This window comes from Chenopodium album, chromosome 3 (assembly GCF_948465745.1).
Source record: "Chenopodium album chromosome 3, dcCheAlbu1.1, whole genome shotgun sequence".
Taxonomy (NCBI): Eukaryota; Viridiplantae; Streptophyta; class Magnoliopsida; order Caryophyllales; family Amaranthaceae; genus Chenopodium; species Chenopodium album.
In genome coordinates this window covers 12,809,653-12,881,741 of record NC_137836.1, presented here as the reverse complement: position 1 = coordinate 12,881,741, position 72,089 = coordinate 12,809,653, and the positions used below count along the sequence as shown (strand labels likewise).

General features: G+C 37.4%; 1 protein-coding gene and 1 long non-coding RNA gene across 2 annotated transcripts; one reads left to right on the top strand and one right to left on the bottom strand.

Moving 5' to 3' along the window:
* Positions 1-27,854: 27,854 nt before the first annotated feature.
* On the bottom strand, positions 27,855-33,178 carry LOC145611678 (uncharacterized). The gene is made up of 3 exons (XR_014106432.1): positions 32,889-33,178; positions 29,965-29,987; positions 27,855-28,255 (listed from the first exon to the last, which is right to left on the bottom strand). It is a non-coding gene; the product is annotated as an uncharacterized LOC145611678 (long non-coding RNA).
* A 5,383-nt stretch (positions 33,179-38,561) lies between these two features.
* Positions 38,562-48,125, top strand: LOC145623840 (uncharacterized). Its single transcript, XM_081676719.1, has 7 exons — positions 38,562-38,714; positions 45,667-46,530; positions 46,604-46,735; positions 46,811-47,131; positions 47,191-47,328; positions 47,402-47,512; positions 47,588-48,125. The coding sequence occupies exons 3-7, from the start codon at positions 46,700-46,702 to the stop codon at positions 47,996-47,998; spliced, it is 1,017 nt and encodes a 338-aa protein (XP_081532845.1). The 5' UTR covers positions 38,562-38,714; positions 45,667-46,530; positions 46,604-46,699; the 3' UTR covers positions 47,999-48,125.
* The last annotated feature ends 23,964 nt before the right edge of the window (positions 48,126-72,089 follow it).

Here is a 72,089-nt window from a genome sequence, read left to right as displayed (position 1 = left end):
AAAACGGAGGTTATAGGAGTCTATTTATAAAGAAAATCAGTCGGATATGATAAAAAAAGAATCAGAGTTTCGAAAAGAACACGACGCTATCGCCAAACACGCCCCTGTCGCCAGGCGACAGATTGTAGTTGCGGCGCTGCAATCAGTTTTTCCACGTGTTTTCATATTTTGATAAAATTTAAGCCTACAAGGGGCAAAACTGTAATTTCCTGTAAAACACTTCTTTTATTCTAAATAAAACTCTTAAAACTCAAATATCAATGCTAATCAAATTAGGATTTAAAAGAACCTTCTAGAAGATTCTACAAGACTATAATCAATCCTAATTGCTTTAGGAATGATAAATCATAATAGGCCCTCCCCTAGATCATTGGGCCACATATAAAAATCATACCGGGCCAAGTTTAGTAATTTGGCCATAACTTCCTCATTATTCATCGGAATTGGGCTTATAATATATCGTTGGAAATTTCTTTTTGAACCCGACGCAACTACACTATTATTGGACCCTTACCATGGACCAAACTAAACTGGATTGGCTATTTTCATAAAATAGGTTTTCAAAAACAGAGAGAAAGAAAAGAATTAAAAACTAACCGCAACACTAAACTTTCTACACTTTCACTTCATTCGATTATGATTCGACGTAAAAGGTCCTCATCACTGGGTTTGGTTTTGGGGAGACACAAATGGGTGTCTACAATTCCTATTTCCTTAAATGTTCTTTTCCCATCCATTGCATGTTGAATAGAGCTTGAGTCAAAATAAATAATAAAAAACTTATCCCTAATTTCTCTTTCCATAGTACTTGGTCAAGGAGAGAAGGGTGATCAAAAACTTATCCCTAATATGCGGACCTTTTTATGCTTATGCCAATAATGTCAATCAAAATTACGCACATGAATACTTAGAACGTTTCGAGTCTCATCCACTCATTCTAAATCATTGCCAAGATAAATTTAAGGAATTAAAATAGAAATCCTCCCCAATGGATTTGCCAAAAAACTGTAGGGAATATTTCAAGCATCCCACACTTGAGCCCCACTGTGATCATACACTTAAGCATGGTGGCGTCCAAAGGGAAGGAACCTAGAGCAAAAGAGCCGCCAACAAGTTTTAGGAACATGTAAATCGTTCACAGGGTGAAGGTTACACCCCTTCACGATCCATGAGATCGCTAACTCCATAGTGGTCTGGAACCATGAATGGATATTCGGGGATGAAAGTATAAATCCAACCTAAAAGAGATTGAACCTACCCTAAAAATAGGCCTCTACTTTATTTTTCTCATATTCACGTGCGCTTTTTGATTCACATACAATCAATATATTAACCCTAAACCTGTTTAATCTATGTTGGTTGAATATTAATGCACAAACAAATCTATTATTAGCGATCACTTGAATTATAATCATATCAGCCTAAACAAGATTATTAATTATCTTATTAAGGTGATTACAAGTATAAATTCCCTTTAATCTTGCAAGAAAGGGTGTGATCAAGTAATAACAATAATAATATAAGATCAAGCAACAATAATATTGATAAAACAAATCATCATCATCATAATAATATTCTCAAAGCATAATAATATTAGTAAGATCCTAGGCATGATACTAAAAAGAGTAATAACAAACCCTAGTATGTCACTAAACAATAAAGATCAAATCTTTAAACATAACATGCATGATACTAACAAGAAATAAGCTAACCTAAACATGATACTAGAAAGTAATAAAAGCATGATACTAGGAATTAAAATAATCTAAGCATGATTTCTATATCAATATAATAACTAAAGTAATCGAATTACTTACTTCGATGCCTTGTATCTCTTTCTTATAACAAAATACACGTGTTAGTCACTTCAAGTAAAATAATAAATCTAACAATTAAATTAAATAATTGAGATAGGAATTTGGGACCAAACCCTCAGAAATTATCAACCTTACACGTCTAGGAAGAAGGCAACTTCAAACTTTGCTAGGTGTGTCTAGAACTTGTGAATGAGGAATTTCGTAAAAGGGGGAAGGTTTAGAAATAGGGAGAAGAATAAGATATTGCTTGAGAGAATTAAGGATGATTGTTGAAGATTGTGAATCTTGATGATTGAAAATGGGAAATACGACCCTATTTATAAAGAAAATAGCCTGGAAACGATAGAAAAGAATCAAAATTTGAATCGGAATAAAACTAGCTCTTGTCGCCAACGACAGGACCCAACGCGAAACGACAATCATCACGCATGGAGACAGGGTTTGTCGTTTGGCGACAGACTTAACGTTAGGTACTAATTAAAAAATAAAACGTGCTTTTGTACGGAATCCTCTTCTTAATATAATTCAGCAATTAAGCTCTGTATTTATCAATTTTAAGTCAAATTTATTATAATAAAACACTTGTTTTATTTCAAATCAAATTTATTATTTTTCTAAAAGATAAATAGCAATCCTAACTCTATTAGAACTCAAAATAACCTTCTAGACTATTCTACAAAATTAGAATCAATCATAATAACTTTAGGAATAATAATTAATGGGCCCTCCACTAGATCATTGGGCCATAAAACAATTTAAGACCCAATTTAGTATTTTGACCATAACCTCCTCATTATTCATCGGAATTGGACTTATAATATATCATTGGAAAGCTCTTTCCGACCTCGACCCAACTACACTATTATTGGATGCTCATCACTGATCAAGCTAAATTGGACTAGCTATTTTCATAAATAGAGTAGATTTTTTAAAACAGAAAGAAAGATTTTTAAGGAAAACAATCGCATCACAAGACTTTTCACACTTTCACTTTATTCAATAATCAAGTGACATGAAAAGTATTCATAAAAGGGTTTTGTTTTTGGGGAGACACATTTGGGTGTTTACACTACCCTTCTTCTATTGTATTTATTTTTGTTGAATTTCAACTACATATTTTAAATTTATTCGTAATTACACTTGCAGTATGTCGCGAGTCTCACGTAAAGGGGATAATGAAGTTAATAATGTTGAAGCTAATAGTGCTGAAAGTAATGTTGATGTTGAGGTTACTTCAAACAACAAACCAAAGAAAGAAAAGGGTAAGAGGAATAGGATGAAAGACATATGCGAGGTTTTGGATCTCTTCGACAAAGAGGAAACTGGTAATGGGCTAAAGGCAATCTGCAAGTACTGCAAGATAGCGTATAATTGCGACCCTAAAAAGAATGGAACCAGCCCTTTGTGGGCTCATATCTCTAAATGTCGTAAGCATCCCTATTCTACTCCAAAATATTCCAAGCAAAGCTTACTTTCTTTTCAAAATGGTAGTAATAAAGCATGTGGAGGTACTAGTGGTTTGACATATCAGAAATTTGACTCTGTTAGCATTGGAAAAGCACTGTCTTTTATGGTAATTGTTGATGAACTGCCTTTCAAGTTTGTTGAGGGTCAAGGTTTTAAGTATTTTTGTAGTGTTATTGTAGACACCCATTGTGTCTCCCCAAAACCAAACCCAGTGATGAGTACCTTTCACGTCAAATCATAATCGAATGAAGTGAAAGTGTGGAAAGTTTAGTGTTGCGGAAAGTTTTAATTTCTTTTCTTTTCTCTTTGTTTTTGAAAACCTATTTTAAGAAAACAACCAATCCAGTTTGGTTGGTCCATGATATGGGTCCAATAGTAGTGTAGTTGGATGGGTTTGAAAAGACCTTTCCAACGATATATTATAAGCCCAATTCCGATGAATAATGAGGAAGTTATGGCCAAGTTACTGAACTGGGCCCGGTTTGAGCCTTATATGCGGCCCAATGATCTAGAGGAGGGCCTAATATGGATTATTCATTCCTAATGCAATTAAGAATGGTTTTAGTCTTTTAGATTCTTCTAGAAGGTTCTTTTCATTCCTAATTCAATTAGCATTGATAAATTGACTTTTGTTGACTTTTTAGAGTTTTAATTAGAATCAAAGAACATTTTTGAGGAAAAATACGATTGTATCCTCTTGTCCGGCAATTTCTATCTGATTTTAAGAAAACGCGAGAATTTCTAAGTCAGCGCCAAACGCCAGTTGTAGCGCCTGACGCTACGCTTGGTGCCTGCCGCTAGCCTTAGCGTCTGGCGCCAAGGCCAGCGTTTGGCGCCAACTTAGTTTTTTGCGTCAGAACTCTGTTTTGATGTTTTATCTTTTTGGCTGATTTTTTTCTATAAATAACGTCGTAAAAACTCCGTTTTCATTCACCAAGATTCACAACTCTCATCAAGATTTTCTTGATTACTCTCTCTCTCTCTTTTCTAAACTAGATTTTTCACAAATATAAAAATTCCGCATTCATTAGATTTAGAAACACCTAGCCATATTCGAAGTTGCCTTCGCCCTAGACGTGAAAGGTTTAATTTCTAAGGGTTTGGTCCCTAATCTCTCTTTCAAGTATTTGATTTAATTGTTTGTTTATTATTTTCCTTGAAGTTACTAACGTGTGTATTTTGTTATTAGAAAGAGATACGAGGCATCAAAGTAAGTATTTTAATGGTTTTTATTATGATATAGGAATCATGTTTAGATTGTTATTATGATATTCCTAGTATCATGTCTAGGGTAACTTTAATATTTAATATGATTGTTATGATGCCTTTTATGTTCTTCCTAATATTTATTCATGTTAGTATAATGTTAGGGTTAAAGCTTTGATCTTTATTGTTTAGTGACATGCTAGGGTTTGTTATTAATCTTGTTAGTATCATGCCTAGGATCTTGCTATTATTATGCTTTAACATGATTATGTTAATTATGATTATAATTGTTATAATTTATGACCATGATTATTTTAATTATAATTTATTATTATTATTTTTATAATTTTTGATTATTTATTATGTTGCTTGATGATTTTATTGCTTGATCACGCCTTTTATTTATGTTTAAAGGGAATTAGTACTTGTAATCACGCTTAATAAGATAATTAATAATCTTGTTTAGGGTTAGTTTGGTTATAATTCAAGTGATCGCCAATAATAGTTTATTTGTGCATTAATATTCAACTAACATAGATAAAAAGGTTTAGGGTAATCCTATTGATTGTATGTTAGTCAGAAAGCGCACATGAATACGATTAGAATAAAGTAGAGGCCTATTATTAGGGCAGGTTCAATCTCTTTTAGGTTAGATTTGTACCTTCATCCCCGAACCCTATTTGGTTCAAGACCTTATGGAGTTGACGATCTCTTGGATCATTAAGAGGTGTAACCTTCACCTCGTGAACGGTTTACAAGTTCCTAAAAAAACTTGTTGGCGACTCTTTTGCTCTATCTTCTTTCCCTTTAGACGCCACCGTAATTTAGTGTATGATCACAGTGGGGTTCAAGCTAGGGGATTAATGCTTGAAATATTCCTTATAGTTTTTGGCGACTCCACTGGGGAGGATTTCTATTTTAATTCCTGAATTTGTTTCGGCAATGATTTAGAATGAGTTGATGAGACTCGAAACGTTCTAAGTATTTCATGTGCGTAATTTTGATTAACATTATTGTCATATGCATAAAAAATTTCTCATTGGAAAGACCATCCGTAATGAGTTAAAACATAGGATTTTACACGTAGGAAATTTGAGAAATATTTTTCACAACTAGGACAGAAATAACACTGCGCAGAGAGGCGCCAGTCCTGTCGTTTTGACGACAGTTCGGATTATTGATCGAGTCATCATCTAGTGTCTAATTAACTAGTTTGCTTATTAATTCGGTTAATTTTCGCTGTCAATAGTACCTTGGTTGAGTCATTAATTGAGTCTAGGCACTAAGTCCCATGGTCTTACACAAGAGTCCAAACATGTCACTTACACTCAGCGCTTACACCAATACACACACTTTGACCATGTCTAAGAGAGTCTTGTATGCGCGTTTTTTTCTATCATTTTTTTTAGGGGGGTAAGTCTGATATTAATCCTCCAATTTAAAAACTATACTTAGTTCCCTAAAAATATACACATTATTTTTGCCTAAAAAATATGCACCCATTTTTTTTCCTCTTTAAAAAACCGTAAAGTCAAGTCGATTCGAGTCAAGTAATTAAAACGCAAATTGGTTTAAATTACAGCGCGTGGTCAAGAAAGGAAGGACGGTTAATCAAAGACAACCTTTTCGTACAAGTCCAACTTTTTGACAAACTCATAGCTCGTAAGAGGAAAGCTAGGACAATAATGGCAACACAAGAAGAAGTCAATGAGCTTAGGAACCAACTGGTTACCGTGATTGAGGCATTGAAGCTCCTCACACTTAAGATCGATGATCCCGTGAAACAACAACAGATGGACCTCATGCAAGAGAGTCTAAGCAAGCTATCTAGCGACTACAAGTTTCAAGGGCTTACTTCACAAGGGGTCTTGGTGAACAAAGATCTTCTTCCGCAGAAGTTCAATGCCAACGACATCCCGAAATTCAAAGCAACTGATAACCCTTATTTTCATTTAAGAGCCTTCGAAACAATAATGAGTATTAAGGGTATCAATAAGAAGGTGTTCCCCTCTCTGTTGTCACTATCTCTTGAGACCGTTTGCCAACAATGGTTCTTTTCTCTCGAAAAAGAAAAGACCTCCACCTGGGAGTCCATGGCAAACGCTTTCGTTGATAGGTACAAATGCAACATTCAAGTTGAGACTGACCATAGGGAGCTTGAAATCCTCAAGCAGAAGGAAAACGAAGGCTTCACCTCTTTCTTTAATAAATGGAGAGAAACCTCAGCTAAGATGATTGAGGTGCCAAGTGAAAAAGAATCTGTAAGGTTGTTCATAAAAAACCTTCAAGAAAAATATTCCAAGCATCTCAAATATCAAAACAATCTCCATACCTTCAAGGCTGTCTACGACATTGGGATCAATATTGAAGACGACTTGGCTAAGTTAAAAGCTGCCAACAATAACTCCAACAGTGGCTGGAAAGGAAAGAAGAACGACAACCCTTCTTCTTCCAAAACCACCCACTCAAACAACGTTAGCACTTTTAACCTAGGTGAAGTCCTTGCTATGAACAATCAAGGACAAAAGAAACCATTTAGGAGGAACTTTACTCCTATTGGCATGAGTTATGACACCGCATTCGATCGATTAAATGCAAAAGGTCTTATAACTCCTATTGGACCATTTGGGGACCCACCAGTCGAAAAGAGGTCGGCTAATTGGAACCCCAATGCACATTGCAAGTATCACCAAGGTAGGGGCCATCTCACCGAAAACTGTTGGAAGCTTAAGGAAGCTATCCAAGACTTAATCGATAACAATAAGCTACCATTGTCCCCTGCCAGTAAGAAGCCAAGTATTGATAATGCACCTCTCCGATGAGGAAAACGAGGTTGACCCCTCGTCTCTCATTAAACTTGTCAAAGGAATCCATGCCATCGAAGAAGAGGAGGAGATCTTTTTCGACGCCATGGATAACCTTCCAGAACCAGCAAGTAAAGAGGACATACAATCGCTCACACTATCTATGATGGAAGGATCGCATTTGCTATGTGAAACTCTCAAGGCTATAAAGGAACTTCAAAAGAAATATGACGAGGTTCCACTCCCGTAAGATGAACCCAAGAGAGAATTCACACCCATGAGAACGACTTATGAGGCAAAGTGTTTTCCTTTACAAGTAACTGAAAAACCCAAGAAGAGTAATAGAATTTACACTCCAATTGGGATCCCATATGCACAAATGTTCGAAATGCTCTCTGAGAGTGGCGAGATCAAACCTCTCGAACCGAGACCATTCGAATCACTGAAAAGGACAGATAGATATTGCTGTCAGTATCATCAATCAGGGGGTCACACTATCGAAAACTGTTTTAAATTCAAGGATTTAATTCAGAAAATGATTGATGAAAAGAAACTAGTCCAAGTTCCACAAGAAGACGATGCAAGCATTAATGGAGTTTGGGACAGTGATGAAGAAGACGTCTACTTAAAAGACATAGTAGGATCTCCACCTTCTGTGTCATACGCCATGGATGACTTTTGGGCTGAAGAAGACACATCAATAGACGTCCTCACAAGATCCGGGAGAATGCAACCTCCCGTTTCAACACAACCCATGCCAACCACACAACAAGTCCCCATACCTATCATTGAAGACAACGATATCGTCAAGCAGTTTAAGAAAACAAAAGTGGAAATGAATGTATGGAAACTTCTGGCGACATCCCGAGAACATAGGTTGGCTGTAATGAATGCCTTGGATAAAATAGGGAAAGATTTTGACACCACTCCTGAGGGGTTGGCCAACTTCCTCACGAGTGATCTTCCTAGTCCAATCAGTTTGATCACCTTTTTTGACAAGGATTTACCTCCAGAAGGTGACAAACATTACAAGGCATTAAACCTGACGATAGTCTGCAAGAGAATGAACGTCCCAGGACTCTTGTAGACAATGGATCGGCCATCAACGTATGTCCACTTAGAACTGCGAGGATGCTAGGCATAAGGGATGAAGATTTAACTCCGTCTACACAAGGAATAAGGGCCTACGACAACACTCGTCGTCAAGCTCTTGGTAAAATTACCATGAATGTAACGGCGGGAGCAATAGAACATGCTACTACTTTCCAAGTGGTAGACATTAAAGGTTCGTTCAATTTGCTGTTAGGACGCCCTTGGCTTCATGACCTAAAGGTCGTCCCCTCATCTTTCCACCAACAAGTAAAAGCTATAGTTGGGGGAATTCCTATCACCATCGATGCTTCACCCATGAGAATCAAGTCTATAGAAAATCCCATAATTAAAGTGGAGCACGACGAAGATGATGAAGACTTATGGGGCTTTAACGAAGAGGTCTCCTTAATCCAAGAGGATGAAAGGACCCCTCTTTGCCATGACCCCCATTCCAACATGATTGTAAATGTTATTCTGAAGAAACAAGGACATTTTCCTAGGATGACCCTAGGAAAGAAGAAGGGAATAGCAAAATCGCTGGAGTCACCTGGCCTCCCTAAGTTAGACACTTTCGGACTTGGTTTTGAACCGACTCGGAAAGATCTCAAGCGAGCCCAGGAAAAATCAAAGGCATGTAGAGATGCTCGCACTCAAAAGAAAGCAATCCCAATGGATCAGTACCCTCTCACACTTAATGGTCAATTTATAAAAGAAGGAGAGGACTATCCATGCCATGAATTTCTCGAGCCATTTGTTGTAAACAACATAAGGCAACCGGGATTTGAAATTTTCTTGGATTGTTATTTCATAGATGAAATCCCAACTCCTGTCCATAAGGAGAAAGCACCCCCATGCTTTGACTTTAACGTCATGGGATTATTGTTTGGGCGAGAAAAGAATGAGCAAACTTACAAAGAGGATAACTCCTCGCTCATTCAAACAATCCTACAAAGCGAAAGCTTCGATCCCTCGAAGCTAATTACTCCAGCTGAAGGATCACTACAAGGGTGGCGCAAGACCGTCAAGGTGACTACTCCAAGTGGTAGGAAAATATCCATCACGACAGGGCAAGGACCAATGTTTTAAGAGTCGTCTAAGTCAGAGTATGAGTCGGAGTCTCTCCTTATAGAGTCATCTAGGTCTTTAGTAGTAGCACCTTCCCCCTCTATTTCTTCTCCTAAAATAGTTAGTGATCAAGTCCCTGAGGACATATCACCCTTTGATGTAATGATCTCAGAGTACAATAATATTTCTTCTTTTCCTTATTTCTTGTGTTCTTCTCTAACCGAAGATGACGAGCATTTCTTAACTAACAATGAAAAAGACAAAGAACTTATTAAAGCATTGGAAACACTCGAAAAGAAAACACCGATAATTGAAGAAACAGAGACGGTTGACATCTCAAATGATTCAACCAATAAAAGAGAAGTTAAAATCGGACTAACACTTAACGAACAAGAAAGAACCGATTTGATTAACTTACTTAGAGAATTTATCGATGTATTTTCTTGGTCATACGAAGATATGCCAGGCATTAATAGAGAAATAGCTCAACACACTATACCACTAATTTTAGGAATGAAACCTGTACAACAAAAGTTACGTCGAATGAAACCCGACGTAGATCTTAAAATAAAAGAAGAAGTCCAAAAACAAATAACTGCAGGTTTCATCAAGGTATCCAAATACCCTGAATGGGTCGCCAACGTCGTCCCAGTTCCGAAAAAAAGATGGAATGGTAAGAATGTGTGTCGACTATCGAGATCTAAATAAGGCAAGTCCAAAGGACGACTTCCCTTTACCACACATCGATATTCTGGTAGATAACACGGCGAATCACGCACTTCTCTCATTCATGGACGGGTACGCAGGTTACAAACAAATTCTTATAGCAGAAGAAGACATGGAGAAAACAACCTTCATAACATCATGGGGAACTTACTATTACACGGTAATGCCATTCGGGTTGAAAAACGCGGGTGCTACTTACCAACGTGCAGCAACTGCCTTACTCCATGACATAATGCATAAAGAAGTTGAAGTATATGTCGATGACATGATTGTGAAATCAAAAGACCGTGAAGGCCATCAAGTAGCCTTAAGGATATTTTTCGAAAGGCTAAGAAAATACAATATGAGGCTGAACCCATCTAAGTGTATGTGCTTTTGGAGTCACCTCAGGCAAACTTTTAGGTTATGTCATAAGCTCTAGAGGAATAGAGATAGACCCAACCAAGATTAAATCAATCATGTCAATGCCACCGCCCAAAACTGAGAAACAGATTCGAGGATTTATTGGCCGGTTGCAATACATAAGTAGGTTCATATCAAAATTAACGACGATATGTGAACCAATCTTTAAGAAGCTTAAGAAAAATGTACCAGTAATATGGGATGACGAGTGTCAAAAATCCTTTGAAAAGATCAAAGCCTATCTCGCAAATCCTCCCGTATTAGCACCAGCAGTTCCCGGAATACCTCTTAGGTTGTATTTGACGGTTACCAAAGAAACAATGGGAGCTATGCTAGCACAAGAAGTAGAAGGCAAAGAAAACGCAATCTACTATCTAAGCAAGAAAATGCTCGAATATGAAGCACGTTACACACCACTTGAGAAGTTGTGCCTTGCCTTGGTGTGGGCCACAACCAAGTTAAGACATTACATGCTAGTGCATACCGTCTTCGTAGTCTCCCGATTAGATCCACTCAAGTATCTATTCGAGAAATCTACACTCAATGGACGCATATCAAGATGGATAGTCAATTTATCCCAGTTTGATGTAAGGTTTATGCCACAAAAAGCTATCAAAGGATCTGTGGTGTCAGACTTTCTAACAGATTTTCCAATAGAAGACTAGACGCCAATACAAGACAATGAATTTCCAGATGAAGACTTAATGATCACCGAAGATGATACTTGGACCTTGTACTTCGACGGAGCCTCAAACCAAAAGGGATGTGGCGTTGGAGTATTACTAGTATCACCTAAAGAAGAGCATGTTCCAATCTCCATGAAGCTTGATTTCAACGTTACCAACAATGCTGCTGAATATGAAGCATGCGTGGTAGACCTTGAAACAGCTTTGGCATTGGGAGTAAAAAAGTTAAAAATATTCGGAGACTCTTCTTTAATTATCAATCAAATATCTAAAAGGTGGAAAGTAAGAAGCGAAAGTCTAGCCCCTTACCAAACCTATCTGGAAACTCTTACCGATCAATTAGAGAAGGTAAAATACACATATCTACCTAGGGAAGAAAATCAATTTGCTGATGCCTTGGCAAGACTAGCCTCGATGGTTAGGATTCCCACGGAAATCGAGCAAATGCCTCTAACTATAGAGAAAAGGCACAAACCAGCATATATCCAGACTATAGAAGATGACGAAATAGTCCAAGACGGAGAAGAAGAAGAAGAAGAAGAAGAACCAAGGTACACGGACATACTCAATTATGTCACCAAAGGAGAATACCCTCCCCACGCTGAAAAAAGAGCAAAACGAGCATTAAGACTCTTGGCTTCCCAATATGTACTCATAGACAACGAGCTACCTAAAAGGGTACCTAAGGGTCAAGCTCTCTTATGTGTAGGAAAAAAGGATGCACAAAGAGCAATGAGGATAGTCCACGAAGGAATCTGTGGCACTCATATAAATGGCAAAATGTTAGTACAAAAGATAATGCGAGAAGGATATTATTGGACTACAATGAATAGGGATTGCCATCAATATGTAAAAAGATGCCCTAAGTGCCAAATCTATGCCAATTTACAACATGTTCCTCCATCCTTGCTCTACTCCTACACGTCTCCATGGCCATTCTCTACATGGGGAATTGACATCATCTGCAAGATCACTCCCCCAGGAACATGAGGCCATGAATATATCTTAGTAGCAATTGATTACTTCACAAAGTGGGTCAAAGCGCAATCATACGCTAAACTCACTGCAAAACATGTAGCACTCTTTATCGAGAGAAATATTATTTGTCCAAATGGAGTCCCACATGAAATGATAAGTGACAATGGAACTCACTTTCAAGCCGAATGTGAAGAATTGTTACAAAAATATAGCATTCAACATCATCATTTTTCCCCGTATAGGCCCCAAGAAAATGGTGTTGTCGAGGCAGCCAATAAAAATCTAAAGACTATCATCGAGAAAATGACGAAAAATTATCAGGATTGGCCTGACAAACTTCACTTCGCATTGTGGGGTTACCGCACGTCAATTCGCACATCAACAGGAAATACGTCATTTTCCTTGGTATATGGAATGGATGTCGTACAACCTGTCGAACTAGAGATTCCATCTCTACGCATCGCGTTAGAGAGCAAACTCGATGAAGTTGAATGGACTAGGGCAAGATATGAAGAATTAATTCTACTCGATGAAAAACGACTAGAAGCTCTACATCACACTCAGTGTTATCAAACTCGTATGGCTAGGCATTTTAATAAGAAGGTCAAAGTAGGAGACTTGGTGTTAAAAGCATTAAGGAAAAATGTTTTAAATCCAAGGGGAAAATTTAGACCTAATTAGTCTGGACCCTACATTGTCAAAACAGTCCTGTCAGGAGGTGCAGCAAAATTAACTGATATGGATGGCAATGAATTCTCGAATATGACAAATCTTGACCAACTTAAGAAATACTACCCATAATTACTTGAGTAGGATACTCAAGAGAGCTACGTTTGGCCTGATTCCTTAAGAAAGGATATGTAGGAAACCCTTTACGTGTGAGGCCACTTTATTTTTCAGAAATCTCGCATCCCAGAATTAATTAAAAATTCGACAGAAGATCAGCAAAATATCGGCGTCGTAGAAAAAATTCTGGCGCCAGCCGACGGCACCATCGCCTGACGCTAGACTGCCGTGACCGGCGCCAGTCCCAAAATCGTGGCGCCAATTAACAGTTAAAATTCTGGGAATATTTCGGTGTTTTTCGGAAAATTTTCGACTTCTGTACTCGAAAAAATTTCTGAAAAATTAATTTTTTCGGTTTTCATTGCTTTAATAAAAATAAATTTAAAATAAATAATTTAATTAAAAGCTGGAATTTCATTAATAAAATAAAATTACATTATTGATGGAATTTAAATAAAGCTTAAATAAATTAACTTTAAATAATAAACTAAGTCTAATAATTGAAAATTAAGCAATGCTCTTAATCTTCTTTTTCTTTCCTAGCCATAACCTTAGCTAGTAGGCATCCTTCAGAGGACCTACATTTAATCTTGGAGTAGATAGTTTCCCCTTCAGCAAGGACTCCATGCTTCTTTTCTACCCAAGCTTTTTTCTCTGTGGTGTCAGCTATCCTTTTTCCCTTATCTTTCGTAGTACTTTTCTTCCTAGGCATTGCAGGTGTTTTGAATTCAACTCTTTCACCTAAACGTTCCTTAGCAGGAATCACCCTGTCACCTAGACAACTCTTTACATCAGTTTTACCCTGATTTTTCTTCAAGTCCTTTGAAGGTTTCTTCAGCAGCCATTTCTTCACATCATTGGGCAAGGAAGGATGAATCTTTTGGGTAATCACTTCCCATAAAGGTCTAGCACTCCAATAAGCATCAAATTTGTCTACTTCCTAGGAGACAGGGAACTCGTAGGGAGGACGAAAATCTCCGGAAGGAATAGTCTGAAGTAGGTCGTATTGTCTTTTTCCCTGCAGGGATAATAGTAGGTCATGCTGGACAAGCTTGGAAGACGGCAGAATGGTTGTTTGTTGACACCAACCATCCTTTCTATTTTCCACCAAGGGATGACCCACTTGATGGCAAAATTGCAGGAGTCAAATACTTTCTTCCATTCGTGGCGCCCCATCTTAGAGAAGCGTTTCTTCCTCCTCACGAAACAATTCGGAGTGTACTTCTCAATGTTGTCTGGATGGCTAATTAATTCCATCTTTTTCATTAGCCACAGCTATAAAAAATTGCAATGCAAATAAATTATTAATACTATACAAAAATATATTTTTGATTTCTGTAATTAAAAATATTATTTTTCTACCTGTAATAAAATTGTAGAGCCCCGAAAAGGTGCTTTTGGATTCCTCTTCAATTCATCAAGACAAATCATAGTCTCTCCAACTATTAATGGCATTGGATTTCTCCCTGATTCAATTTGTTCTAATACGGTGGTTATAATTGATTGACCCTCATTATTTTTACCACTACTAAGAAAAATTTGATTAAGCATACAAAATAAGAAAAGCCTTCTTCTATAAATATGAAAAGATTCGGAGTAAGGTTTATCAACATAATGGCGAGCAAATTCTTTCAAGTTAACTATGTTTCCATATACTATCTTTGATAAATCCCTTTCTTTTAAATTGAAGAAGCGTTCAAAGTCTTTATAATAATATGCATCTATCCTTGGGATTACTACAAGATCTATTGCAGGGAAACCTAAAATAGCACCAAATTCTTCCGGCAAAGGGCTAATTTCATCATACCCAATTCTAAAGCAATGGGTATCTACATCCCAATATTCTAATGCGGTATGAATAAAATCTAAGTCAAGATCTACCCTTTTGATGCCATAAATACCCCCCAAGTGAAATACATCTAATTCTTTTCTTTCTTTGGCATTAAGAGATCGACACCATTCATGGGTGTAGTTGGTGAAAGTCTTGGTGACTAGAGACATGATATTATTTTTTCTAAAGCTAAGAATTATTTTAGTTGCTGAAATTATGAAAAGAATCGGCTGGGCTGGGCAGTTTTAATCTAAGAAGGATACGGAGTCAGCGCTATTTGGCGCCAGACACTATTATTGGCGCCAGCTGGCGCCAATTTGCCTTGTCGTACGCGCTTTATAAAGACCGCGTTTTTAACTTAATTCGAGTTTGCTAAAGACTTTACGGCCTCTTTATCTTTTTCTAACCATCTTTTTATTCTTTTTTTTTAATTAATATAGTTATTATATTAATTATATTTTAGGATTTTATTTTGGCTAATTTCCAAGTTTTTATAAATCCAATATTTTATTTGCCTTTTCCTTTTTTCATTTTTTTCTTTTTTAGGGGAGAAAGTCGGATACCCTCCATCAATAATAAAAATGACGGATTTTTTGCGCAAAATTATTTGTCACACTTTCTTGCACACACAAACATGCACACAATAATAATATAAAAAAATGAAAAAACATGATAAATATTATAAACTCATAATAGTATGTGGATACAAAATATGTCTAAAATGAGTTTAACTATAAGGCAAAGTTCTATACAAAGTCAAATAAATAAAAAGCACAGGTGTAAACTACGACGTCGGGGGATGTAAACCCATCATCGCATAAAACTCCGTAGTACGAGAAGTAACCTCTCCACCAGCTCCGCCTCCAGCTCCAGCATCGGCTCCAGTCTCCGCAGAAGGAGGAAAGCTCAACGTGGGACCCGTCCATCCGAGATCAATCTGAGGCTGAGGCTGCAGAGGCTGCTGCGATGACGAGTCAACCTCGTACATCCCACCACCTCTAAGAGCCGAGGTAGCCTCTCCCTGGCCTACTGGCGCAGCATGTGCACCCTTAGAGGAAGAACCTGAGCCCTCTACCCGAGCAGCCTCAGAACGACCACCTTTACCTCCCAAAGTAGTGCGGCGGCGTCTCGAGCTAGACCTCGTCGGATCCCTCCGCACCTCAGGTCTTGTGCGGGTACGAGAAGGAATGGGCTGACCCTGTAAAAGAAATAAAAATCAGAAACAGGCAAAATCAAAGCAAGTAATGTAAAACATATGAAAGAAAGACTACCTCCTGAACGGCGTCGTCCCGACGGCAGGTAGCCACGTTCTTCATCCGGACAAGCTGGCTCCGGAAGGCATCTATACATCGTGCCATCGCCGAAACCACCTCGCGTGAGAACCGTCAAAAGAAATAATTCAGTAAACATGCATAATGTATATGGACAAAAGTTGCAAATAAACAAGCTTACCCAAGTGTGGTGGCGAGGAATTGACCGCTCCATAAAGCGCTCGTCCTTAGGAGTCGGAGGAATCATCTCCTCAATCGGCCCATATGTCCCCTGGTAATGGATAAACATACGAGGTGGCACGAACTTAGCGGTATCGTCCTGATAAAGCAAAACAAAGTCAATGAAGTGTCACTTGGGGGCTACTTAACGAAAGGTAAAAGTTAAAAAATCGTACCGTCACATCCTCAGCCGGTACAGGAACTGGAGCTAACAACGGCAGTAGCTCCTCCGCATAGCATTGCCCAGGGATCGTGTAAGATCGCTAAGGGGTACCAGCTCCCTCTGACATGCTCAACAACCTCGCGGCGTTAAACATATGATGTGGTGGAGGAGCAGGAACGAAAAAGGTATGGGAGGAATGCTGTCTAGCAACCCTGTCTCCAAGGTTTGCAGTCGCTCCATAAGTCCCCAAGAAATAGCGACGCTCAGCAGAATACTGTGCGGCTAACCCAGGGACTGCCAGGCCAACCCACGGCCGGTACAACACCTCAGGCTCCTGTAAAGAGCGTCAATCAGGCGAGAATCTATCTAAGGCATCACAAAATGGCAAATAAGAAAAGAATCATACCGCGATGATCCAATCTCGGACATACGCAGTGGACATCCCCACACAGCGGCTGCCCCATGAAGCACTGACTGGAAACCCGCGCGGCGACGGTCTCGCTGGCGCAACAGAAGGGAAGTACTCGTAGAACCAGATCTACAAGGAGCTAAAGTTATCAGTAAATACTAACTAAAATGCTAGAGCTAAACTTTATAGGGAATAAGGTTTACCTCTACGACCCTCCAAAAGCTGGACAAAGCAACATTCGTCCCAAAGGATCGATGTCGGCGCGAGTCCCTTAGCGCGCGAACGAAATCAGCATAGGCCAAGCTGGCCCAGTCATAAGTCCCGATCCGGTGTAGATCGCGGACGGCAGGAAGGTAGTAAAGCAGCGCCCTACTACCCTTGTCACGGGAGAACGTCCCTGACAGCAAGATGAGTGCAAAGATGCGCACCCGCTGCTCTCGGGTAGTCGCACCATCGTCAAGAGCCGCTGCTAGAGTCGAGCGGCGAATCCCCCTTGCACTGAACTGAGTGGACTCTACCTCAGCTCGAGCCCGAACAACAATCGGACCCAACAACTCCTCAACCTCAGGGGAAAAGACTTCGAACCCACTATCAAACGGCAGTGGCACAAAACAAAACTCCAGTCCTGTGATGAGACTGAAGTCGGTAGGAGTGACCATCATATCACCCCAAGGAAAGTGGAAAGTGTTGGTGGTGTCCCAAAAGAACTCCACCAGAGCACGAACTACATGATGACCCCCGCTGGAGGAAACCATTGCCTCGGAGGTCTCGTACAGCGCAGTAAGGCCTCAAGACTCCCATAGAAGTCTCGTCCGATCATCTCTGGCAATGTACATCTTGTACAAATTGCCCAAGCCGTCACAACCGGAACCATGACAGCGCGTCCTCCCAACAGTGATGCCCCGTCTCACCCTCTCAGAAATGTGGTGGACGGGAGAAAAGTACAGGGTCTGCTCATCCCACTCGAGGAGTCGACCAAGCGAAGTAGACGGCTCGGCATCTTCCTCCACGGGCTCATGCTCCCGTCGAATGTCTCGGGACCGTGAACCGGAACCTCGCTGTCTAGCCATACTACATTGTGCAGAATTATCATGAATTAAGGTTCTATAGTATCTAAGGTGCTCCTAGCTGCATGATACTATGTTCGCAAAAAACAAAGTACGTAGTACTAAAACAGAGCATAAATTCAAATTGAGCATAACGGCATTTTTCAAGCAATCAAACAATTTCTTGCAATACTATAGTAATTATTGTAACAAATTGGACAAGAATTGCTAGCAAAAACATCAAGAACGAGCCACATTGTATTCCCGACCTTAAGAGGTCCAACAATGGCAATTCGTTCATTTCTTCACCAAATTGAGTCAAACAAGTCTCAAATTACTCCCAAGGCAATGTATAAAAATAATCAAGCAATTTCATGGCATAAAATTTAACAAACAAAGAGAATTGAGCATTCTAAGTTTTGAATTTTCATGAAATTCGGGAATATACACATGCAAAATTCATTGAAACCGGTGTGATTTTGAAGAAAACTTACATAGATCGGGAAAATAGATGAAATAAGCTTTGATTTACAACAAATTTGAGTGAATTTGGTTGAGAAACGAGCAAGAACGAAGCAAATGAATTTCTGGAAATTTTCGAGCAAAAACGCAACGAGCAGCAGCGAAAATGAAGAAGAAAGGGGTATTTAAGGAATACCCTATTCTGGCGCCAAGCGCTAGACCTTGGCATCAACAGATAGGCTTGGCGCCTGGCGCTAATCCCAACGTATGGCGCTACAGCCAGTTATGTGGCGCTGACGTTATTTCAGTGGCGCCAGAATGTTCAGCCACTCAGTTTGGTTGTTCCGCCTTTTGTGCAATATGTTTTGGGTTCCTTGGTACGACAGTTAGCCCCTCTAAGCAATTTGACACAATTTTTAGCAATCGGCTTGATTGCACAAAGTGATCGACCTGATAAAAGATCGTCTCACTTAGCTTAAAGTGCCTAAGCATTGGCTCATTAACAAAAGGCACCGACGTACTGGTTCATTCGCAAAAGGCACCGACGTATTGGTTCATAATTCAAAAGGCACTGACGTACAGGTTCAAAAGCAGCAAGAGCGCCGACGTACAGGCATAGCAGAAACAAAGTTCAAGCGAGCATTTAAAAATCGACAAGCGGAGATCTTCGGTAATGTTCCTTGGAAAATTATCGCAACAAATGAGGATAGCTTCAAGCGAGGATATCTTCGACGGCACTCCCTAGATTCTGGAGAGTTGTCACAAACAACTGAAGGTGATTTCAAGCGAAGTTGTCTTCGATCATGTTCCCTTAGACGTAGAAGATGGTCACATAGCGGAAGAGGATTGTTTCAAGCGAAGCAATCTTCGATAGTATTCCCCTGGACATGGAATATTATCAAAGCGGAAGAGGATCGTTTCAAGCAAAGCAATCTTCAATATTGGAAGCAGTTACAAGCGTAGCGGTTTTCAAGCGGGATGGCATTCTCTTGGCAGGAGGTCATCAAAACAGTGATGCAGCAACAAATTGGTTACCTTCAGAGAGGTGTGCTCGACAGTGCAAGATACGCGTTTCTTAACTCTTTTATCTGTTTGACTAACGCTAGTTATGCAGGTATCGCCGTTACAAGAGTGATTTAGGATCGCAAAACGTTCTGAATCATTCTTCGTCCCTATCGATACTTTGACTTATGTTTTCGAAACTTGCGTTTCTCCAAACTCAGTCAAAGTGGGGGCTTCTGTAGACACCCATTTGTGTCTCCCCAAAACCAAAACCAGTGGTGAGTACCTTTCACGTCAAATCATAATCGAATGAAGTGAAAGTGTGGAAAGTTTAGTGTTGCGGAAAGTTTTAATTTCTTTTCTCTTCTCTCAGTTTTTGAAAACCTATTTTACGAAAACAGCCAATCCAGTTTGGTTGGTCCATGATATGGGTCCAATAGTAGTGTAGTTGGATGGGGTTGAAAAGACCTTTCCAACGATATATTATAAGCCCAATTCCGATGAACAATGAGGAAGTTATGGCAAAGTTACTGAACTGGGCCCGGTTTGAGCCTTATATGCGGCCCAATGATCTAGAAGAGGGCCTAATATGGATTTATCATTCCTAATGCAATTAGGAATGGTTTTAGTCTTCTAGATTCTTCTAGAAGTTTCTTTTCATTCCTTATTCAATTAGCATTGATAAATTGACTTTTGTTGACTTTTTAGAGTTTTAATTAGAATCAAAGAACATTTTTGAGGAAAAATACGATTTTATCCTCCTGTACGGCAATTTCTATCCGATTTTAAGAAAACGCGTGAATTTCTAAGTCAACACCAAACGCCAGCTGTAGCGCCTGACGCTACACTTGGCGCCTGGCGCTAGCCTTAGCGTCTGGCGCCAAGGCCAGCGTTTGGCGCCAACTTAGTTTTTTGCGTCAGAACTCTATTTTGATGTTTTATCTTTTTGGCTGATTTTTTTCTATAAATAACGTCGTAAAAACTCCGTTTTTATTCATTAAGATTCACTAACTCTCATCAAGATTTTCTTGATTACTCTCTCTCTCTCTCTCTTTTTTCTAAACTAGCTTTTTCACAAATATAAAAATTCTGCATTCATTAGATTTAGAAACACCTAGCCATATTCGAAGTTGCCTTCGCCCTAGACGTGAAAGGTTTAATTTCTGAGGGTTTGGTCCCTAATCTCTCTTTCAAGTATTTGATTTAATTGTTTGTTTATTATTTTCCTTGAAGTTACTAACGTGTGTATTTTGTTATTAGAAAGAAGTACGAGACATCAAAGTAAGTATTTTAATGGTTTTTATTATGATATAGGAATCATGTTTAGATTGTTATTATGATATTCCTAGTATCATGTCTAGGGTAACTTAAATATTAAATATGATTGTTCTGATGCCTTTTATGTTCTTCCTAATATTTATTCATGTTAGTATCATGTTAGGGTTAAAGCTTTAATTTTTATTGTTTAGTGACATGCTAGGGTTTGTTATTAATCTTGTTAGTATCATGCCTAGGATCTTGCTATTATTATGCTTTAACGTACATGATTATGTTAATTATGATTATAATTGTTATAATTTATGACCATGATTATTTTAATTATAATTTGTTATTATTATTTTTATAATTTTTGATTATTTATTATGTTGCTTGATGATTTTATTGCTTGATCACGCCTTTTATACATGTTTAAAGTGAATTGGTACTTGTAATCACGCTTAATAAGATAATTAATAATCTTGTTTAGGGTTAATTTGGTTATAATTCAAGTGATCGCCAATAATAGTTTATTTGTGCATTAATATTCAACCAACATAGATAAACAGGTTTAGGGTAATCCTATTGATTGTATGTTAGTCAGAAAGCGCACATGAATACGATCAGAATAAAGTAGAGGCCTATTATTAGGGCAGGTTCAATCTCTTTTAGGTTGGATTTGTACCTTCATCCCCGAACCCTATTTGGTTTAAGACCTTATGGAGTTGACAATCTCTTGGATTGTTAAGGGGTGTAACCTTGACAAGGGGAATAAACGCGTCGTCAATTGTCTATCCCTAGATCAAATACAATTTATACAACCTAAACAAACCTAATACGAGTATAAGGCAAGCATAGGGGTCGAACCACAGAGAACGGTAAACACCACCAAATGTTATCAACAATTAAGCTAGTCCGGAATAGGGGATAAATAAACTAAAGTCTAAAAATGCTAAAACAAGAAATAAAACATTAAGGGAAATGGTTTAGGTATAGCATTCACTTGAACATAAACAAAGGCATAGAAATTGAATTAATTATGAACTAAACATGCTCGAATATCGAAATTAAGAATCCAATCTAGCCGCCTTCCGGGGTCAATTGGCTTCTCCTAACATAGCCTCTATGCTTCCACATTAGAACCATATACTAGGAGGTACTATTAAATATCAATCGATACTAATGAACCTTAACTAAGTCAACTTCCGTTTCTTGTAAGCAAAGATTCACCTTTAATCAACCAACAATGTGCACTTGCAAGAAGATTAAAGAATATCAAGCATATAAAGACTTTAATCACAAATAAATCAATTCTAAACCCTAGAACATGCTCAAGGTCCAACTACACCACAACCATCCCCTTAATGGGGAAATTACTCACTAATCATGATAATAACAAGATTAATCAACAAATAATCAAGAATCAACATGATCAACAAGCAATACCAACAACTAAAATAATAATCAAAATAAACAAATAAAAATAGAGGAGAGAGAGTAAGAAATTGCTCATTAATTGAAGATGAAGGTCTACAAAGGATTGAACAAGCTCCTTCTTCAAAATCCAAGTTCATTAATGAAGAAAACCTCACTTTCTCTCTCTACCAAAGAAGACTAATCCTAACCTAACCTAAAACTAATTAGAGAGAAGCTCTCCTCAAACTAATTAGAGAGTAGAATAGATAGTTATTCCATCCCCCCCCTTAAAACGTTCTAAAAAAGGGACTTATATAGTCCGTATAGAGTCAGCTGAGAAAAGGAGAGGTCCGACCGAACAAATGGGAAGGTTCGGCCGGACTACAGGGTAGGTTCGGCCGAACCATGGGTAGGTTCGGTCGAACCTCCCTGATCCTGGTCTGGTCGAACTCCAGTGGTTCGGCCACTCCTGCAAAACTGCCAATTTTCATCTTGCCCCTGCCTCGAAGTTCGGCCGAACCACTGAGCAGGTTCGGCCACACCTTGGTTCGGCCACACCATCAGGAGGTTCGGCCGAACCTCTTCTGAATCATGCTTCCTCTAGCTTCCTTTGAGCTTAGCTTCCTCCTCTTGAAAATCTCGATGGTTCCTACAAAGCATAAGCATGAAAAGCACAATAAGAACAAAGCGGGAAGACTAAGAAAAGGGAGGATAAAGGAGAAAGAAAACAGAAAGCAAAGCTAAGTAAAAATGCTTAGAAAGAGGGCCAAACAAGTGCAAACGAGGGGAGAATCCTTAGAGAAAAAGGATAAAAGAGTGGCATAAAAATGCCACTCATCAAAATAAAGAACGAAATATAACAAATCAAAAGCAAATAAAATACGAAAATAGACTAATTCTAATAAAAACTACGAAAAGAACTAAAACACGACAAAATTACCAAAATAAACAAGAAGCTTTATTAAAGAGAAAACAAGAGAAAGAAATGAAAATAAGATAAAATAAACACGAAAATGACTCTAAAACTACTCCCTAAGAGTGACATAAATGTCACTCATCAAATTCCCCCAAGCTAAACCTTTGCTCGTCCTCGAGCAAAGCTAAGGCAAAAGAGAACAAGATGGAATTATTTAAGGCAAAAGAAACAAAATAGAAACAAAGAGAAAGAATGTACACTAACTCACTGTCGTAGGAATCACGGATGCATTTAGCGTATGCATCAAGCCCTTTAAACCCCTATGTCGCCAAAGAGGACGAGTAAGCTCTCGTGAGGGTTTCCTAAGAGCTTACCCCACAACTCTTGACAAAACATAACATTCAAGGCAAAGGTGAAATCAAGAAAACTCGAGTTTTGATATTTCAAACCAAACACAAACAATGGGCTAAATGCACAAGAATACAAACCTTTCTAGACATTAAAGGTAGCCAAGCAAAAGAATAGTTAAGGTTGGTACACACATAAAGCATGCAAAGGGTAGAGAACTTAGAGGGACTTACACTCCTCCTTATCTCCAACCAAACTCCCGCATCCTCACTAGTTTTGCATCCACTTTTAAGGTGAAATCTCGAGATTCCTCGAAGGAATCGGAAGAAATAATCAATGAAAAACATTTAGGCTACCCAACATCTTGGCATTGATAGCTCGCTCAATAGGCTTGGCTTGATTACCCTCCATCGGTAGTAACTAAACCTCACTAAGGTCAAAAGGTCTTAAAAGGGTTGAAACATTTAGGCTAGGGTAAAGGGTGTGGAAATAAATTTGGAAATTGGTGGTAAACTTAGAAGTGAAGCAAGGTTGATCATTCCTCAATTCAAACTCAATAAACTACCAACTTTCAAATCAAAAATTCTAGCAACTCTTCCCCCAAGCTTATTCTTTTTCAACCAAACAACAAATATTTTTGTATTTTCTCAATATTTTCTTCTTTTTTTTTTCATTTCTTTTTATTCTTTGCTCTCGCCTCTTTTAACTTTGAGCGGCTTTTTCTTTCATTTCCTTTATTTTCTTTTCATTTACTCAAACCATTCAACATAACAAAAATAATCTCAAGTACCAAAATTTGAGTTTTTCACTTCTTTTTCATTCTTTTTCTCACTTTCATTAACCAAAAATACAAATCAAGTCCCAAGAATGCTTCACAAAAACTAAAAAAAGGTGAAAATAAAGCAAAGGTCCATTGGTTTGTAATGTGGTTATGCCAAAGAAGGGAAAATGGCTCAAATTGGGTTACTAAATGAGCAAATGCAAAAGAAAAATAAAAGAAAAGAAAATAATAAAACAAAACAAAAATCCAAATTGCCTTTGTCTTCCCCTAGGTTGGTTCGGTCTCGATCTTGGGTAGATTAAGCCAAATTCTCGATATAAGCTAGCAATGCCAAGGATCCAAACGCCACACATGCAAGAAATGTAGAAGGCTAGAACAAAATAGACACATTCTCACAAAAATGACGGTAGTGGAGTAGCAAAAATCACCTTTAAAGCTTCAACTAGCTAGAGAGCGACAACCATCTTACCACAAACCAAGTGAGCTAAGGTCTCATAGCCCTTAAGTTCTACTACCTTGGCAATGTTATATGTGTGAACCAACCTCGACATTCAAGTGCACGGAAACCTCTAACAACTAGCAAAGAGGGTATTCTAGGTGCTAAAGCCCAATTATGTCCAAGTTTAAAACAAAACATTTTGAAACTTGCCTTGAATGCCATGGAAAGACACTATACACACAAATATTCACAAAACCAACAATACTCAAGAATGCATATACAATAGTGCAATATGAAAGCATGATCAATCAAAACTACATATACCAAAAGTCAACTCAATAAGGCGCTCATGGCCATCCAAACATAGAAAACCAATCTCAATAATAGACTTTGGCAAGTATGAGAGAAATAAATCAAGCAATCATGAGACTATGGATTAAGAAACCACCAAGAGATATAGATAACCCCCCAAAGCTAGCGAATAGCTACTCCCCCAAGCTAGAATGGAGCATTGTCCTCAATGCTCAAAATAAAGGCACAAAGGGTGGGTGGGAGGGGAAGGAAGAAAACTAATTCACACAACAATTCATAATCATACAATCCAAATGCAATTAAGAAAGCAAATCCAAGATGAGGGAAGAAGGAAAGAGTAAACCAAATGTGAGGTGGGTGTTGAAACCCGCAATTGAGCACATTGTCCACAATTTCATCTAATTCCTCGTCTTTGTTGCTTTTCCAAATGCAAGCAATCATTGGTGTGCTTCGTCTCAAGGAGCTCAATCCAAAATCTTTGCACATGAGTATATACATCGAGTACCTATACACATAGACAAGAGAGTAAACAAAAATGAGAAACACAAAAGAAAGAAAAAGAAAGCAATAAAACACGGGTTACTTCCCGCAAAGGCTTGCTTAACGTCCAAGCATGACCAATCTAGTAAATAACCTGACAAAGAACGCAATAACTTGTCATATGCACCGGCAAACATATCAAGAAATAGAGCATACGCGATGCTCATATGACAAGCAAACATAAAGTACAAGGAGACTTTATGCTTGAGAGAAGGGAGAAAAGAAAAAGTAAAAGAATCAAAAGAAAAATCAAGAAAATAAGAAGAAAAAGTAGAAGAAAAAGAAAATTCCTCACAAAAATCTTTTTGTTTGGCATTATAACTCTTTTCCTCATCAACAATGAAAGGGTTAGGGGCTTTGGAAGCTTGAAAAGGAAGAGGATCCCTAAGAGGTTCTTTGAGAAAAGAAGGGAGGAACAAGGGATAGTAAGAGATATGGTTAAACCTTTGGGATAAAGGTGTATGAGAAAGGCAAAAAGGGGTAGCTAATCCCTCATCACAAGATCTCACATCACTAATGAGGGAATGAAAATCAATCATGTAATCCTCAAATGAAGAACCCTCATGTTCTACATCTCCCTCAAGCTCAAAAACTCCAAATGATTCAATCTCAACCTCCTCTTCACAACCTTGAACAGCATCTCCCTTAAATTTCTCAAAATCAAGAGTGAATGGGGGCAAATTTCTCTCAAACTCATCTCTTTCTAATGAAGCCTTATCAATGAACTCACTCATAAGGTTATGGGCTACCGTTTGAAACTCAAGAAATATTTGGGCCATAATCTCAAATGAGTCCAAATCATCATGGATAGACGAGTCAAAAGCTTGCTCATTGGAATCATCTAGGGGACTATGGGACACACCTTTAGAATTCATGCAAAAATCGGATGCAATATGAGAAAGAACATGCACTTCATCATCATTAGAATGTACCTCATTACATTGAGCTACAGAGGGAGGGGAGTTGAAATCATGCATTACATGGTCACTATGGGGAGCATCAAGCACATCATGGGAATTCATATTAGACAAATCATGACAATTAGCATCAACATTAAAAGCATGAGAATCCCGAACATAAGTCTCATGATTGGCCCTCTCCCAATCATAATTATCCCTAGCTAACCATGAATAGAAATCCCAAGCTTCATCCAAAGATATGTCTTGAAATTTACCATTTAACATATTATCAACTACTCCTCTAAAATTCTCATTTAATCCCAAATTGATGATTTCACAATAATCACCCTTGGTTAAACCTTTAACACCATCTAGGAAATCCTCAAGTCTATTGAAATACACCCAAAACGGTTCATTATCAAATTGAGGAATAGAAATATAAGCCATTTTTTTCTCAAACAAAACAAAGAGAACAAAAACAAATCAAAAGAAAATATAAACAATGGACTAGTCTCAATAGGATAACACAACGGTAATGGAAGCCGTTCCCCGGCAACGGCGCCAATTTGACAAGGGGAATAAACGCGTTGTCAATTGTCTATCCCTAGATCAAATACAATTTATACAACCTAAACAAACCTAATACGAGTATAAGGCAAGCATAGGGGTCGAACCACAGAGAACGGTAAACACCACCAAATGTTATCAACAATTAAGCTAGTCCGGAATAGGGGATAAATAAACTAAAGTCTAAAAATGCTAAAACAAGAAATAAAACATTAAGGGAAATGGTTTAGGTATAGCATTCACTTGAACATAAACAAAGGCATAGAAATTGAATTAATTATGAACTAAACATGCTCGAATATCGAAATTAAGAATCCAATCTAGCCGCCTTCCGGGGTCAATTGGCTTCTCCTAACATAGCCTCTATGCTTCCACATTAGAACCATATACTAGGAGGTACTATTAAATATCAATCGATACTAATGAACCTTAACTAAGTCAACTTCCGTTTCTTGTTAGCAAAGATTCACCTTTAATCAACCAACAATGTGCACTTGCAAGAAGATTAAAGAATATCAAGCATATAAAGACTTTAATCACAAATAAATCAATTCTAAACCCTAGAACATGCTCAAGGTCCAACTACACCACAACCATCCCCTTAATGGGGAAATTACTCACTAATCATGATAATAACAAGATTAATCAACAAATAATCAAGAATCAACATGATCAACAAGCAATACCAACAACTAAAATAATAATCAAAATAAACAAATAAAAATAGAGGAGAGAGATTAAGAAATTGCTCATTAATTGAAGATGAAGGTCTACAAAGGATTGAACAAGCTCCTTCTTCAAAATCCAAGTTCATTAATGAAGAAAACCTCACTTTCTCTCTCTACCAAAGAAGACTAATCCTAACCTAACCTAAAACTAATTAGAGAGAAGCTCTCCTCAAACTAATTAGAGAGTAGAATAGATAGTTATTCCATCCCCCCCCCTTAAAACGTTCTAAAAAAGGGACTTATATAGTCCGTATAGAGTCAGCTGAGAAAAGGAGAGGTCCGACCGAACAAATGGGAAGGTTCGGCCGGACTACAGGGTAGGTTCGGCCGAACCATGGGTAGGTTCGGCCGAACCATGGGTAGGTTCGGCCGAACCATGGGTAGGTTCGGTCGAACCTCCCTGATCCTGGTCTGGTCGAACTCCAGTGGTTCGGCCACTCCTGCAAAACTGCCAATTTTCATCTTGCCCCTGCCTCGAAGTTCGGCCGAACCACTGAGCAGGTTCGGCCACACCTTGGTTCGGCCACACCATCAGGAGGTTCGGCCGAACCTCTTCTGAATCATGCTTCCTCTAGCTTCCTTTGAGCTTAGCTTCCTCCTCTTGAAAATCTCGATGGTTCCTACAAAGCATAAGCATGAAAAGCACAATAAGAACAAAGCGGGAAGACTAAGAAAAGGGAGGATAAAGGAGAAAGAAAACAGAAAGCAAAGCTAAGTAAAAATGCTTAGAAAGAGGGCCAAACAAGTGCAAACGAGGGGAGAATCCTTAGAGAAAAAGGATAAAAGAGTGGCATAAAAATGCCACTCATCAAAATAAAGAACGAAATATAACAAATCAAAAGCAAATAAAATACGAAAATAGACTAATTCTAATAAAAACTACGAAAAGAACTAAAACACGACAAAATTACCAAAATAAACAAGAAGCTTTATTAAAGAGAAAACAAGAGAAAGAAATGAAAATAAGATAAAATAAACACGAAAATGACTCTAAAACTACTCCCTAAGAGTGACATAAATGTCACTCATCAAACCTTCACCTCGTTAAACCTTTGCTGAAGTGTAGATGGCCAAATCGGGTCAGGCAAACAAAGTTTTAACGTGAGTCATGGTTTATGATCACGGGCTCGGTCGGGCGGGCTTTGCCTGGTTGAGCGTGAGCATATTCTTAGAAAATAAATATTTTCTCGCCAGATCGGGCGCGAGAGCAAACTTATTTTCTGAAGTGTAGATGGCCAAATCGGGTGAGCTTTGCCCGGTCGGGCGCAAGCCTAGTTAAAAATTTTGTCCGTTTATTTGCCTGACCGGACGGGCTTAGCCTGATCGAGTGAGTGTAAGCAATTATTTTCCTACGATTAAATTCATTATGATAATAGTGACTATTCAATAAAAGTCAGATTGTCTTAATTAATTATATTATAAAAATAGTGACTCTTGAATTTAAAAAGTTGTCCATTATATATATTTAATTGCTCCAAATTATAAATTAATTTTTATTTTTATCTTCTACTTCCGTATCTATTTTAATCTAATGATAGGGAGTTTTCTCCCGAGTTTTTAGAGAGTCATGTAGGATTTAATTTTATCAGCGCGCCATGTAGGTGTAGGCGTCGCTCGAAGTGCGCCTACGCTAAAGCATGTTGTGAATATGCTTGGCACTCATAGGAAGTGGGAATTGACATTACGATTAGGGACAACGATTAGGGACAAATAAAGTAGGGAGCCGCCAACAAGTTTTTAAGGAACTTGTAAACCGTCCACGGATCATAAAAAGGCAACCACGATAAGGGACAACGATAGGCAACAACGATTGACCCGTGAAGGTTACACCCCATTCATAATCCATGAGATTACTAACTCCATATGGTTCGGAACCACGAAAGGAGGATCGGGGATGATGGTACGAAGTGAGTCATGGAGTCACATTCGTCCGTATTGGCCTCTACTCGATTCTTATATTGAAAAGCATTCCTGTGATCTCAAAGGCATACAATAAAATATTCAATTTGCTCCAAACTATTATTAGGCTAAATTGGTTGAATATTAATGCAACATATAATTCTAAAATATTTGTGATCACTTGATTAAACAACAAGATTAAAAGGAACCTAAACCGGTTGTCCAAATTATCTTATTAGGCGTGATTTTCAATTACATATTCCCTTTAAACATGCAATATAGTGATCATAAATATAATAAAATAAACATTAATATTGGAAGCAATTCAACAATAATAGAGTTAGTCAAATCAAATATAAAACAACCAAATCATGATACTAACAATAAGAAAATAAAATAAGAGTAATTAAATTAATTAATAATTACTCACATTTCGCACGTTCCTTTAAATTACTACATCATGAATAAACTGTTAGTAACTTCAATAAAAATAATAAAGCAAATGAAAATTAAATTAAATAAAAAGTAGAATTGATTTGGTCCAAACCCTCAGTTATTTGTACCTTTCATGCCTTGGTTTAAGGACGGAACCTCGGGTTAAGTATAGACTCCTTGGAGTGCTTAGGGGAATTATTATGGAAGAATAAAGAGGCTAGAAATTAGGTTAAAGAGGGAGAAGAGGATGATTTTTGGTGCAAGGTGAGAGAGAATGATTATTGCTGCCCCGAACTGCAGAAAGGAGGGGGGTATTTATAGGGAAAATGAGCAGAGGGAACACACGGAACCCTAAAAAGATAAAAACCCTAAAAAAGGCTACCGCGACACGGTCAGACTGTACCGTGACACGGTCAGACTGTACCGTGACACGGTCAGACTGTACCGTGACACGGTCAGACTGTACCGTGACACGGTCAGACTGTACCGTGACACGGTCAGACTCTACCGTGTCACGGGGGAAATTAGCGTGACGCGGGAAATATTTGACCTACGGGAGTTAAAACGCGTGAAGGGATTACGCGGAAAAAACACGGAGTTGTCCCGTGTCACAGCACTGGCACCGTGACACGGGAATTCCTACTGTGACACGGCAGTAATTCCCGTGTCGCGGCACAGTTCCCCGTGACGCGGGAAATTTTTAAGCACCGTGACACGGCAGCAACCCACCGTGACACGGCAGAAAACGCCGTGACGCGGCAAAGTCCACCGTGTCACGGCATATGGCGCCGGGTCACGGTACTTATGCCAAGTCACGGGGCACTAAAAAACATGAAAATGCCCTCCAAATTACCGTGTCACGGGAATTTCTCCCGTGCCACGTCAGATCTTACCGCGTCGCGGCATTTTAGCTGCTGCGCGGTAATTCCAGTTTTTTTACCCATTTTTAAAATCATCATAACTTTTGATCCGTAACTCGGAATAAAGCATATAATATTTCATTGGAAAGCTTATCAAGTCTACTTTTCAACCCAGTTTGAATCAGGAAAAAATAATTTGTAGAATTTAAGATATGGCTGTTTTAGTAGAAGGGTGTCGGTTTTGGGCCGAGTTTAATGTTTTGCTCATATCTTTTTCGTTATAGCTCGGAATTGGGCTTATGATATATGGTTGGAAAGATTATTTAAAGGCCTATCCAATAAAATAATAATTGGATCAAAATTTTATATCCATAAAATCAGTTTCTCTCAGTTTTGCGATGTGAACACGAAAAGTGGAAAATAGATTATGGTTTAGGGAAATGAGCTAGAAATTGGATTGGTTCATGAAATATATTGGATAGAACATGGATTTAAGCACTCCAAAGATTAAATACTCAACTCGACCAATAATGGCGGTGAAAGGTGTTCATCAACGGGTTTGGTTTTGGGGAGACATTTTTAGGTGTCTACAGTAGGATAATAAATTTTAGTGGTTAAATACGAGATTATTAATTTCTTTTAGAATTAAATAATTTAAATGGCAAGTAAGCAAATTTGGCGAATGAAATTTCTCAGTTTAAATTAATTAAATATAAAATATTATCTTTTGATATCAGAAATTACAAAATTATATATATATATATATATATATATATATATATATATATATATATATATATATATATATATATATATATATATATATATATATATATATATATATACATACAAATCGTGCATCGCACGGGATTCATTTAGTTGTTCTTAAAATGATCTAAGGGAGCTCAATTACATTGATTTAATTGATCTCGAATTTAGGGCCTATTCACATTTACTTAATTTTAGTTCAGTTTAGTCTAGTTCAGTTAAGTTCAGCTCCAATCAGTTCAGTTCATCTCCAATCACTTCAACACAGCTCCTAATTTCCCTCTCTCATAAAATATTAATTTCAGCTCAGTTCAGTTCAATTTTGTTCAGCTCTAATCAGTTCAGTTCAGCTCCAATTAGTTCAGTTCAGTTCAGCTCAATTCAGTAAATGTGAACAGACCCTTAGGGAAAATCCTGCAAGCATATTAACCGATAACCCATATATAGCAATCATAACGGGGGTTAAAATTATTTTAAAGACAGTGTAAACACGTCCCTAATTCTTCATTCCCATAATTATTTACTAACATTGGGTCATGTGGCCTTCAGTCACTTCCATTCCAAGCCTTTAAGGGTCTGTTCTCATTGACTGAACTGAACTTATTAGAGCTGAACTGAACTTAACTGAACTGAAATGAATATTTTATAAGCGAAGGAAATTAGGAACTCAACTGAAATGAACTGGAAATAAACGTATGAGAACAGGTCTTGACACCACATTACCATACTCATCCCTAGCTTGATAGCCACATTGCCTCAAACCGAAACAATTTTTCCTTCTTCCCTATTTCAAAGTAGTTATACGCCTTAAGCAAAATCAGGGCATGATCAGAACTAGGCCTGGTTATTGGGTAGGGCTACCCAATGGAAAAAGGGTCGGGCCTAATACTAAAGGGTTTTGAGCCTTTAATTTTTTAGTGGACAGGGCTTTTATAGGGTCTTAATTCATAGAGTTTTAATTGGTGCCCAATAATTTAAGAATTAAAATAAAAAAATAAAAAAAAAACCCAATAATTTAATATTGGGTCAGCACTGTCACCCACTCATCCTTTATTCTCTGTCATCACTTCTACATCTCTCACCTCACCTTCTCAAATGGCAAGGTTATACAATAATGGTGTCAAATGTTGCAATTCTCTCCCCTCAAATTCATCAAAAAATTTAACTGGTAATTATACCTTTTTCAACACTAATCAACAAAATTTCAAATCAAATTTTGAAATTAAATTCAAAATCAAGACAATTTGAGAGAAATTAAAGAAATAATAATTAATTGCCAGAAGATCGATACCTTGAATAATGAGAAAATCAATGGCGTCTTGAAGATGTTCAGTAGCTTCCGTACCAAAATCATCTATGTTTTCTTTCACAACTTCATCAAATGCTTCTTTTGATATTGTCCTATTCGTCGGTGGACCACGACATATTCTTCCTTGGAGCTGCAATAATGGCGTAGTGTTGATGAGGATTAAGGAGATCAGAGTTTTGAAAATCTCAATTTCTTATGAGTTGACCACGATATATTCTATGGAGTGAAATAATCGGCCCATTAATGACCCATCTTAATTTTGCACATAGCCCTGACCCGACCCTGACTCGCAGTAGCCCTAACCCGCCCCTGGCCTGCATAACATTCCCCTTGACCCGCAAATGACCCGCCCCATTAATGACCCGCACCGACCCGCCCCAACCCGCCCAATAACCAGGCGTAATCAGAACTATCCATCGAGAAATGTTACACCATGAAATTTGGCATTAAATTGCATTGCATCAACTATCCTCTGCTAAAAATCTGTTTAACCTATCTCCTGAACCATTGTCTACGGGCCCGTTACCTTATGCCATGTAAAAATACATCCTTTATAGTTTATACCTCGGGTCACTCAGACCACAAGAATTTATCACCCCTTGAAAAGCATCCATTAAACTATATATTGTCTTTTGTATCTATTATTTTTAACTTTTTTTCCACTTATTTCAAGAATAAGTTTTAATAAGGGTTAACTTAATACAAATCAGGTTAATCGCACCATAACTTATTAGGTTCAACACTAGATCAACTGTGTTTCCAAACATACATAGAGTCTCCCACATTAAATTAATTAGTTTTATTTTAAGTATTTATTTTATTTTATTTTTTTTTAATAGATAATAAAATTATTGATTTCACCTCTTTTGTCCCTCTCTCTCTTTTTCGAGTTAAGGTCAAATACGGTCCCTATTGAAAGTGACTTTTCATCTTCAAACTCAAAGAAAAAAACATGAGCTCCATTGTTATGTTAGGGTGAGAATCATTAGATCAAAAGGAGAGGAAAATCGCAAAGCTAATATGAGCTCCAGGGTTTGAATTTTTTGAGTTTTGGTGTGAAATTTTATTGTTGATTTCTTAAATTATGCTTATGTTCTTGACAATTGTATGAAGTTCTGTGAGGTATGGTTTGAATTTTATGGAGTTTCGATGTGAATTTTTTTTTTATTATTATTGATTAATTAGTGGACACTGTCGATTGTAAATGCAAATATAATTACTCTTCATGCTTTTTAAATAACATACATGCAGAACAAACGAAACTGCCACAATTGCAAAAATAGTCCATTTATATTACAGTTCCAAATTGAGATAATTATATGTGTAGGTACTTGGTATTTGAGTTACTTATGCATCCACATCAAATTTTTTGAGCAAAATGAAATGTGTTGATGATCAACAATAATCTGAAGAACATACATCTATATAGCCAAATTTAATTTGTAACAACTATTTTTATTTTTTTTTACTAAATGGATTTTTGGATAATTTGCAGTACAAATATGTTCATACCTTAAATGCAAAGTCCCTAAACTATTAACTTATTTAGTTTGTCAAACATTTTTTTCATGTAATTATAAGAATTTTTTTAGAGAAATTCCTAAACTATTGATGACTACGCAAACAAAGTCCTTAAACTATTGCTAAGTATACATTACAGGCGACTATTTGGCCAAATTAAAAATAATACTTCTTAGTGGATAAGGGACCAAATTGCCTCACTCAATAGTTGAGGGACTAAAATACTATTAATATGGTAGTTTACGAACCATATTTGATCTCAACTCCGTCTTTTCCTGTTGTTCTACCCTAAGTAAAACCTTCTTCAATTCTTTTGGGTAATTTGACTGTTTCCTAAAACTAACTTCCATCAATATCACCTTTCGATTTCGTTTCAAATTCTTTTTTTAATCAACTACCAAACCCGTCTTATCGAAAATTCTACTATGATCCACTTTATTTGGACCATCACTATACTGAATTATTATTGGCCAATTATTTATTTATTTTTTTACCTTGGTCAAACCTTATTTTTAGTTATTTCTTTTTTAATTCTTTTTTTTATTTTCCAAAATTTAATTACTGAATTTACGAAAATCATTTTAATTACATTTTCGAAATTTAATTATTATAATCAGATTTTAATAAAATAAAAAAAATGATTAAATTAAAAAAATCAAATAAAAAAATTGTTCATCAATGTTCGTTATTCATAGTTAATCAATGTTCTTCAAGTTTTTTCATTCATGGATGAGATTAAACACAAACACATGATCTATGTCCATTAAATTCACTCGCGCATCGAAAGCAAATAACAATATTGACCGATTTAAAAAGCAAATGCGAAATTTTAAGACATCAAAAAGTTGTAGTCGTTGCGAATTTGGGCAGCGATTTAAATCCCTAAATAATAGGTTTGGATTGTACTAAATCAGTCAACGTTTGCAAAAATGGTGATTTTATGTAATCGAAATAACAATTTTTAAGTTTTACAATAATCAGGGTTTGTCATGAACGTTTGAAAAAGAAATTGCATCATTAGTTTTTCGAAACCTTGTTTGATCCAAAAAAAGGGAAATCGAAATTGAAATCTTGTTTGTGTAAAATGTTTTACCCAAATAAAGGATAGGACATTACCTGTTATGAAAATTGTAATTATTAAAAACATATGACATTAAGTTCTTTTGGACATTACCAATTATTGATTTATAATTCATTAATATCTTGTTATCTTCTTAATTCGGTAATCTACGTTCTTCAAGATAATCTAATAAGAAAACGTATTATTTTTGTTTGCAACGCTGTTTGATACATAAAAAAAAAAAAGGAGACCAAATTACAAATCATATTTGTGTTTAAGGAATTTACCCACATACGGATTGGACATTACCTATTATATACATTTTAAACATTAAACGACTATGACCATACGTTATGTTAGAAATAACCAATTATTTTAAAGTACTTTTACGACCTTTTCAAAATATTTGTAGCTAAACATGTACAAAAATTAAAATGAATCTATTTTAATAATTATATATATAAAAAAAATATAATGGAATCAATATCTTTTAGGATATCTTTTAACATTAGAAATATTATTTAAAAAAATTTCAATCACAAATTATAATAAGGATAGTTTCCTAATTTCTTATCTTATTATTATTGTATAGAAGATTTTAAAATCAGTATAATTTTCAAATTTCAAAAGATTATATTCTAATATAATCTAAATATTAGAATATATATCTTACTGATTTTGTGGACATACCCTAGAATTTTGTAAAATTATTGATTTTTATCACGCCTAGAATTATGGTAATATATATTTTTAATAATGAAATAAGCATGGAATGTTTGATAAACAATCGTGTAAAATGAATTTAAAAAGAGGATAAAATTTAACAAATGGAATATTAAAAAATCTTAGGATAATAGATAATTTACTTTCCCTCAAATTTTAGATTTTACTGAGATTTTGTTATTTCTTCACGCAATATGGTTAATAGAATATTAATAAAATCTTAGGATAAAAACTTACGTACTTTCCCTTTAAAAAAGATAAAATTAGGACAATACCATAATTTAATTAATGTTTATGATTTTAAATCTATCTTATTTTTTTTTAAGGAAACACTTTAAGTATTTCTTTTCTAAAATAAGATCAGATTTTCAGATTTTATTGACATGCTTATCGTAAAATAAAATCAAAATGTTGATTTTCCTTAGCTCCACGTCAAAAAAATCATAAAGTTGGAATTTTCACAATATACAAAATACATATATATGGTCATTCGTCAAACTCAATAAACTTACTTTTTTAGGTAATAACCAATGTACACATAAGATAAAACCTGAACTATAAACAGATCACAAAACTCACACTTGTGTTCTACGTATCAAACAAGGTTTATGAGAAGAATATTTTTAAAAAAATTGTGTCTTCTTTCTCTAATCGATTTGGTTATTATATATCTTTGTATCCTAAAATTGCGTCTTCTTCCTTTGATCGATTTGCTCATTATATAGGATTGGATATTAATTTTTTTTTTTGGTTTGTGTAATAATTTGAAATTTAAACCATCTTTCTATAAGGTAAAAAAATCATATATTTAAAGCAACCAATAAAAATCGAAATTTAGATTAACAATGAAATGTGTTAGATTTAAGATCTATTTGAAAAATATTGCCTATATGATGGTTGTTGATTGCTTATTTTTAGGTAATATTGTTACTAAATGAAACATAAGTTATCCCATATAAATTGTCATCCAAATCTTTTTTAAATATTCTATTATAATATCTAACGTACTATTAAGGAAATAAATCAATGATATATATACAATAGTGTTGTTATCAATTAATTTTTATGACACATAAAATATAGACTATAAATTAAAAATGAAACTAGACTAATAAAAAAAAAGATACTCATAGAGGCGTAGTACTAACCATTGGGTAAAAAACAAGATACAAAAAATCACATTTAATATGTAACGCTATTTTGACAAATAGGAAAAAGAATATTTTCGATTATCATTAATATAACTAGAATACGTGTATATACAAAACAGAAGCATGATATGTCCTAATTATAAGGAATACAACTAGCAATAGTAGCATGTATTTAGCCTAAATATAAGGGGTTGAATATTGGTTTTCCTAATTTATAAATGCAAAAATATATTTACTATATTTAACAATTTGTCATTGTATTCTTTCCAAAAAAAAAAAAGAAAAAGTTTGCCATTTAATTGCTCACCTCCACGTTTTTTTTCATTTGGTTATTATATGAAATTCGTCTAATATTAGGATATGACATTACTTATATTTTTAGAATTTGTCTCAATCTCCTTAATTATTGTAAAATTATAATAATAACCGAAGACGGTTCATTATTTTAATTAATAACAAACTAGTATCCAAGTAATCCAACCATTGGGTCACACGATAGATAAGAAGATAATCATCTAATTTGACAATTAGATTGCCAGTAGAATAGCTCAAAAGGTGGTTTGATTGAGAGTTAATTTAATTTTGAGTAATATACTAGTAGAAAAAATGCTATTTGTAACGCCTTATTAGTAACTGGCGTATATTATGCTAGTTACGAAAACATCAATAGTAAACGACTAAGATAATGCCAGTTACAAATTTCATGACATTAGTAACCAACGTAGTAAATGTCAGTTACTATTATGTGGTTTATTATTATTTGAAGTTTTATTAGTAACTGACTAAATAAATGTCAGTTACAAATATTAAGTCAAAAAAATTTGACTAAAAAGCTTGTAACTAGCTTACTAACGCCAGTTACAAATATTAAGTCAAAGAAAATTTGACCAAAGCTTTTGTAACTAGCTTATAAACGACAATTACAAATATTAAGTCAAAGTAAATTTGACCAAAACACTTGTAACTAGCTTACACACGTCAGTTACAAATAATAAGTCAAAGTAAATTCTACAAATGCTGGTTATAAATAATAAGTCTAACAATATTTTTTGTTTTTTTTTAATCAACAAATATTTAGTTTCTAGTTTTCTACTTTCTAATAATAAGTCTAACAAAATTTTGATTAAAGGTTTAAAAAAAATTAAGAATCTAATAAATGTTAAATTTGCAAAAATAAAAAAAAAACGACTCATACTTACTTTATTTTGCTCCAACAACGAACTGCTCCTCCTTCACTGCCCCTCTTTCTCCTTCACCGCTCCTCCTTCTCCTTCGCCGCGTCGCACTCCATTCATTGTTGTTTTGGTTTGCTCAAATTTTGGGTCAGCTTTAGTGGATTTTAAAGGTTTTGAGGTATGTGTTCCTTTTGAATTAGGGTTCTTCTACTTTCGAATTAGTGGTTTTACATGTAAATTCGAATTGAATGTAGCGGTTTTCAATTACTTGATTAATTTTTAATGAAATTGGATTATTAAAAACCAAGAAAATTAGTTTTTGATGAATAATTTCGAACAAATATAATCAAAATTAGGTTTTGGTGAATTTTTTAAGCTGGTACGATGTTGTTGTGTTCTCTGATCCATGCTTTGTATCCCAACTTTCCCAAGCTTTATTTGATCTGATTTCAGTTTCAAGGAAGGATTTATGTCTTCTGGTGTGATTTTATTTTGATTGAGGTTTAATAGATAAAGGTTGTAATTGGGGTACACTAGCCGAGTATGTCAGGCTTCTGTTTTTCTCTTTGATGCGTGTGTAAATTTGTGTGTGCAAGTTAATTGAAATAACCGTCACATTGAGAATGCTGCTGTTTTTGTTGTTATTATTGCTTCTATGTTGAACGCTGATGTGGTTGAATGCTGCTGCTGTTTTTGTTGTTGTTAATGCTTTTATGTTGAACTGAAAATCATAGCTGAAATTCAGAACTGATTTTAGAGAATATAACCTACTTGACAATTTTGAATAAGAACTATGTACTGGTGTTAGATTTGATATCCATTTTCAATTTAAAATTTCATCCTTAAAAAGCACATGAGTTCTATCCTCAATTTAATATTTTAAGCCATCAAGAAACAGAGAACGAAGAAGAATGATTCAAAGAGATGTTTTTTTTGTAGAACAATGATAACTTATGTTGTAGTTATGATACTATATGTCATGATATCTTATACACATATGCATCTATGGGCAGGGCTCTGGGTGATTTTCGAACTTTTTTTGCTGGGTTTTCATTGCACATGTTATTGAATTAGATTTTTTTGTAGGCTGCTAGGAGTTTTACCCTTTTTTATTATGTGTAACTTTATGATCTAGAGGTAGTCTAGTATGCATAAATTGTGGTGTTATGAGTGTGATGATGTTAATAGGTGTCTAAATTGCTTAATTTAATTGGTTTTTCATTTAAGTTTTTCTTTATATGTTTGATTGTCTCCGGTTGTGTACAAAAATTATGTTTTTTTGTTCAATACGGAGTATAAAGGTTAGCAACCATAAAAAAAGTCATTTTGTCATGTGATCAAATATTCAAATACATTGTGGAAAAAAAATATTTAAATACGGAGTACAAGTAATTTCTAATTGTTTATATAATTGCCTTTTATGATACTTTGTGACTCCATATAAACAACCAAAAAAATTAAATATGAAGCATTGATATATTTTATTGATAATAATACTGGGTTAATGACAATCTATGATGATAAATGGATAATATTATTTATCTTTTTTTATAAAGATTGTTAATGCATATGCTCTGTATCTATATATTTGGGTTCTTATTGCATGATGAACTGTCACCATAAAGCTCCAGTATGTGAGATTGCTAAAGTTTGATCAGTGAGATTTCCCACAACCTATCAAATTTATACATATTCGTAGGTGGAGAGGCATTTCTTACAGAGATTACTGATTTGGGTTCTTGTAGTATTTACAGTTTTACACTTTGCTATGTGGGTTTGCAGTCATTTGTGCTTTACTTATGCTTTAGACTTAGTTGATACTAGATGCTTGCACTACCTGAAATGTAAACGAAACACGTGTGCCTTTGTTGTGGTGATTGGATATTTGGATATATTATGGAATATTCCCTACCGGCATGCACTGTTTTCCATTTTGAGCATCTGTTATATACCTCTTTCATCTTAAGGAATTGAAGTTAACAATTAGCATTGTTTGTTAAGCATAACATCTGCCAGCATGCACTATTTTGTACTAAATAAAGCTTATTTAGAGCTGAATTCAGAACTGATTTCAGAGCTGAAATTCAGAACTGATTTCAGAGCTGAAATTCAGAATTGATTTTAGAGCTAAAATTCTGAACTGATTTCAGAGCTGAAATTCTGAACTGATTTCAAAGCTGAAATTCAGAACTGAGAATCAGAACTAAAATGATTAGAGTTGAAATTCAAAGCTGAAAATGAGTAAACACACCAATTTTATTCGGTTATTCTAATTAGTTGTATTGATTTTACCGAATTATAATTCTAGAGAGAGAATGAATTAGTGGTAGCCTGGTAGGCATATATGAAGTGTGCTTGCATTTTAATCATACTTGTGAGTTTGCCTGTTTTTTTATTGTATTTTATATTGTGGGAGTTGACTGATAATCTATGGTTGTTATTCTATTGTAATTGTCTTTGTTTGTTTCTAATGTACTTGTTCTAATAGTTATATGCTTGCTTTTTCTATAATTTGTAGTAAGAAATGAATCGTGATTGGATGTATGTTGAAAATCGAACTCAACCCGAGTTCTTGAACGAGATTGAGGAATTTTGTAGAACTGTTATTTAACACCAGAGGACTACTAAAGGGGAAACAATCTTTTGCCCTTGTCATGATTGCAACAATGTGAAGAAGTGGAAGGAAATTAGTGTGGTTGAAAACTGTTTATTTCCCCGTGGGTTCATGGCAAATTATACCATTTGGTATTGGCACGGTGAGAAAATAATTCCTACAACTAGTAGGTCATCAATCAATGACGCTGATATGGAGAATAGAGAACAACATGATGATAATGAAAGGGATACCGATGAAAATTTCGAGGAGGATCGCATTCCTGAGATGATGGATGGTTTGGGTGATCATGTGAATGAAGAATCTCGTACGTTTGAAAATGTGTCAAAGGCCGCCGAGACACCTTTATATCCTAGATGTGCAAAGTACTCTAAGCTTTCAGGGGTTTTAACATTATTTAACTTGAAAGCGAAGAGCGGTTGGACCAATAGAAGTTTCAATTCGTTGTTGGAAGCTTTATCAGACATGCTTCCTGAAGGGAATGACATTCCTAAGTCTACCTACTATGCAAAGAAGCTATTGTGTCCCTTAGGTCTTGAGTACACGAAGATCGATGCATGTCCTAATGATTGTGTACTTTTTCGAAATGAGTATGATAACCTTGATGCTTGTCCAAAGTGCGGTGTTGATCGCTACAAGCGCGAGGGTTCAAACCCCAATCGCAAGAAGTGGCCACCAGCTAAGGTGTTATGGTATATGCCTATAATACCGAGGTTTAAACAACTTTTTTCTATCAAGAAGGATGCAAAAAACTTGGTGTGGCATGCACAAGAGAGGAAGAAAGATGGGTACATTAGGCATCCCGCTGATTCGAAGCAATGGAAACATATTGATGATACATTTCCTGACTTTGGTAAAGAGGCTAGGAACCTGAGACGTGCATTAAGTACTGTAGGGAATAATTTCAAGCTTTTAAAATCCCACTAGCTTGAACCCCACTGTGATCATACACTAAAGTACGGTGGCGTCCAAAAGGGAAGAAGATAGAGCAAAAGAGTCGCCAACAAGTTTTTAAAGAACTTGTAAACCGTTCATAGGATGAAGGTTACACCCCTTAACGATCCAAGAGATCGTCAACTCCATAAGGTCATGAACCAAATAAGGGTTCGGGGATGAAGGTACAAATCCAACCTAAAAGAGATTGAACCTGCCCTAATAATAGGCCTCTACTTTATTCTGCTCGTATTCATGTGCGCTTTCTAATTAACATGCAATCATTAGGATTAACCCTAAACCTGTTTATCTATGTTGGTTGAATTTAATGCACAAATAAATCTATTATTGGCGATCACTTGAATTATAATCACAATTAACCCTAACAAGATTATTAATAAATTATCTTATTAAGCGCGATTACAAGTACCAATTTCCTTTAAACATGAAATAAAGGTGATCAAGCAATAAATATAAATAATCAAGCAACAAAGAATAAATAATCATAACAATAATTTTAATCGTTATCAAAACAATAATAATAATAATATTCATAATCATCATAAATTATAACAATTATAATCATAATCATGTTCATGTTAATATTAAAGCGTAATAAAGATAGCAAGATCCTAGGCATGATACTAACAAGATTAATAACAAACCCTAGCATGTCACTAAGCAATAAAAATCAAATCTTTAACCCTAACATGATACTAACAATCATAAATATTAGGAAGAAAATAGGAAGCATCGTAACAATCATATTTAATATTAAAAATACCCTAGACATGATACTAGGAATATCATAATAACAATCTAAACATGATTTCTACATCATAATAACAATAAATCAATAAAGTACTTACTTTAATGCCTCGTACCTCTTTCTAATAACAAAATACACACGTTAGTAACTTCAAGGAAAATAATAATCAAACAATTAAATTAAATAATTGAAAGAGAGATTTGAGACCAAACCCTCGGAAATTAAACCTTTCACGTCTAGGGCGAAGGCAACTTCGAATATGGCTAGGTGTTTCTAGATCTAATGAATGCGGAATTTTGTATGAAAACAAGTAAGAAAGAATTGAATAATTAAAGAGATAATGCTAATTAAAACTTGTGAATAAGGAGAATTGGTTGTAGGTGAATGTAGATGATGAATTGGTCCATGAAAACGGAGTTTTTGATACGATATTTATAGAGAAAATCAGCCAAAAAAGATAATTTAACAAAACAGAGTCTGACGCTCAGGAAACAAGGTTGGCGCCAACCCTGGCTAGCTGGCGCCAAGCACCAGTGGCTAGCGCCTGGCGCCAAGCCTGGTTCCAGGCGCCAAGGCCTGGGGTTGGACGCCAGTCTTGATTTTAACGCGTTTTCGAAAATCCGATAAGTTTACCGTACTGGAGGATAAAATAATATAATTCTTTCGAAAATGCTATTTGATTTTGATTAAAACTCTGAAAAGTCAACAAAGTCAACTTATCAATGCTAATTGAATTAGGAATGAAAAGAACCTTCTAGAAGAATCTAGAAGACTAAAACCATTCCTAATTGCATTAAGAATGATAAATCATATTAGGCCGTCCCCTAGATCATTGGGCCGCACATAAGGCTCAAACCGGGCCCAGTTTGGTAAATTGGTCATAACTTCCTCAATATTAATCGGAATTGGGCTTATAATATATCATAGGAAAGGTCTTTGCAAGCCCCATCCAACTACACTACTATTGGACCCATATCATGGACCAACCAAACTGGATTGACTGTTTTCTTAAAATAAAGTTTTCAAAAACAGAGAGAAGAGAAAAGAAATTAAAACTTTCCGCACCACTAGACCTTTCCACACTTTCGTTTCATTCGATTATGATTCGACGTGAAAGGCACTCATCACTGGGTTTGGTTTTGGGAAGACACAAATGGGTGTCTACAGAAGCCCCCACTTTGACCGAGTTTGGAGAAACGCAAGTTTCGAAAACAAAAGTCAAAGTATCGATAGGGACGGAGAATGATTCAGAACGTTCTGCGATCCTAAATCAATCCTGTAACGCCAATACCTGCAAAACTAGCATTAGTTAAAACAGATAAAAGAGTTAAGAAATGCGTATCTTGCACCGTCAACCACACGTCTCTGAAAGTAACCAATTTGCTGCCGCTTTACTGTTGTTTTGATGACCTCCTGCAAGCTAGAGAATGTCATCCCGCTTGAAAACCGCTACGCCTGTAACTGCTTCCAAATTAGAAGATTGCTTCGCCTGAAACTATCCTCTCCGCAATGATAATATTCCACATCCTAGGGAACATTATCGAAGATTATTTCTCTTGAAATAATCCTCAGCCGCATTGACAATATTCCTCATCCTAGGGAATATCATCGAAGATTATTTCGCTTGAAATAATCCTCAGTTGCTTGTGACAACTCTCCGCAAGCTAGGGAACGCTGTCGAAGATATCTTCTCTTAAAGTCACCTTCGTTTGATGCGATAATTCTCCAAAGGAAATTACCGAAGATCCACGCCTGTCGATCTTTAAAAGTTCGCCTGAACTTTGCTTCTGCTATGCCTGTACGTCGGCGCTCTCTTGCTTTGAACCTGTATGTTGGTGCCTTTTGCTCTTGAACCTATATGTCGGTGCTGTTTGCTAATGAGCCAATGCTTAGGCGCTTTAAGCTAAGTGAGACGATCTCTTATCAGGTCGATCACTTTATGTAATCAAGCCGATTACTTAAATCATGTCAAATTGCTTAGAGGGGCTAACTGACGTACCAAGGAACCCAAAAAATATGTTGCAGAAGGCTAGCACAACCTCAACAGGTGGCTGAGTGCTTTGGCGTCGCTGAAAACTATCAGCGCCAGCCGTTTGGTGTTAGCGCCAGGCGCTGATGTTGGCGCCAGGTGCCAAGCCCAAATCGCGACGCCAATGCCTAGGGACTGGCGCCAGCACGGGATTTTCTTTTAAATGGCCGTTTCTTCTTCATTTGCTGCTCTGTTCGTCGCGAAATTGCTCGAAAGAAGTCCGAAACTTCAATTGCTCATTGCTTGCTCGTTTCTCAACCGAATTCGCTCAAATTTGTTGCAAATCAAAGCTCTTCTCATCTATTTTCCCGATCTATGTAAGTTTTCCTCAAACTCACATCAGTTTTTATGAATTCTTGGCATGAATATTCACGAATTTCATGAAAATTCGAATTCTATGATGCTCAATTTGCTTTGTTTGTCAAGTTTTATGCCATGAAATTGCTTGTTTATGTTTATATATTGCCTTGGGAGTAATTTGAGACTTGTTTGACTCAATTTGGTTAAGAAATGAGCAATCTGCCATTGTTGGACCTCTTAAGGTCGTGAAGAACAATGTGGTTTGTTCTTGACATTTTTGCTAGCAATTCTTGTTCAATTTGTCACAATAATCACTATAGTGTTGCAAGAAATTTTTTGATTGCTTGAAAAAATGCTGTCATGCTCAATTTGAATTTACTCTGTTTTAGTACTACGTACTCTGTTTTTGCGAACATAGTATCATGCGGCTAGGCGAACCTTAGATACTATAGAACCTTAATTCATGATAATTCTGCACAATGTAGCATGGCTAGACAACGCGGCTCGGGTTCACGGTCCCGAAACACTAGACGGGAGCATGAGCCCGTAGAGGATGACGCCACGCCGTCCACTTCGCTTGGTCGGCTTCCGGAGTGGGACGAGCAGACTCTATTCTTTGCCCCTGTCCACCACATTTCTGAGAGGGTGAGACGGGGTACCGAGCCCGGGAGGACACGGCATCACGGCTGTGGCTGTGACGGTTTAGGCGATTTGTACAGGATGCACATCGCCAGGGACCTCGAGACGAGACTCCTATGGGAGTCTTGTGGGCTAGTTACTCTGTTTGAGACCTCCGAGGCTATGGTCGCCTCCAGCGGGGGTCATCACGTAGTGCGCGCTTTGGTGGAGTTCTTCTGGGACACCACCAACACCTTTCATTTCCCTTGGGGCGAGATGATGGTCACCCTTACGGACTTCAGTCTCATCACAAGACTAGAGTTCACTTCTGTGCCACTGCCGTTTGACGGTGGGATCGACGTCTTCTCTTCAGAGGTCGAGGAGTTGTTGGGGCCGATCGCTATTCGGGCCCGAGCTGAGGTCGAGGCGACTCAGTTCAGTGCTAGAGGGATTCGCCGCTCGACGCTGGCAGCGGCTCTTGATGACGATGCGACCACCCGAGAGCAGCGGGTGCGCATCTTTGTGCTGATGTTGTTGTCAGGGACATTCCTGACAAGGGTAGTAGGACATTGCTTTACTACCTTCCTGCTGTCTATGATCTCCAGCAGATCGGGATTTATGACTGGGCCAGCTTGGCCTATGCTGACTTCGTTCGTGCGCTGAGGGACTCGTGTCGTCACCGGTCCTTTAGGACGAACGTCGCATTGTCTGCTTTTTGGAAGGTCATAGAGGTAAACATTATTCCCTATAAAGTTTAGCCCTACGTATTAGTTAGCATTTACTCACACTTTTAACTCCTTGTAGATCTGGTTCTACGAGTACTTTCCTTCCGTTGCGCCGGCGAGACCATCGCCGAGGGGATTTCTAGTGACCGCCTCTTGGGGCGGCCACCATGTGGACATGTCTACTGCACGTGTCCGGAGCTGGATCATCTCGGTACGACTTTTATCATTTATCTTGCTTTTCCGCGGTGTTTTAGATATATTCTTGCCTGATTGATGCTTTTTATAGGGACATGAGGTGGTATACCGACCGTGGGGCGGTTGGACAGTCCCTGGATTAGCCGCACAGTACTCTGCTGAGTGTCGCTATTTCCTGGGGACTTATGGAGCGGTCGCTTACTTAGGAGAGAGGGTCGCTAGACAACACTCTTCTGATGTCTTTGTCGTTCCTGCCGCTCCACCACATCATATGTTCGATGAGGCGCGGTTGTCGAGCATGTCTCAGGGAGCTGGTACCCTTTGGCGGTCCCATGTGATCCTCGGGTGGTGTTATGCTGAGGAGCTACTACCTTTGTTAGCTCCAGCCCTTGTACCGGCTGAGGATGTGAGGGTAAGATTCTTAGCTTGCCCCCTCAAGTAATACCTTACTGATTTCTTCTATTTTATCAGGATGGTTCTGCTGAGTTTGTGCCGCCCCGTATGTCCATTCACTACCAGGGGATATACGGGTCGATCGAGGAGATGATTTCTCCGGCTCCCGAGGGCGAGCGCTTCGTAGAGCGGTCGATCCCTCGCCACCAGACTAGTGTAAGCCTAGTTTTAATTCAGAATTTTTTGTGTTCATTTATCATGCATTTTCACTGACTTATTTTTCTGACAGTTTTCACGCGAGGTGGTTTCGGTTATCGCACGATGCATAGATGCCTTCCGGAGCCAGCTCGTCCGGATGAGGAACGCGGCCACCTGTCGTCGGGATGACGTTGTCCGAGAGGTAACCTTTCTTCACTCATTATTTCTGCATTATGGCTTCAGTTTTACCTTGTTTCTGATTTAATTCTTTTTGCAGGGCCAGCCTATCGCTTCTCACACCCGTACGAGACCTAAGGGGCGGAGAGATCCGGCGAGGTCTAGCTCGAGACGTCGTCGTACTTCGTCAGGGGGTAGAGGCGGTCGTTCTGAGGCTGCTCGAGCCGACGTTGCTGAGGGCTCGGGATCTTCTTCTGAGGGTGCTCCTGCTGCACCGGTAGGAGAGGCTACCTCGGCTTTCAAAGGTGGTGGGATGTACGAGGTCGGCTCGTCATTGCAGCAGCCTCCGCGGTCTCAGCCTCAGGTTGATCCTGGCTGGAGCGGCCCTATCTTGAGTCTTCCTCCTCCTACGGAGACTGGAGCTAGTGCTGAAGCTGGAGCTGGTGGAGAGGTGACTCCTCGTACGGCGCAGTTTTATGGCATGATGGGCCTACGTCCTCCGGCGCCGTAGTCTGTTTCTGTATATATATTTTATTTTGACTTTTTATAGAACTTTGCCTTTGACTCATTATTTAGACGCATTTTGTATTTTTATGTTATCGTAAATTTATTTGATTGTTTATTATTATGTTAGTGTATGTTAGTGTGTGCAAAAGAAGTGTGATAACAATTTTTTGCGCAAAAATTCCGTCATTTTTATTATTGATGGAGGATATTATCTGACTCTCTCCCCCAAAAAGAAAAAATAAAAAGGAAAAGAAAACGGAAAAATGCCGGTTAATTTAATTAATTAAGAAAAAAGATAGAAAAGATATTTAGGAAAATTAAACGGGGCCATAAAGTCATTAACCGACTCAAGTTTAATATCAAAAAACGCAAACTGAGCACGCGCAACTGTCATAGTGACTTGGCGCCAGCTGGCGCCACTCTATGGCGCGTGGCGCCAGGCGCTACACTTAGCGTGTGGCGCCAAGCTCTGGAGGGTGGCGCCAATGTCGGGGCTTTGACGCCAATTGACGCTGACTCCGTGTTTCGGTCTGATTAAAACTCTTCGCAATTTGTGCATAAATAGCCCCCTGCTCAGCCGATTCTTCTCATAATTCCAGCGAAAAAAATTTATTCTCTTCTTTAGAAAAAATAATAATCATGTCTTTAGCCACTAAAACTTTCACCCAATACACTCATCAATGGTGTCGATTCCTTAATGCTAGAGACAAAAAAGAATTAGATTTATTTCACTTGGGGGGAATTTATGGCATCAAAGGGGTAGATCTAGACCTAGACTTCATACATACCGCTTTAGAATTTTGGAATATAGATACGCATTGTTTCAGAATAGGGTATGATGAGATTAACCCTTTGCCAGAGGAATTTGGTGCTATCTTAGGCTTCCCTGCAATAGACGTGGTAGTAATCCCTAGAGTAGATGCATATTACTATAAGGATTTCGAACGCTTCTTTAATTTAAAGGAAAGGGATTTATCAAAAATAGTAGATGGCAATATAGTGAATTAGAAAGAATTCGCACGCTATTATTTTGATAAACCGCTTTCTGAATCCTTTCATATATATAGAAGAAGGGCGTTTTTATTTTGCATGCTCAATCAATTTTTTCTTAGTAGTGGTAAAAATAATGAGGGTCAATCAATTATCACCACTGTACTAGAACAAATTGAATCAGGGAGGAATCCAATGCCATTAATAGTTGGAGAGACCATGATTAGTCTCGATGAATTGAAAAGGGACCCAAAAGCGCCTTTTCGCGGTTCTCCAATTTTATTACAGGTAGAAAAATAACATTTTTAATTACAGAAATCAAAAAATATATTTTTGTATTGTAATAATAATTTTGTTTGCATTGCAATTTTTTTACAGATGTGGCTAATGGAGAGGCTAGGATTAATTAGCCCTCCGGATGACATTGAAAAATATACTCCCAATTGATTCGTGAGAAGAAAGAAGCGCATCCCTAAGATTGGGTGCCATGGGTGGAGAAAAGTATTTGAATCACGTGATTTTGCTATCAAGTGGGTCATCCCATGGTGGAAAATAGAAAGGATGGTTGGTGTTAACAAGCAACCTTTTTGCCGTCTTCCAAGCTTGTCTCGCGTAACATATTATTATCCCTGCAGGGTAAAGAGACAATACGGCTTACTTCAAAATATTCCTTCCGGGGATCTTCGTCCTCCCTATGAGTACCCTGTATCTCAAGAAGTTGATAGATTCGACGCTTACTGGAGCGCTAGACCTTTATGGGAAGTGATTACCCAAAAAGTTCCCCCTTCTTTATCTAATGATGTAAAGAAGTGGTTGCTGAAGAAATCTTCGATTGATCAAGGTAGAACCGATGTGAAGAATCGTCTAGGTGACAGGGTGACACCTGCCAAAGAACGCTTAGGTGCAAGAATTGAATTCAAAACACCTACAATGCCTAGGAAGAAAGATACTACTAGAGACAAAGGAAAAAGGAAAGCTAACACCACAGACAAAAAGGCTTGGGTAGAAAAGAAGCATGGAGTGCTAGCTGAAGGGGAGATAATCTATTCCAAAATTGAATGTAGGTCCTCTAAAGGATGCCTACTAGCTAAAGTAATGGATGAAGAGGAGGAAATAGAAAAGAATTGGAAAAGAGCTAAATAGGTAAAGAAAGATTAAAAACATTGCTTAACTTTAGATTTATTAGACTTAGATTGTTATTTTTATTTAAAGTTAATTTATTTCAGCCTTATTTAAATTCCATCAATAATGTAATTTTAATTTATTAATGAAATTTCAGCTTTCAATTAAATTGTTTACTTTAAATTTATTTTATTAAAGCAATGAAAATCGAAAAAAAAAAAAAAATTAATTTTTCAGAAGTTCTCCGAGTACGGATGTCGAAAATTTTCCGAAAAACACCGAAATTTGCCCAGGTTTTATTTCTAAATTGGCGCCAGTAATTGGGGTTTGGCGCCAGCTATTGAGGTCTGACGCCAGGCGCCAATACCATCGGCCGGCGCTGATGACTTCTGGCTGGCGCTAGGCTCTGTTCTGCGACGCTAATAATTTGCCGATTTTCTGTTGACTTTTTAATTGATTCTGGAATGTGGAGATGCCGAAAAATAAAGTGGCCGCACCCGTAAAGGGTTGCCTACGTATCCTTTTCTAAGGAATCAGGCCGAACGTAGCTCTCTTGAGTATCCTACTCAAGTAATTATGGGTAGTATTTTTTAAGTTGGTTAAGATTGTTCATGTTTGAGAATTCATTGCTATCCATATCAGTTAGTTTTGCTGCACCACCTGACAGAATTGTTTTGACAATGTAGGGGCCAGACCAGTTAGGTCTAAATTTTCCCCTTGGGTCTAAAACATTTTTCCTTAGTGCTTTTAATATCAAATCCCCTACTTTGATATTTCTTGTCTTGACCTTCTTATTAAAATGTCTAGCCATACGAGTTTGATAACACTGAGTGTGATGTAGAGCTTCTAGTCGTTTTTCATCGAGTAGAATCAATTCTTCAAATCTTACCCTAGTCCATTCGACTTCATCGAGTTTACTCTCTAACGCAATGCGTAGAGATGGTATTTCTAGTTCGACGGGTTGTACGGCAAACATTCCATATACCAAGGAGAATGGCGTATTTCCCGTTGATGTATGGATTGACGTGCGATAACCCCACAAGGCGAAGTGGAGCTTGTCAGGCCAATCCTTATAATTTTCTGTCATTTTCTCGATGATAGTCTTTAGATTCTTATTAGCTGCCTCAACTGCTTCGTTTGCTTGAGGTCTATAAGGGGACGAATGATGATGTTGGATACCATATTTATGTAGCAATTCTTCACATTCGGCCTAAAAGTGAGTTCCATTGTCACTTATCATTTCATGTGGGACTCCATATCGACAAATAATATTTCTCTCGATAAAGAGTGTTACATGTTTTGCAGTGAGTTTAGCGTATGATTGCGCTTCGACCCATAACAAGGGAATAAACGCGTCGTCAATTGTCAATCCCTAGATCAAATACAATTTATACAACCTAAATAAACCTAATACGAGTATAAGGCAAGCATAGGGGTCGAACCACAGAGAACGATTAAACACCACCAAATGTTATCGACAATTAAGCTAGTCCGAAATAGGAGATAAATAAACTAAAGTCTAAAAATCCTAAAACAAGAAATAAAACATTAAGGGAAATGGTTTAGGTATAGCATTCACTTGAACATAAACAAAGGCATAGAAATTGAATTATTCATTTGAACATAAACATCTCAATATTTTCTTCTTTTTTTTTTCATTTCTTTTTATTCTTTGCTCTCGCCTCTTTTAACTTTGAGCGGCTTTTTCTTTCATTTCCTTTATTTTCTTCTCATTTACTCAAACCATTCAACATAACAAATATAAACACAAGTACCAAAATTTGAGTTTTTCACTTCTTTTTCATTCTTTTTCTCACTTTCATTAACCAAAAATACAAATCAAGTCCCGAGAATGCTTCACAAAAACTAATAAAGGTGAAAATAAAGCAAAGGTCCATTGGTTTGTAATGTGGTTATGCCAAAGAAGGGAAAATGGCTCAAATTGGGTTACTAAATGAGCAAATGCAAAATAAAAATAAAAGAAAAGAAAATAATAAAACAAAATAAAAATCCTAATTGCCTTCGTCTTCCCCTAGGTTGGTTCGGTCTCGATCTTGGGTAGATTAAGCCAAATTCTCGATATAAGCTAGCAATTCCAAGGATCCAAACGCCACACATGCAAGAAATGTAGAAGGCTAGAACAAAATAGACACATCCTCACAAAAATGACGGTAGTGGAGTAGCAAAAATCACCTTTAAAGCTTCAACTAGCTAGAGAGCGACAACCATCTTACCACAAACCAAGCGAGCTAAGGTCTCATAGCCCTTAAGTTCTACTACCTTGGCAATGTTATATGTGTGAACCAACCTCGACATTCGAGTGCACGAAAACCTCTAACAACTAGCAAAGAGGGTATTCTAGGTGCTAAAGCCCAATTATGTCCAAGTTTAAAACAAAACATTTTGAAACTTGCCTTGAATGCCATGGAAAGACACTATAAAGACAAATATTCACAAAACCAACAATACTCAAGAATGCATATACAATTGTGCAAGATGAAAGCATGATCAATCAAAGCTACAAATACCAAAAGTCAACTCAATAAGGCGCTCATGGCCATCCAAACATAGAAAACCAATCTCAATAATAGACTTTGGCAAGTATGAGAGAAATAAATCAAGCAATCATGAGACTATGGATTAAGAAACCACCAAGAGATATAGATAACCCCCCCAAGCTAGCGAATAGCTACTCCCCCAAGCTAGATTGGAGCATTGTCCTCAATGCTCAAAATAAAGGCACAAAGGGTGGGTGGGAGGGGAAGAAAGAAAACTCATTCACACAACAATTCATAATTCATTCAATCCAAATGCAAATAAGAAAGCAAATCCAAGATGAGGGAAGAAGGAAAGAGTAAACCAAATGTGAGGTGGGTGTTGAAACCCGCAATTGAGCATATTGTCCACAATTTCATCTAATTCCTCGTCTTTGTTGCTTTTCCAAATGCAAGCAATCATTGGTGTGCTTCTTCTCAAGGAGCTCAATCCAAAATCCTTGCACATGAGTATATGCATCGAGTACCTATACACATAGACAAGAGAGTAAACAAAAATGAGAAACACAAAAGAAAGAAAAAGAAAGCAATAAAACACGGGTTACTTCCCGCAAAGGCTTGCTTAACTTCCAAGCATGACCAATCTAGTAAATAACCCGACAAAGAACGCAATAGCTTGTCATATGCGCCGGAAAACATATCAAGAAATAGAGCATACGCGATGCTCATATGACAAGAAAACATAAAGTACAAGGAGACTTTATGCTTGAGAGAAGGGAGAAAAGAGAAAGTAAAAGAATCAAAAGAAAAAGCAAGAAAAAGTAGAAGAAAAAAAAAGAAAAATCCTCACAAAAATCTTTTTGGTTGGGATTATAACTATTTTCCTCATCAACAATGAAAGAGTTAGGGGCTTCGGAAGCTTGAATAGGAAGAGGATCCCTAAGAGGATCTTTGAGAAAAGAAGGGAGGAACAAAGGATAGTAGGAGATATGGTTAAACCTTTGGGAAAAAGGTGTATGAGAAAGGCAAAAAGGGGTAGCTAATCCCTCATCACAAGATCTCACATCACTAATGAGGGAATGAAAATCAATCATGGAATCCTTAAATGAAGAACCCTCATGTTCTACATCTCCCACAAGCTCAAAAACTCCAAGGTAATCAACCTTATCCTCCTTTTCACCAGATTAAACAACCTTTCCTTCTACTATCTCAAAATCAAGAGTGAATGGGGGCAAATTTCTCTCAAACTCATCTCTTTCTAATGAAGCCTTATCAATGAACTCACTCATAAGGTTATGGGCTACCGTTTGAAACTCAAGAAATATTTGGGCCATAATCTCAAATGAGTCCAAATCATCATGGATAGACGAGTCAAAAGCTTGCTCATTGGAATCATCTAGGGGACTATGGGGAACACCTTTAGAATTCATGCAAAAATCGGATGCAATATGAGAAAGAGCATGCACTTCATCATCATTAGAATGTACCTCATTACATTGAGCTATAGAGGGAGGGGAGTTGAAATCATGCATTACATGGTCACTATGGGGAGCATCAAGCACATCATGGGAATTCATATTAGACAAATCATGACAATTAGAATCAACATTAAAAGCACGAGAATCCCGAACATAAGTCTCATGATTGGCCCTCTCCCAATCATAATTATCCCTAGCTAACCATGAATAGAAATCCCAAGCTTCATCCGAAGACATGTCTTGAAATTTACCATTTAACATATTATCAACTACTCCTCTAAAATTCTCATTTAATCCCAAATTGATGATTTCACAATGATCACCCTTGGTTAAACCTTTAACACCATCTAGGAAATCCTCAAGTCTATTGAAATACACCTAAAACGGTTCATTATCAAATTGAGGAATAGAAATATAAGCCATTTTTTCTCAAATAAAGCAACACAAATAAAAACCAACAAATCAAAAGAAAATTATAAACAATGGACTAGTCTCAATAAGATAACACAACGGTATTGGAAGCCGTTCCCCGGCAACGACGCCAATTTGACAAGGGAATAAACGCTTCGTCAATTGTCTATCCCTAGATCAAATACAATTTATACAACCTAAACAAACCTAATACGAGTATAAGGCAAGCATAAGGGTCGAACCACAGAGAACGATTAAACACCACCAAATGTTATCGACAATTAAGCAAGTCCGAAATAGGAGATAAATAAACTAAAGTTTAAAAATGCTAAAACAAGAAATAAAACATTAAGGGAAATGGTTTAGGTATAGCATTCACTTGAACATAAACAAAGGCATAAAAATTGAATTAATTAAGAACTAAACATGCTCGAATATCGAAATAAAGGATCCAATCTAGCCGTCTTCCGGGGTCAATTGGCTTCTCCTAACATAGCCTCTATGTTTTCACATTAGAACCATATACTAGGAGGTACTATTAAAAAACAAACGATAGTAATGAACCTTAACTAAGTCAACTTCCGTTTCTTGTTAGCAAAGATTCACCTTTAATCAACCAACAATGTGCACTTGCAAGAAGATTAAAGAATATCAAGCATATAAAGACTTTAATCACAAATAAATCAATTCCAAACCCTAGAACATGCTCAAGGTCCACTACACCACAACCATCCCCTTAATGGGGAAATTATTCACTAATCATGTTAATAACAAGATTAATTAACAAACAATCAAGGATAAACATGATTAACAAGCAATACCAAAAACTAAAATAATAATCACAATAAAACAAATAAAAATAGAGGAGAGAGGGTAAGAAATTGCTCATTAATTGAAGATGAAGGTCTACAAAGGATTGAACAAGCTCCTTCTTCAAAATCCAAGTTCATTAATGAAGAAAACCTCACTTTCTCTCTCTACCAATAAATACTAATTCTAACCTAATCTAAAAACTAATTAAAGAGAAGAATAGATAGTTCTTCAATGTCTTTCTAATTACCCCAAAAATGGGTATTTATACTAACTTAATAAAACTAGGAAAAATAGAAAAAGAAAATAAAATAAAATAAATTAAAAGGAAAAGTAAAAAAAAATCAGAAACTAAAGTAAAAATAAAATAAAAGAAAGAAAATAAGAAAAAGGAAAAGAAAAAAGAAATAAAAAGAAAAGAAAAAGAAAAATAAAAACAAAACCCATCAATTCCCCCCAAAACAATCAGCAACCCATTCCCCTTCTTCTTCGAAATTGGCTGCTTCAATAATGGGGAAATAATCCCCTGCACCATACTTCACCAAGCTCCACCAACAATTATCTTCATTGCATTACCACCCTCCGATTTCACTCAAGCACCAAATGAACGGCTATCACCACCAATCGCATCATCAACGCCTATTATGAGCATCAATCAAGGTCGTTGGTCTTCATTAACAATCGCGTGCGAAGCTCGTGAAATGGTTCGATCGAACCGGTGGCTGGTTCGACCGAACTACGGGGTTGGTTCGGTCCAACCAAGGGTATGTTCGACCACTCCTCTTCGAATAACAAAACCCCCAAAGTCTCTGACTCGAAGTTCGGACGAACCACCAACGGTATGCTCGAACTTGATTAATTTTCTATTTGCTCTGATTTGGGGCTGTTGCCGTGCGAATTGGTGACGATGTGGCGCAATTGTTGCTGTAATTGATGCTGGTGGTGGCTGCTCTGTTGCGCGGTAGTCGTAAGGTGTGAGGTTGTTTGGTGGGCTGCTGTAATTGGTTGAGGGAGGTTGATTGCGGTGGTTTTGGTTTGGTTTGGGTTGTGGTGGTGCGGCTGCTGTTGCGGCTGGTGGTGAGTGGTGTGAGGGGTAGCAGCGGTGTTAGGTGCTATTGTGGGGTTGATTGTTGCGCTGCTGTGCGTGAAGGTGGTGGCTGGTGTTAGTGTTGTTTGGTGGCTGTTAGGTGCGGTTTGTGGGTGCTGGTGGTGATGTGCGGTGGCTGGGCAGCAATGGTGGAGGTATGTGTGAAGCAGGGGAAGTTGGCTGAGGGGCTGCTGTGGTGTTGGTTGCGCTGCTAGGTGGCTGGTGCAGTGGGTTGTTGGTGTTGTTGCGGGGTGAAGCAGGGGAAGAGTGTTGTTGCTTGGGGTGGTGTAGGATAATGAAGGGTGCGGTGATGGATAAGGGGCAGCAGGTTTGGGGCTTGAAAGCTTCTTGGATTGACACCTTTGACCCGAGCCTCCGACCTCCGAGCACGATCCTACACAACCAAATAAAAACAAGGGAGAATCGGGACAAAGATAAAATAAAATAAAATGAAAATAAACAAAGGACGAAATAAAACAAAACCACGACAAAAAGAATAAAATAAATAAAATAGAAATAAATAAAATGAAATAGAAAATAAGAGACATAAAACTAAACTAATAAAAATAAAACAAAAACTATACAAGCAAATAAAGTAAAATAAAATACGAAAATAAACTAAAGCTAATAAAATAAAGAAAATAAACTAAAACGCTCCAAAATTACCAAATAAACAAGAAACTTTATTAAAGAGAAAACAAGAGAAAGAAAGGGAAAATATGATAAAATAAACACGAAAATGACTCTAAAACTACTCCCTAAGAGTGACATAAATGTCATTTATCAAATTCCCCCAAGCTAAACCTTTGCTCATCCTCGAGAAAAGCTAAGGCAAAAGAGAACAAGATGGAATTATTGAAAGCAAAAGAAACAAAATAAAAACAAGGAGAAATAATGTACACTAACTCACTGTCGTAGGAATCACGGATGCATTTAGCGTATGCATCAAGCCCTTTAAACCCCTATGTCGCCAAAGAGGACGAGTAAGCTCTCGTGAGGGTTTCCTAAGAGGTTTAACCCACAACTCTTGGCAACACAGAACATTCAAGGCAAAGGTGAAATCAAGAAAACTCGAGTTTTGATATTTCAAACTAAACACAAACAATGGGCTAAATGCACAAGAATACAATCCTTTCTAGACATTAAAGGTAGCCAAGCAAAAGAATAGCTAAGGTTGATGCACACATAAATCATGCAAAGGGATAGAGAACTTAGAGGGACTTACACTCCTCCTTATCTCCGACGAAACTCCCGCATCCTCACTAGTTTTGCATCCACTTTTAAGGCGATATCTCAAGATTCCTCGAAGGAATCGGAAGAAATAATCAATGAAAAACATTTAGGCTACCCGACATCTTGGCATTGATAGCTCGCTCAATAGGCTTGGCTTGATTACCCTCCATCGGTAGTGACTAAACCTCACTAGGGTCAAAAGGTATTAAAAGGGTTGAAACGTTTAGGCTAGGGTAGAGGGTGTGGAAATAAATTTGGAAATTGTTGGTAAACTTAGAAGTGAAGCAAGGTTGATCATTCCTCAATTCAAACTCAATAAACTACCAACTTTCAAATCAAAAATTCTAGCAACTCCTCCCCCAAGCTTATTCTTTTTCAACCAAACAACAAATATTTTTGTATTTTCTCAATATTTTCTTCTTTTTTTTTCATTTCTTTTTATTCTTTGCTCTCGCCTCTTTTAACTTTGTCCGGCTTTTTCTTTCATTTCCTTTATTTTCTTCTTATTTACTCAAACCATTCAACATAAAAAATATAAACACAAGTACCCAAATTTGAGTTTTTCACTTCTTTTTCTCACTTTCATTAACCAAAAATACAAATCAAGTCCCGAGAATGCTTCACAAAAACTAATAAAGGTGAAAATAAAGCAAAGGTCCATTGGTTTGTAATGTGGTTATGCCAAAGAAGGGAAAATGGCTCAAATTGGGTTACTAAATGAGCAAATGCAAAATAAAAATAAAAGAACAGAAAATAATAAAACAAAACAAAAATCCTAATTGAGCACATTGTCCACAATTTCATCTAATTCCTCGTCTTTGTTGCTTTTCCAAATGCAAGCAATCATTGGTGTGCTTCTTCTCAAGGAGCTCAATCCAAAATCCTTGCACATGAGTATATGCATCGAGTACCTATACACATAGACAAGAGAGTAAACAAAAATGAGAAACACAAAAGAAAGAAAAAGAAAGCAATAAAACACGGGTTACTTCCCGCAAAGGCTTGCTTAACGTCCAAGCATGACCAATCTAGTAAATAACCCGACAAAGAACGCAATAGCTTGTCATATGCACTGGCAAACATATCAAGAAATAGAGCATACGCGATGCTCATATGACAAGAAAACATAAATTACAAGGAGACTTTATGCTTGAGAGAAGGGAGAAAAGAGAAAGTAAAAGAATCAAAAGAAAAAACAAGAAAATAAGAAGAAAAAGTAGAAGAAAAAAAAGAAAAATCCTCACAAAAATCTTTTTGGTTGGGATTATAACTCTTTTCCTCATCAACAATGAAAGAGTTAGGGGCTTCGGAAGCTTGATTAGGAAGAGGATCCCTAAGAGTTTCTTTGAGAAAAGAAGGCAGGAACAAAGGATAGTAGGAGATATGGTTAAACCTTTGGGAAAAAGGTGTATGAGAAAGGCAAAAAGGGGTAGCTAATCCCTCATCACAAGATCTCACATCACTAATGAGGGAATGAAAATCAATCATGGAATCCTCAAATGAAGAACCCTCATGTTCTACATCTCCTTCAAGCTCAAAAACTCCAAGGTAATCAACCTTATCCTCATTTTCACCACAATAAACAACCTTTCCTTCTACTATCTCAAAATCAAGAGTGAATGGGGGCAAATTTCTCTCAAACTCATCGCTTTCTAATGAAGCCTTATCAATGAACTCACTCATAAGGTTATGGGCTACCGTTTGAAACTCAAGAAATATTTGGGCCATAATCTCAAATGAGTCCAAATCGTCATCGATAGACGAGTCAAAAGCTTGCTCATTGGAATCATCTAGGGGACTATGGGGCACACCTTTAGAATTCATGCAAAAATCGGATGCAATATGAGAAAGAGCATGCACTTCATCATCATTAGAATGTACCTCAATACATTGAGCTATAGAGGGAGGGGAGTTGAAATCATGCATTACATGGTCACTATGGGGAGCATCAAGCACATCATGGGAATTCATATTAGACAAATCATGACAATTAGCATCAACATTAAAAGCAGGAGAATCCCGAACATAAGTCTCATGATTGGCCCTCTCCCAATCATAATTATCCCTAGCTAACCATGAATAGAAATCCCAAGCTTCATCCGAAGACATGTCTTGAAATTTACCATTTAACATATTATCAACTACTCCTCTAAAATTCTCATTTAATCCCAAATTGATGGTTTCACAATAACCACCCTTGGTTAAACCTTTAACACCATCTAGGAAATCCTCAAGTCTATTGAAATACACCCAAAACGGTTCATTATCAAATTGAGAAATAGAAATATAAGCCATTTTTTCTCAAATAAAGCAACACAAATAAAAACCAACAAATCAAAAGAAAATTATAAACAATGGACTAGTCTCAATAAGATAACACAACGGTAATGGAAGCGGTTCCCCGGCAACGGCGCCCATTTGACGAGGGAATAAACGCCTCGTCAATTGTCTATCCCTAGATCAAATACAATTTATACAACCTAAACAAACCTAATACGATTATAAGGCAAGCATAGGGGTTGAACCATAGAGAACGATTAAACACCACCAAATGTTATCGATAATTAAGCTAGTCCGAAATAGGAGATAAATAAACTAAAGTCTAAAAATGCTAAAACAAGAAATAAAACATTAAGGGAAATTGTTTAGGTATAGCATTCACTTGAACATAAACAAAGGCATAGAAATTGAATTAATTATGAACTAAACATGCTCGAATATCGAAATAAAGGATCTAATCTAGCCGCCTTCCGGGGTCAATTGGCTTCTCCTAACATATCCTCTATGTTTCCACATTAGAACCATATACTATGAGGTACTATTAAATAACAATCGATAGTAATGAACCTTAACTAAGTCAACTTCCGTTTCTTGTTAGCAAAGATTCACCTTTAATCAACCAACAATGTGCACTTGCAAGAAGATTAAAGAATATCAAGCATATAAAGACTTTAATCACAAATAAATCAATTCCAAACCCTAGAACATGCTCAAGGTCCACTACACCACAACCATCCCCTTAATGGGGAAATTACTCACTAATCATGTTAATAACAAGATTAATTAACAAACAATCAAGGATAAACATGATTAACAAGCAATACCAAAAACTAAAATAATAATCACAATAAAACAAATAAAAATAGAGGAGAGAGAGTAAGAAATTGCTCATTAATTGAAGATGAAGGTCTACAAAGGATTGAACAAGCTCCTTCTTCAAAATCCAAGTTCATTAATGAAGAAAACCTCACTTTCTCTCTCTACCAATAAATACTAATCCTAACCTAACCTAAAAACTAATTAGAGAGAAGAATAGATAGTTCTTCAATGTCTTTCTAATTACCCCAAAAATGGGTATTTATACTAACTTAATAAAACTAGGAAAAATAGAAAAATAAAATAAAATAAAATAAGTTAAAAGGAAAAGTAAAAAAAAATCAGAAACTAAAGTAAAAATAAAATAAAAGAAAGAAAATAAGAAAAGGGAAAAGAAAAAAGAAATAAAAATAAAAGAAAAAGAAAAATAAAAACAAAACCCATCAATTCCCCCCAAAACAATCAGCAACCCATTCCCCTTCTTCTTCGAAATTGGCTGCTTCAATAATGAGGAAATAATCCCTTGCACCATACTTCACCAAGCTCCACCATCAATTATCTTCATTGCATCACCACCCTCCGATTTCACTCAAGCACCAAATGAACGGCTATCACCACCAATCGCATCATCAACGCCTATTATGAGCATCAATTAAGGCCGTTGGTCTTCATTAACAATCGCGTGCGAAGCTCGTGAAATGGTTCGATCGAACCGGTGGCTGGTTCGACCGAAATACGGGGTTGGTTCGGTCAAACCAAGGGTATGTTCGACCACTCCTCTTCGAATAACAAAACCCCCAAAGTCTCTGGCTCGAAGTTCGGCCGAACCACCAACGGTATGCTCGAACTTGATTAATTTTCTATTTGCTCTGATTTGGGGCTGTTGCTGTGCAAATTGGTGACGATGTGGCGCAATTGTTGCTGTAATTGATGCTGGTGGTGGCTGCTCTGTTGCGCGGTGGTGGTAAGGTGTGAGGTTGATTGATGGGCTGCTGTAATTGGTTGAGGGAGGTTGATTGCGGTGGTTTTGGTTTGGTTTGGGTTGTGATGGTGCGGCTGCTGTTGCGGATGGTGGTGAGTGGTGTAAGGGGTTGCAGCGGTGTTAGGTGCTATTGTGGGGTTGATTGTTGCGCTGCTGTGCGTGAAGGTGGTGGCTGGTGCTGGTGTTGTTTGGTGGCTGCTAGGTGCGGTTTGTGGGTGCTGGTGGTGATGTGCGGTGGCTGGGCAGCAATGGTGGAGGTATGTGTGAAGCAGGGGAAGTTGGCTGAGGGGCTGATGTGGTGTTGGTTGCGCTGCTAGGAGGCTGGTGCAGTGGGTTGTTGGTGTTGTTGCGGGGTGAAGCAGGGGAAGAGTGCTGTTGCTTGGGGTGGTGTAGGATAATGAAGGGTGCGGTGATGGATAAGGGGCAGCAGGTTTGGGGCTTGAAAGCTTCTTAGATTGACACCTTTGACCCGAGCCTCCGACCTCCGAGCACGATCCTACACAACCAAATAAAAACAAGGGAGAATCGGGACAAAGATAAAATAAAATAAAATGAAAATAAACAAAGGACGAAATAAAACAAAACCACGACAAAAAGAATAAAATAAATAAAATAGAAATAAATAAAATGAAATAGAAAATAAGAGACATAAAACTAAACTAATAAAAATAAAACAAAAACTATACAAGCAAATAAAGTAAAATAAAATACGAAAATAAACTAAAGCTAATAAAATAAAGAAAATAAACTAAAACGCTCCAAAATTACCAAATAAACAAGAAACTTTATTAAAGAGAAAACAAGAGAAAGAAAGGGAAAATAAGATAAAATAAACACGAAAATGACTCTAAAACTACTCCCTAAGAGTGACATAAATGTCACTTATCAACCGACTTTGTAAAGTAATCAATTGCTACTAGAATAAATTCGTGGCCTCCTGTCCCTGGGGGAGTGATTTTGCCAATTATGTCAATTCCCCATGTAGAGAATGGCCATGGCGATGTGTAGGTGTAGAGCAAAGATGGAGGGACATGTTGTAAATTAGCGTAAATTTGACACTTAGGGCATCTTTTTACGTATTGATGGCAATCCCTATTCATTGTAGTACAATAATATCCTTCTCGCATTATTTTCTAGACTAACATTTTGCCATTTACATGAGTTCCACATATTCCTTCATGAACTATTCTCATTATTCTTTGTGCATCCACCTTTCCTACACATAGGAGAGCTCAAACTTTAGGTACCCTTTTATGTAACTCGTTGTCTATGAGTGCATATTAAGAAGCCAAAAGTCTTAGTGCTCGCTTTGCTCTTTTGTCAGCATGAGGAGGGTATTCTCCATTGGTGACATAGTTGAGTATGTCTGTGTACCATGGTTCTTCTTCTTGTTCTTCTTCTTTGTCTTGGACTAAGTTGTCGTCTTCTATAGCCTGTATATATGCTGGTTTATGCCTTTTTTCGATAGTTAGAGGCATTTGCTCGATTTCCGTGGGAATCCTAACCATTGAGGCTAATTTCGCCAAGGCATCAACAAATTGGTTTTCTTCTCTAGGTAGATATGTGTATTCTACCTTCTTTAACTGATCGGTAAGAGTTTCCAGATAGGTTTGGTAAGGGGCTAGGCTTTCACTCCTTACTTTCCACCTTTTAGATATCTGATTGATGATCAAAGAAGAGTCTCTGAATATCCTTAACTTCTTTACTCCCAATGCCAAGGCTGTTTCAAGGCCTACCACGCATGCTTCATATTCAGCAGCGTTGTTGGTAACGTCGAAATCAAGCTTTATTGAGATTGGAACGTGTTCTTCTTTAGGTGATACTAGTAGCACTCCAACGCCACATCCCTTTTGGTTTGAGGCTCCATCAAAATACAAGGTCCAAGTATCATCTTCGGTAACCATCAAATCTTCATCTGGAAATTCATTGTCCTGTATTGGTGTCGAGTCTTCTATTGGAAAGTCTGCCAGAAAGTCTGACACCATGGATCCTTTAATAGCTTTTTGTGGCATAAACCGTACATCAAACTGGGCTAGATTGACTATCCATCTTGAAATACGTCCATTGAGCGTTGATTTCTCGAACAGATACTTGAGTGGATCCAATCGGGAGACTACGAAAACGGTATGTACCAACATGTAATGTCTCAACTTAGTTGTGGCCCACACCAAGGCGAGGCACAATTTCTCGAGCGGTGTATAGCGTGTTTCGTATTCGAGCATCTTTTTACTTAGGTAATAGATTGCGTTCTCTTTAGCTTCTACCTCTTATGCTAGCATGGCTCCCATTGTCTCTTTAATAACCGTCAAGTATAACCTAAGAGGTATTCCGGGAAGTGCTGGCGCTAATACGGGAGGATTTGCGAGATAGGCTTTGATCTTGTCAAAGGCTTTTTGACACTCATCATCCCATATTACTGGTACATTCTTCTTGAGCTTCTTGAAGATTGGTTCACATATCGTTGTCAGTTTTGATATGAACCTACTTATGTATTGCAACTGGCCAATAAATCCTCGAATCTGTTTCTCGGTCTTGGGCGGTGGCATCGACATGATTGCTTTAATCTTGGTTGGATCTACCTCTATTCCTCTAGAGCTTATGACGTATCCCAAGAGCTTGCCCGAGGTGACTCCAAAAGCACATTTTGATGGATTCAACCTCATATTATATTTTATTAGCCTTTCGAAAAATTTCCTTAAGGCTACTTGATGGCCCGGACGGTCCTTTGATTTCACAATCATGTCGTCGACATATACTTCGACTTCTTTATGCATCATGTCATGGAGTAAGGCAGCTGCTGCACGTTGGTAAGTAGCACCCGCGTTTTTCAACCCAAATGGCATTACCGTGTAGCAGTAAGTGCCCCATGGTTTGATGAAGGTCGTTTTCTCCATGTCTTCTTCTGCCATGAGAATCTGATTGTACCCTGCGTATCCATCCATGAATGAGAGAAGCGCGTGATTTGCCGTGTTGTCTACCAGAATATCGATGTGTGGCAAAGGGAAGTCGTCCTTTGGACTTGCCTTGTTTAGATCTCGATAGTCGACACACATCCTTACCCTTCCGTCTTTCTTGGGAACTGGGACGACATTGGCGACCCATTCGGGGTATTTGGATACCTTGATCAAACCTGCAGTTATTTGTTTTTGAACTTCTTCTTTTATTTTAAGTGCTACGTCGGGTTTCATTTGAAGCAACTTTTGTTTTACAGGTTTCATTCATGGGATTAGTGGTATAGTGTGTTGAGCTATTTCTCTGTTAATACCTGGCATATCTTCATATGACCAAGCAAATACATCGATAAATTCTTTAAGTAAGTTAATTAAATCGGTTCTTTCTTGTTTATTCAATGTTAGTCCGATTTTAACTTCTCTTTTATGAGTCGAATCATTCGAGATGTCAACTGTTTCAGTTTCTTCAATTACTGGTGTTTTCTTTTCGAGTGTTTCCATTGCTTTAATAATTTCTTTGTCTTTTTCATTGTTAGCTAAGCAATGCTCGTCATCTTGGGTTAGGGAAGAACACAAGGAGTAAGGAGAATGAGAAATACTATTATACTCTGAGATCATTACATCAAAGAGTGATATGTCCTCGGGGAATGGATCACTAACTATCCTAGGAGCAGAAATAGGAAGGGGAGGTGTTATTGCTAAAGACTTAGAAGACTCTAAAGGGAAAGACTCTGACTCGGACTCTGACTCTGACGACTCTTCGAACATCGGCCCTTGCCCTGTCGTGATTGATATCTTCCTTCCACTTGGAGTAGTCACTTTGATAGTCTTGCGCCACCCTTGTAGTGATCCTTTGGCTGGAGTAATTAGCTTCAAGGGGTCGAATTTTTCGCTTTGTAGGACTGTTTGAATGAGCGAGGAGTTATCTTCTTCATAAGCTGGCTCATTCTTTTCTCGCCCAAACAGTAATCCCATGACGTTAAAGTCAAAGCATGGGGGTGCTTTCTCCTTATGGACGGGAGTTGGGATTTCATCAGTGAAGTAGCAATCCAAGAAAATCTCGAATCCTGGTTGTCGTATGCCATTTTCAATAAATGGCTCGGGAAATTTATGGCACGGATAGTCCTCTCCTTCTTTTATAAACTGACCATTAAGCGTAAGAGGGTACTGATCCATTGGAATTGCTTTCTTTTGAATGCGAGCGTCCCTACGTGCTTTCAACTTGTCCTGGGCTCGCTTGAGATCTTTCCGAGTCGGTTCGAAACCAAGTCCGAAAGTATCTAGCTTAGGGAGGCCAGGTGACTCCAGCGATTTTGCTATCCCCTTCTTCTTTCCTAGGGTCATCCCAGCGAAGTGTCCTTGTTTCTTCAGCATGGTGTTGACAATCATATTAGAATGGGGGTCATGGCAAAGAGATGTCCTTTCATCCTCCTGGATTAAGGAGACTTCTTCGTTAAAGCCCCATAGGTCTTCATCATCTTCGTCGTGCTCCACATTGATGATTGGATTGTCTATGGATTTGATTCTCATCGGCGAAGCATCAATAGTGATTGGAATTCCTCCAACTATGGATTTCACTTGTTGGTGGAGAGATGAAGGGACGGCCTTTAGATCATGAAGCCAGGGGCGTCCCAACAACAAATTGAATGAGGCTTTGATGTCTACTACTTGAAAAGTAGTAGCATGTTCTATTGCTCCTGCCGTCACATTTAGAGTTATTTTGCCAAGAGCTTGACGGCGAGTATTATCGTAGGCTCTTATTCCTTGTGTGGACGGAGTTAAATCCTCATCCCTTATGCCGAGCATCCTCGCAGTTCTAAGTGGACAGACATTGATAGCTGATCCATTGTCTACAAGAGTCATGGGAACATTCATCCTTTTGCAGACTACCGTGAGGTTTAATGCCTTGTAGTGTTTGTCACCTTCTGGGGGTAAATCTTTGTCAGAGAAGGTGATTAGATTAATCGGACTAGGAAGGTCACTTGTGAGGAAGTTAGCTAGTCCCTCAGGAGTAGTGTCAGAATCTATCCCGATTTTATCCAAGGCATTCATTACAGCCAACCTATGTTCTCGAGATGTTGCCAGGAGCATCCACACATTCATCTCAACTTTTGTCTTCTTAAACTGTTTAACAATGTCGTTGTCTTCGATGATAGGTATGGGAATGTAGACACCCGTTTGTGTCTCCCCAAAACCAAACCCAGTGATGAGTACCTTTCACGTCGAATCATAATCGAATGAAACGAAAGTGTGGAAAGGTCTAGTGTTGCGGAAAGTTTTATTTCTTTTCTCTTCTCTCTGATTTTGAAAACTTTATTTTAAGAAAACAGCCAATCCAGTTTGGTTGGTCCTTGATATGGGTCCAATAGTAGTGTAGTTGGATAGGGCTTGCAAAGACCTTTCCAACGATATATTATAAGCCCAATTCCGATGAACATTGAGGAAATTATGGTCAATTTACTGAACTGGGCACGGTTTGAGCTTTATGTGCGGCCCAATAATCCAGGGGAGGGCCTAATATGATTTATCATTCCTAATGCAATTAGGAATGGTTTTAGTCTTCTAGAATCTTTTAGAAGGTTATTTTCATTCCTAATTCAATTAGCATTGATAAGTTGACTTTGTTGACTTTTCATAGTTTTAATCAAAATCAAATAGCATTTTCGAAGAAATTATATTATTTTATCTTCCAGTACGGTAAATCTATCGAATTTTCAAAAACGCGTTGAAATCAAGATTGGCGTCCAACCCCAGGCCTTGGCGCCAGACGCTAGCCATTAGCGCCTGGCGCTAGCCAGGTTTGGCGCCAACCTTGTTTTGCGTGCGTCAGACTCTGTTTTGTTAAATTATCTTTTTTGGCTGATTTTGTTTATAAATATCGTATCGAAAACTCCGTTTTCATGGACGAATTCTCATCATTCATCATCTTTCATTCACGAGTTCTCAACAATCATTCTTTAGTGTTCTTTCTTTCAATTCTTTCTTACTTTTTTATACAAAATTCCGCATTCACAAGATCTAGATACACCTAGCCATATTCGAAGTTGCCTTCGCCCTAAACATGAAAAGTTTTAATTTCTGAGGGTTTGGTCCCAAATATCTATTTTAATTATTTAATTTAATTGTTTTTTTATTATTTTCCTTGAAATTACTAACGTGTGTATTTTGTTATTAGAAAGAGGTACGAGGCATCAAAGTAAGTGCTTTATTGATTTATTGATGTTATGATGTAGAAATCATGTTTACATTGTTATTATGATATTCCTAGTATCATGTCTAGGGTAATTTTAATATTAAATATGATTGTTACGATGCTTCCTATGTTCTTCCTAATATTTATGATTGTTAGTACCATGTTAGGGCTAAAGAATTGATTTTTATTGCTTAGTGACATGCTAGGGTTTGTTATTAATCTTGTTAGTATCAGGCCTAGGATCTTGCTATTTTTATGAACATGATTATGATTATAATTGTTATAATTTATGATGATTATGAATATTATTATTATTATTATTATTATTATTATTATTATTATTATTATTATTATTTTGATAATGATTATTTTATTTATGATTATTATCGTTTTGATTATGATTATAATTTTATGATGATTATTATTATTATCATGATTATTATTATGTTGCTTGATATTTATTTTTATTGCTTGATCACACCTTTTATTGCATGTTTAAAGGGAATTTGTACTTGTAATCACGCTTAATAAGATAATTAATAATCTCGTTAGGTTAACTATGATTATAAATTCAAGTGATCGCCAATAATAGGTTTGTTTGTGCATTAATATTCAACCAACATAGATTAAACAGGTTTAGGGTAATTCTATTATTGTATGTTAATCAGAAAGCGCACATGAATACGATCAGAATAAAGTAGAGGCCTATTATTAGGGCAAGTTCAATCTCTTTTAGGTTGGATTTGTACCTTCATCCCCGAACCCTTATTTGGTTCTAGACCTTATGGAGTTGACGATCTCTTGGATCGTTAAGGGGTGTAACCTTCACCTCGTGAACGGTTTACAAGTTCCTTAAAAACTTGTTGGCGACTCTTTTGCTCTATCTTCTTCCCTTTTGGACGCCACCATACTTTAGTATATGATCACAGTGGGGTTCAAGCTAGTGGGATTTTTAAAGGCTTGAAATTATTCCGTACAGTTTTTGGCGACTCCACTAGGGAGGATTTCTATTTTAATTCCTAAATTTGTTTCGGCAATGATTTAGAATGAGTGGATGAGACTCGAAAAGTTCTAAGTATTTCATGTGCGTAATTTTGATTAACATTATTGTCATATGCATAAAAAAGATCTCATTGGAAAGACCATCCGTAATGAGTTAAAAACATAGGATTTTACACGTAGGAAATTTGAGAAATATCTTTCACAACTAGGACTGAAATAACACCGCGCGAAACTGGAAAATTTTATCGAGCACATAAAGCTGCTGAAGCGTGTGGGAAGTAGCGTCAGGGGCCAGAGCTTGGCGCCAGCATTTTAGTCGTAGCTCCAGACGCCAGTATTGGCGCCAGGCGCTACAGTTAAAAGCTGGCGCCAGTCTCTGATTGCTGGCGCCAATTTCCCCCAATACCGAGCCAGAAATATGCGTTCTAATTTCGACCAGTTTTTCGTATTGTTTGCTCGATCCTACTTCCTGATTGAATTTTTTCTCACTTTTCTGAAACCCATATGTGCTCTACATATGGACATAACCCTCTGGGAATTCATGCTCCATCTACCCGATTGAACGCTCCGTGCAACAAAGGGTACATCCGAGATTGTTGAATTCACCAAACCATGGAAGCGAGTTTTTTTCTAAAACTCGCGGTGTCCCATCCACTCGCGCCAACCTTTCACGGTTAGGCTTCCGCGCGGTGCATCCGGACAATTAACCATGGACCCTCTATTGACTAAACCATATCCCGAAATTTAGAGAACTAGAGCCATGGTTAGGTTGCAAACTCATTGCATCATATTGTGCCTACTTGACTAATTGTGCATTATTTGTTGTGCATACTCTATGTGATTTTTCCTAACCGTTTGTTTGACTTGTGTTAAGAATAAATAAACTGATTAATGACTAAAGGACTTTGTTTAATTAATTAATTAATTAATTAATTTGAGCTAATAAATAAATATAAAATCGAGTAATAGTTCCTTTAAGTCAACCCAGATATTTATTCCCGTATACTGCACAAGCGTCAACTTGTTTTGGTCATAGCCGGAGTTCTAGGAAGAGTTACGAGTCTTACAAACTATGGATCTGTAGCCCCGAGTTTTTTATTTAATTTGGCGTTGGTTTCATCCCAATCAGAGTCGTAGATCAAAAGTTATGACTAAAATACCACAGTCTGTCCAGTTTAATGCATATACGTGAAGTCTTAACTTAGTCTTTGCTTGAGTCTAGTCACATAGTCTAGCCACATGGTCATGACACGAGTCTTAATGTACCATCTACATTCACTAGTCTTAGCACACACTTTGAGTATATGTCACCATGACCATGTCTTAGGTTCATGCATGAGTCGGTCTTTTTCCGTCATTTGAGTTGGGGGTACATTCTATTCCTAGTTCTTCATATCCCTCCACCTCCATCTACATCATTTTCCTTCACGCTCTATTACAATCTTTCTTCACTTCCTCCATCCATTGCATGTTGAATAAAGTTTGAGTCAAATGATTAACAATGAATATCCCCAAACTCCTTTTCCACAGTACTTGGTCGAGGAGAGAAGGGCGATTAATCAAGGACAACACCTTTGTTCAAGTCTTACTTTTTAATAAACCGATTCGTCAAAAGAGGAAGGCTAAGAAGATAATGGCAACTCAAGAGGAATTTAATGAACTTAGGAGTCAATTGACTAACGTGACTGAGACACTGAAGATACTCACACTCAAGGTCGATGATCCCGTGAAGCAACAACAGATGGATCTCATGCAAGAGAGTCTAAGCAAGCTATCTAGTGACTATAAATTTTAGGGCATGAGTTCGCAAGGGGTCTTGTTGGACAAGGAAATTCTTCCGCATAAGTTCAACGCCACTGACATCCCTAAATTCAAGGCAACAGATAACCCTTACTTTCATCTAAGAGCTTTTGAAACCATAATGAGTATTAAGGGTATCGATAAGAAGGTTTTCCCCTCTCTGTTCCCACTATATCTTGAAACCGTTTGCCAACAATGGTTCTTCTCCCTTGACAAGGAGAAAACCTCTACCTGGGAATCGATAGTAAACACTTTCGTTGATAGGTACAAGTGCAATATTCAAGTTGAAACTGACCATAGACAACTTGAGATGCTAAGACAAAAAGAGAATGAAGGCTTTACTTCTTTCTTTAATAAATGGAGGGAAAGTTCCGCCAAGATGATTGAGGTCCCCACCGAAAAGGAGTCTATAAGGATGTTTGTCAAGAATCTCCAAGAAAAGTATTCAAAGCACTTAAAATATCAACACAACTTGAATACTTTCAAGGCCGTTTATGACATCGGAATTGAAATCGAAGACGACCTCGCAAAGCAAAAAGCTACTAACAATAGTAACCACGGTGGCTGGAAAGGAAAGAAGAACGACAATCCTTCTTCTTCAGAAAACGCCCACTCTAGTAATAATGTTAGTACCTTTGACCATAATGGTGTCTTAGCCATAGATAATCAAGGATCTAAAAGGAAACCCAGGCGAGAGTTCACACCCATTGGAATGACCTACAATGCTGCTTTCGATCGTCTCTATGATCGAGGATTAATCAAACCTATTGGCCCTACCGAGGATCCAACACTAGAAAATCGATCTTCGAGATGGAATCCAAATTCCTATTGCAAGTACCATCGAGGAAACGGTCATCCACTGATGAATGCTACAGGTTTCAAAATTTCATTCAAGACCTCATAGAAACAAACAAGGTCCCATTGCCTCTAGCTAGCGAGAAGACTGGGTGATGATGAAGCGAATGACACAAGACAAGAGGCGAGCTGCAACGACAAGATTTCATCGCCTCTTTTTTCTATTTCTTTTTCATGTTTTCTTTCCCCAATAAGTCTAGCATAGGCACCTTTTCCTTTCCTTAGATTAACTTTGTAGATTCTTTATTTTCTTCAGATAAAATGAGCATCTATTTCCTTGCACATGATCATCACATTACATTGCATCAAAAAAATAAATAAAAAATAAATAAAAAAAAATAAAAAAGAAAAAAAATCTATGTCGAGCTAAACACAAGGTATACCAATGATTTGAGGCACCCCTTGTAGCCACATCATATCTCCTTTCACCTTTCAAATATACAATCCTTTCTTCATAAGCCACTTTGAGCCTCGTCTAACGATAGACCCTTCATTTTTTCAACCTACATCTACCTAACCTTGGGATGGGATGGTGTGTAACTTATGCAATTCTAAAAATCTTGAGTGATTTCAAAAGATCAAAATAAATA

Excerpts from the sequence above, each read along its gene's own strand:
- LOC145623840 (XM_081676719.1), top strand. The coding sequence starts at position 46,700 with ATGTCTACTGCACGTGTCCGGAGCTGGATCATCTCG. Across the intron at positions 46,736-46,810 it reads TCCGGAGCTGGATCATCTCG|GGACATGAGGTGGTATACCG; the intron begins GTACGACTTTTA and ends TGCTTTTTATAG. Across the intron at positions 47,132-47,190 it reads TACCGGCTGAGGATGTGAGG|GATGGTTCTGCTGAGTTTGT; the intron begins GTAAGATTCTTA and ends CTATTTTATCAG.